We start from the raw sequence: 67,296 nt of genomic DNA, 5'->3' as shown, positions 1-67,296 counted from the left end.
CAACGATGGCAAGAACACGACCAAGTTCCAGCCTCAGTACGTAATTGCCTGTAAGGACTGTATGTGAGACAAACACTGACTTCTCTCTAGATACCCCGCTGCCTGCCCCTTCGTCACCTCTGTCGGCTCCACTCGCTACCTCAACGAGACTGCTACTTTCTTCTCCTCCGGTGGTTTCTCCGACTACTGGAAGCGTCCCTCGTACCAGGACGATGCTGTGAAGGCATACTTCCACCAGCTCGGCCAGAAGAACAAGCCCTACTTCAACCGCCACGGACGTGGATTCCCCGACGTCAGCGCTCAGGGCTTTGGCTACCGCGTCTACGACAAGGGTTCTCTCAAGGGCTACCAAGGAACTTCCTGCTCCGCCCCCGCATTCGGTGGCATCGTCGCTCTTCTCAACGACGCCCGCCTGCGAGCCAAGAAGCCCGCTCTTGGTTTCTTGAACCCCCTGCTGTACTCCAACCCCGATGCGCTTAACGACATCGTTCTCGGTGGTAGCACTGGATGCGATGGTCATGCCCGCTTCAACGGCAAGCCCAACGGTAGCCCGGTTATCCCGTATGCTAGCTGGAACGCTACTGCGGGATGGGACCCGGTTTCTGGTCTCGGCACACCCAACTTCCCTAAGCTGCTTAAGGCTGCTATGCCGGCTAGGTATAAGGCTTAGATGAGCGGATGGAGAATCTGAAAGCAGTTTCTATAAATATAGACTAGGATAAACTACAATTGAAGTATTGAGAAACAACGACATGGACTAATCGTGAAACCTGGAACGATACAAGCCCCGAGTGGACTGGTAATGTGAGCTACTCGCCCTGTCATGATGAGGGACATCACCGAACCCTTCAATGCAGGGTCGTGGCTTACCTCATTCTTTTTGCTACTCTGCGATGAACCTTGAAATCTGCAGGGTCGTTCGTTCATCGTATTGGTGTTCTCGTTGTAGAAGCACGTGCAAGGCTGGTGAGGGCAGGCGTGGTTACATAAGCGGGGCACGAGCCATCTCAGCCGCTGGATGACGTAGAAGCTTCGAGAAACATCGCGAAGCTTCACGCGTCTTCCTGACAAACCTCGAAGCATCACCAATCGTCGCGCATCGTCTACACTCTTCCAGTATCGTCGTTGTCTTACGGAATCTGCATTGCTCATCACCGCGCACGCAATCGACTGCTGCCTGCGACACCTTCATCATGGCTATAAATCCATGTCTTTCTGCTCTCCAAGAGCCCATCATCAATTCGAAAGACCAACACATCTACAGATCTACGATCTACAACTACTCTTGAGCTTCACTACCACTACACTATTCTCTTCATCGACCAACCAGCCTCGATTCTCGAATCAAGTACCCCAGCAATGGCGTTCATCCTCACTCCACGAATGGCACCCGCCTACGAGGCACAGCAGTGCAACCCCTTCGGCTTCTGCGCCCCGGTATCACGACCAACACACGGCTACCGCGTCTCTCGTCCCCAGCCTCGCCGCCCACAATACTCGCCCTACAACAACTTCTTCAGCCAGGTCGATGAGCTCCTGAGAGAGATCGACCGCGAAGCACAACGCGAGGCTGAGCGCAAGGCCCAGATCGAGGCCCACCGAGAGGCACTACGCGAAGCTTACCGCCAGCGACAGCTGCAGCGTAAGCGCGCACTTCGAGCAGACTTCCAAGTCAATCAGGTCGAGCAGGGATGGCAGGTGGATGGAGACATCCAGGGCTTCAAACAGGACAACATCAACATTGAGGTTATCGATGAGCATACGCTGAAGATTGCTGGTAACACCCAGTGGCAGTCGGAGAAGTCGCAAGCTCAGCCACAGCTACCTCAGATCGAAGCCCAGCCCACACCTGCCGCTAGCATTGAGCAGCCTGCCGCGACACAGTCAGAACCAGAAGTCGAGACCACCACCGAGACCGAGTCTCCTACCACTCGTGCCGCTACACCCGACAGCGATACCTCATCGCACAAGTCATACCAACCCACCGTCGAAGACGACTTCGAAGACCTCGCCGCTGACTTCCCGTCATCTCGACCATCATCTCCCACCCAGCCACGCGAACCCAAGGGCAAGGAGAAGGTTGTCGATGAGCCTAAGAACACCGAGACCGCTGTGGTAACCCAGCCACAGCCCGAGGTACCGGTCCAGCAGCCTCAGCAACAACCTCAGGAGCAGTCCCAACAACAAGAACGCGTTCACGGCTCCTTCGAGCGTACCTTCAGGTTTCCTGAACGCATCGATGTCGCTAATGTGAGCGCTAGCTTCAAGGACGGTGCGCTCAAGGTGACTGTGCCTAGGGCGCAGGTGATGCAGGTTAGGAGGATTGCTATCTTGTAAGTGGAGGACAATATGAGTGAGGAGGAGTAATGGCAGACAAAGGCATCAGTGCAGACATGGTAGCATATGCATGGACTGGAACAGGAACGGTTTTGTAAGATATTTGCACACGGTGCTTAGACATCGGTTATGAATCAATGATTGTTTAATTCAAACTTCTCATCACATTTTCTGTCTTTCCGCTGTTGTACACTCATGCTGCTAACATCATCCACCACCACACTTCCCTCTGCATCCTCTTCAACCGTAGCTGGACTGTCCTACAACATCAAAGCAACAACCCCCAAAGCCGCGACTACAACACCACCGGCCTCGCCGGCGCCGATAGCAACAGCCGCGCCAGTTGATGTCGCGTCAGTCGACTTCGCTTCAGTAGCGGTAGTCTTCGCCTCCGTCTTTGTGGCCTCGGATGACATGGAGGATACGATGGACGATATGGCTGATGAAACCGCCGATGATGCGGAGGCGGCGGGGTTACTGGGGTTGGGGTGTTAGTGGTGATGTAGAGGTAAGGTTTGACGAATGAGATGGACGGTAGTGTATGCATGGGAAGTTACTCACGTTTCCGCTGCGAGCGCGAAGCCGGCGAGGGCGGGGAGGATGAGGGTTGAGAAACGCATGGTGTTGACTGGTGTTGGATGTTTTTGAAGTCGTTGTTTTGTGCGTTCAGATGTAGTATCGTAGAATCAGTATTTTCGCAGTTTAACAAGACGAAAGAAAAGTCTACTTCTACAGCCCAGTCACGGCTTTATGTACCCTACACCTGTCACCACTACCTTGTACAAAACCCCTGAGTTTGCGTGGTACATCTCATTCCGATCACGAAACCGTCCTATCTCTCACGATCACTAGCATTTGGTGCGTATACCCCTTGCTGTGCCTAATCGTGGCATTGTTGTGGCTGATAGGTACGTATCGGGGTACCAATTCCTGTAGCCGTCTTGGCTGAATTGACTACGTGATACAAGAGCTACTGTGATGGGGCAGGTATATAGAGGTTCGCAAGCTTTGTGGCGGGTGATACCATGGAGCCGGGTGTAAATGGTTTTGTCCTACAAGGTGCGGATGGTATACGAGTTTTGGGGGTTTGGTGCGAGTGAGCCACAGCAAAACTATTTCAATCATTCCGCATACGAAAGTACGATTTCGATGATCAGCTCAAATTGACATCAGACTCTAGTCGAAGTCATAAGCACTCTTTTCTTCGCGGGGAGGGTGTTGACGATCTGGTCGCGACGTAATACCTAGGTATATATTATTCCTTCGCAGGGCTTTCCGCTCAAGCCTGAAGTTCTTTTAGTATGTGACTTTGGTCATGTCCACTACATTGTTTGATGCTGTTCAGATCTTTGTGCATGGGCTTCCTTGTTCTAAGCCGTGATTTTCTGTCATTTTCGTCACATTTGTTACAAGATGAGATGCCGTACACACATCTGGAAGATTCTGGTGGAAGGGAGGCCGCAATGAGGGCTTCATCATCTTGGTTTTCTGGCGCTAGGCAAGGCCGTGCTAGCTTATATCCGGACTAGCGCCGTCGATCTCTCGCTCCGGGTCCCCTTTGCCATCCGACAGGAGCTCCTGCCATCGCTCTCCACCTCTTCTCTACCAGAACAACAAACGCAGCTCCCGGCTACGTATATCGAGGGGCTTACCAGCATGGTTGCCAACGCGTGTCTGTTCATTAAGGACTCAGCTCGCCACTTCCATCGAAGGGGCTTACTTACAGGCATGATCACCAACGCGCGTCTGCACAATCGGGTCTCAGCTGGCCACTCGTTCTGCCATTGGAGCAACCTCGCATCAGAGCATCAGGTTTTGCATGACTGAGCGAGCGATGCGCAGCTGGCCATATCGCCCAGCTTCTGCCCGTCAGCATTATATTCTGTTCTCCCACTCACTCATGCTACTAAACAGTAATTCTTTCGGGCGACATTTGCCAATATCTGGTTATGGCAAACCCGCTTATCTATCCAAATGTACTCACAGGACGTACCATCCGCCTACTTACTGTGGAACCAGACGACCCATCGGCCCCGCTGCGATGCAAACTATCAGAAACATGTCTGGACACGACTCCGACCACTTACAACGCTCTGTCATACTGCTGGGGGGCAAATAATTCCCCCGTCTCAATTGTTTGCAACTTGCATGCCCTCTCAGTAACACCAAACCTCCATTCCGCCTTACACGAGTACCGTCGCAGGAGAACTCAAGCACCTCTTTGGGTTGATGCAATATGCATTAACCAGTCCAACATCTCAGAACGAACGTCTCAGGTCCGCATGATGGATAAAATTTACACTGAAGCAGAATGCGTGGTCGTGTGGTTGGGAGACGCAGAAGCGACAGACGAGCTAGCGCTGAATTTGCTGAAAGCTGTCCAGGCGCGTTGCGCAAACTTCGAAGACACTCCAGATCTGTCGGCTAAAGAAGTCGCCTTCCACTGGGATGCATCGTTATCCAAAGTGACACAGGAGCATTTTAACGCATTGGCTGCATTTCTCCTACGGCCATGGTTTAGCCGTATGTGGATGTACGTATCACATAAGCTTTTTGGAACCTGCGTATGATATCAAGTTCATGTTGACATCTCGGCAGTATTCAAGAGGTTTTGCTCGCACGCCAGGTGTCAATCTGGTGTGGGCCAACTACGGCAAATGAAGATTTCCCGGTCCTTGAAGCGATCGCGCGATGGTCAGACATGACAAACTGTGTTCACAAAACCCTAGCTGCTGTAAGGGCCATCGAGGACGTCCACGTGCGCCGGTCAGCGAGTTTTAAGCTGCTATGCGCGAGTGTGCTATTCTCGATCAAAAAGGCACGAGACAAGGCGGAGATTGGTACCCTGAAGCTTCTCATAAATACCCGCTGGTTCGATGCGACGGATCGGCGAGACAAGGTTTTTGCGCTTGTTGGCCTCACAAGCGACATCAACCAGAGCTTTGTGGACTACTCCAAAAGTTACGAAGACCTGATGAGGGACCTGAACCTCATGCTCCTAGAAGGCAGGATCAAGCCTACCTGGGGTAATGTGTTGGATGTGTTGTCATTGATTACACGTGAAGAGGTCGACGAAATCGCAGAGCCAAGCTGGGTGGTAGATGTTTTCAAGCCGCAGAACTTCGAGGGCTCGTACACGCCTATTATGGGTGGATATCCCTCTCAAGAGCCGCACATTGAACGCAAGCCAGAGCTTCGCTTTCTTGAGGAGTATGGGCCAGAGGTAAGCTTCACCTACACACAAGCTTCTCTCTGAACTAAGCATCTCACTAGTGTCTCCATATTCGCGGTGCTGTTTTCGATATGATCACTCATATGGCTCCGTTTCCAACGTTCTTGCGCGAAGGCGGGTCACAACCAGTCGGAGCCTACGACCTGCAAAACATATCTGCTTATCAGGACTGGCTTCGGCGCGTGGAAGTAACACTGAATACGCAACAAATAGACGTCAGTAATGCTGACAGCATCTATCAACCTACTGGCGAGTCCCTCCACGATGCGTTCTGGCGAACCCTATGCTGCAATCGCACATGCGTCAACGCACTCAAGCCTCCCACTGATGGAAGCAGCTATCGTGCGTTTCTCATCAATCTAGTCCATCTAGAAATGAGCCCCGTGTTTGCCAAGATACAACGCTGGATCCTTGGCGTCGCTACAGCGTCGTCTCCAGCCGTGGCATACTACTACCGGGGCAGGAACTGGTTCTTGCGATACGCTTTACCGCTCGCTGTTCCTCTCTTTGCTCTTTTGTGCAACAATGCTTGGAATAAGGCATGGGCTTCTTTCCAAGACCATCTGCATATCAAGCAAAGAGACTTTCAGACTTGCCATATGGCATGGATGTGGGGGCGACAGTTTGCCATCACCGAACAGGGGTTGATTGGGTTGGTGCCGGTTGCAGCCAGGGTAGGGGATAGTGTTGGTTTCTTCGCAGGGTGCAGAGTTCCGTATGCGTTGAGAAGACGTGGTGAGGGGTACGTTCTCATCGGTGATTCGTATCTGCATGGAGTTATGGATGGCGAGGGGGAGAAGTTTGAGACCGAGATGCTGAAGATAATGTGAGATGGCATTCGCTTTGAGGGCGCAAGTTGGGAGATTCACGATGACGAATGTAGTGCAGAAACGCTCGAAATGTGATTACATTACATTAGATTGCTAGATTATGTATGAGATACTGTGTTTCAGTGTGTGATAGGATGTTGAAAAGGGAAGATGAAGCTCGAAGGAGCTGTCAACGTTTGAGGTAAGTTGGTTAGACCTCAGAGCATACATGCCACTCCCAGCCTGTCTTCGTACAGCAGTCGATGCGATCGAAGTCCTTGGCAGAGACACTTCCAGCACCGGTAGTATCGAAAGTAATTTCCTGGCCTTCGTGGACGTTGGTGGATCCCCACTGAGCGAAGACGACGTTCTTGCCGGCACCCTCAACAGAGATGGTGCGTCTGTTATCAATTTGGCCTACAGTGTCGAAGACCTTAGTGGTGAGAACACCAGGCTTAGCCTCGTCGAACATGGCCGTAACGTGGAAGCGCTCATGACCCCACATAATAGTACCCGCAAACCAGGAGAAGTGGATCTTGCGAGCGCCAATATCGCCATCAACACGGTAGAACATACCGTGTCTCCAGCCTCCGTAGATGTAGAATTGCTCCGCGAAAGCATTGAACACGTAATCTCCCACTGTGATGACACCCCCGGTAGTGATGCCGATCTGCGTGGATGAGGTTTGGAAGATCTTGACAGCGAAAGGCAGGTTGAGGGTGAAGTATTCGTTGAAGTAGGGGCGGTCTGCGGGGCCGGGTACCATGGGCACGCCCTCTGATGGGTCGCCACCAGCGATCCTAGTGTAAGAAGGGGCTGTTGGTCTGGGTGCGGGAACGTTGCAGGTGCTTTGGACGACAACGACGGTCTGGAAGTCCTTTGTCTCGGTCGCAAATGAGGTCGCGGCAGTATTAGTAATGGTTTGAGTGGTCGTGACGGTGCCGGTGGCGACCTGAGAGCAAGCTGCTGAGATCTTGCTGGTGGGCCAAGCTGCGATAGAAGCCGGTGTTACGAGGTCACGCTTCTCAACGGCCCTGTTGAGCTCTGCTGCCATGGTATCGTTGAGCTTTGGGATGCTTGGGTCGTCCTCGTGCGAGAGAGTCTTGACGGCTACGATTGCGATCTCGTAAGGGTCGACAACGACGTCGTTGGTCACTTCGGTGCTGTTATCCGCGCGTCTGGCGTGTCTTCCGTTGAACTTGGCTGCCGTGACGATCGCAATTCCAGAGGTGGAGGTGCTTGTCACTGTCCTTGTGATTGTAGCGGTCTGGGGTGCTGGTGTAATAGTAGCGGTAGCGGTTGCAGTCGCAGTCGGCTGAGTGTAGCCAATGTAGCTGCTGCAGAACTCATCGCCGCTTGACTTGAGGTAAGAGATGTCGCTGGGGCAGACAGGTACGCCATTATCGCTCTCATCAGTGAAGCCAAAGCTGTACTGAATGGTGTAGTGATCGTCACCGCGGTATTGGCCATCGTTCGTCGCGAAGGAAGCATCCCACTCCTGAGTGTACATGGAGCAGTATTGACCCTGCGAGACACCGTTCTTGAGCAGAATGTAGGTGTTGAAGTAGCGGCACAACTGCGGCTTGCCATCGGCAGGTGAGTGTTCAGTCGCCCACTTGTTCTGCTCTTGACAGGCAGCTGCACAGAGCTTGGCATCGAATGCGGGCTGGACGAAGAGCTTGTAGCCCATGTAGGAGCCTTGCTTGTTGCAGTCAAGAGGCGAGTTGGTTGCACTGTTCTTGAGCTCGACCTGCTTGTAGCCCTCAGCAGACTGTGTTGTTAGAGACGAGTAGCCGTTGCTTCCAGCGATGGCGACTTCAAACTGTTCTCGCCACTGTCCGTTGTTGTTGGCAGTGTCGGTGTAGACTGGTCCGCCCCAGAATGAGCACTTGATGTTGGCAACAGCTTCGGGGTCTCGGCATTCAGGTCCTGGGTTTGCCGAAGGGTCGCGCTCAACATAGATGTTGAAGCCGAGACATCCATCCTTGGAGTTACACTCAGATGCGCAGTGAGAGGGGTCGTAGGTCTCGACTACCTTGTAGCCAAGGTATCCGTAGGCACTGCTAGCACCCTGCAAGTTGGTGAAGGTGTTGAAATATCCAGAAGGGGTGGAAGCACCCTTCGCTACAGAGGCAATTTTGGAGTCGGCGCGGAACTTGCTAGCAGACGACAGATCGAAGCCGTAAGTGTTGGGGTTGCTGGGCTCAGGGTCGCAGGCTCCACGCCTCAGATGCTTCTTGATCTCCGGTACGGCCGAAGGCTCAGACACAGGCTTGACATCGAGAGGATCAGCGACGACCTCGGAGACGACATCCGCAATAGCCTCAGTTACTTCGAAAGGAACTGCTTGTTCCTTCAAGCCGGGAATGATGTTGATGACTGGGTCTTTTTCTAGTTAGCACGATACCAGTCTTTCATCGAAGAGATCATACCAGGCGTAGCATCAACTCCAGCGAAGTCGATGTCTTGAGCTCCGACCACGGCGAAGGCCGCAACGGCAGAGAAAACGTATGAATATTTCATTATTAAAGATAGTGGGTTGCTCGAGCGTAAAGAGTGACTGAGCGGGTGGGTGAATGAGTGAAGAGGCTGCTGTTGCTGCTGGCTATACTTCCTGTGCCTTTATGAATCTTTATATGTCCATGATGAGTCCTTGCAAGAGTTCGTCCTGACTACGATCCAAACAGATTTACGCCATGCAGGACGGAGTCGCCGCAGCTGAAGCATACAAATATCATGGCTTTCTCGAGGCGTAGCTGAGTGAATCGAGCAAAATCGTGCCACATATCGAAATAGGCTGCTCGAGTACCACAAGAAGGTAAGTCCTGACGAGCCACTTGACTCGTTCAGTCCCAACCTCGCGTAGTTTTGGTCGTTCTCAAGCCACACATCGAGAAACATACCACTTCTGCTTCCGACGTTGAGGGGCGCCCGTAAATTTTCGATCTAGCCCTGCATCTTGCAGAGCCTCGCAGTCCAGAACATGCACGTGGGATGCCGCGTGCGCTGCAGGCTCGTGGGGGATGTGAGGATTGAAGCTCGCGTGCGAGCGAGACCCGCAATGCCCCTGGCGCGGGAGGCACTAGCGCCGCCTTGGCACATCGTCTTGGTACCTGGCAGCAATTCTCGTCGAAGCCGAACATCAAAACAATACCCGCAAAGAACAAAGACCTCTCAGTCGACAGCAAAAGACATCCAGTCGTCCCTTGCAATTGACGCCTTTCAGTAGACAACGTCTAACAACTGCACTGGCGGCACTAGCATGGGCTGCGCGCATTCATTTAGGGTGCGACTCCGTGAAGGGTGCAGCTAACTCACACTCAATCGTGAAGTCTGCTTTAGCTTCAACAGAAGCAATGGTACTAATTCGTATCCGACAGCTTTAGCTCTTGGCGTGATCTCCACGTACCCAAATCGATATCCGGCGGCGGCTCGCTAACGATCGTGGAAATTTGCCCCTGCCTCAAGGTTCCGTAGCTTGCGCAGGGTTCGGAAGTTCCTCCATCTCCTTACCTTCCCACCCAGCAACCCGTCAACAAACCTGGGGAGTCGCTCTCATGCCCTGCTCTTCGCTCTGGAGACCGTCGCGACATTGGGAATACCTTCTCGCAACTTTCAGAAGCTTCCGGTGGTCCCGCTGCGCTCGTCTGAAGTAACATGCCCCCTCACGAGCGATCAAGACCAGCCAGTCCGGAGTGAGCAGCTGTGTGAAAGCAACGCCTGCCCATCATATACTGTTCGCGCTTCTTCCAGGCCACCGTCTGATACCTGGGCGTTGTTCAATCGTGCGTCGCGATTCGCATCAGGACTGGCACTCCCATAGTATCCTCCCGAGGTCGACCGGCGACAAGATGGAAAGCCTGGTCGCCCTAAGTAGCCTACGAAGACCTCGCATCGCATCGCATCGACCATATATGGCCTTTTCGAAAGTGTCATTCCTGTGTCCTGTTTCGGCGATCTTCGAGTGAAACGGCGCGCTAGAGCTAAAACTTCGGTCCGAGCACATCATGGCTGTTACAGAGACTCTGAAACTACTCATCAAGGGCAGGGCGATACTAAGAAAGCCATCAGCGCTTCGCATGTTCTGCATCAGGCCATTGAATGCGCATTGTGGCGGAGCTGTCAACGTCTCGCCACAAGCTCACAGTTTGTCTGAATCGTCACGGATAACGGCACCACTAGCAAGCATGCGCGGTGTGCTCAAGGTCGCGCAGTCTTTCCTTCAAACACGACACTGATCTTAGGGAGCCTCCTACTATCGGAACATTTGCATCGGCAACTGGCCAACTCGAAATCTACAGACTTTCTGCACGCGCTCAGACGACCTCTGGTAGCGCAGACGCACGATATGAAAGAGGTTTCTCACTATTGAATGCCGGCGGTTTATCAAAATTACCTGGGGTAAATCCCAATAAACGTCAGCTTGTCTATACACTAGTTTATAGTCGCTGTACTGTAAAGGAGGTACTGTTCACCCAGGGAGTGTCATTTTACGTTTGGCTGTGGGCGGGTGATCAGCCTAAGCGTACAACGCCAGTCCTGTGCACCGGAACCAAACTTTCGTAAGACCAGGATTGGCCTGAGGCACGTCGCACACCAACGCAACTGGATTACACATGTGGAAATAGGTCGGTGGTACAAAGTTTTGCGGTTCCAACAACTGAATTCACGCAGGCGATCGATGCGATAGCAGCGCATCAACAGCTCTACACCTCCATGGAGGGAGGCAGTGTTGCAATCTCTCCCAGGATCCCGGCATCACTTGCCACGCGTCGCCTTCAAGTGCGTCCACAGGAGCAACCTGTATACGACCTCCGCGGACTGAAGCTTCGTGTTTCGCGACTAATCCTCCGTCATACCTGCGCACTGCAGCATCCCATCCCACGCTTGTGCACCCACACTGGAATTTTGACAAGCATCTTTGCGCAACTATCGCTTTGACATTGATTAACATCTTCTCCTGAAGCCGCCACTAGGGGGCGAAGCACGCGTCTGGAAAGTACTATGGAGCGACCAACGTTTCGAACGACCTGTCAAAACAATGGCCGTGCCTGACTACTGGCTCCACGCTTGGCAACGCTCGAACTTCAATGCACACCATCTTCGCAGGAATCGCATTCATTCTTCTCAAACCGACAGTGAGGCTATTGACGCGTGGTGAGATGGGATTCCTGTGTCATGGATGGCTCCCAATAGCCGACTCATTGTCTACTGCTGCACCACGTCGAGTCCAGTAGCGCTCGGGAAAGATGATTTATCTTGACGACGAAGACAACCCTCATCACTTTTGAGTTGCTGTGGCGCGTAGTCAGACGACCCTCGTGATGTTTCTCGGTTCTAGCTCCATCGTGCTTTGACTCTTCAATCTCGCTACAACCGGCACACCAGTCGGAACGCACATCCCGCTAATGCATCAGCGCTTCCTGGCCTGGCGCGGTGCATGGATCCCAACTCCAACAACAGGCTCGTGCGGATCCAAGCAGACAACGTTCAGCCCAGGAGGACGGAACCATGATCTCTCTCAGGTGGGCACGGGAGCACGGGTCGCACAGGCGAATATGAAAATCGGGAGTGCCCACCTTACTCCTCCCATTTCAGTGATCAGATATAATGGCTTTCGAAAAGCACGTCGTTTCCTACAAACAGAGATCATCTCTTGCCATTGTGCTTTCACCTCCCATTCCTTTGAGGCCCTTCTCTTCTATCACTGCTGTTAGTCACCCTTACGCCATGTTCGACCACGACAAAGAGAAGGACTCCGGTCTGCCTTTCCATGAGCCTTCCACGGCACCTCCCTCGGAAGACCGAAGAAAGCATCACTTCCTACGGACCGAGGCCACAGCCTTCTTGGGAGAGCTTATTGGCACCTTCATATTCCTTTCTTTGGCCTTCACTGGTACTCAAATCGCGCTCAATGCTGCCGGCACCAACGACTTGACCGCAAGCTCAAATCCCATACCGGATGTGGGAAAGCTCTTGTACATCGCCTTCGCCTTCGGTATCTCTCTCGCCATCAACGTCGCCATCTTCGCCGACATCAGTGGCGGTAAATTCAACCCAGCAGTAAGTTTAGCCACGCAGTCTGTGTTCGTATGACCCCGGCACTTGGGTAACACCATATGCAACATCGGGAACACATACAGCCTAAATATGCATGCAGTGTAACAGACACTAACGCGGCTCTTGACAGGTTACTGCCGCCTTATGGCTCACACGAAAGATCCACTGGCACCGCGCACTCCAAACCATCATAGCGCAAATGATCGCCGCGATAGCCGCAGCAGGCTTCGTCTCCGGCCTTTTGCCTGGCGAACTCACTATCGACACCAAGCTCGACGCCTCGATCTCCGTAACAAGAGGTCTTTTCCTGGAAGCTTTCGTCACCGCGCAACTGGTCCTGAGCATCCTCATGCTGGAAGCCGGGTCAGCGAAACCAATGTACATCGGAATGTCACTCTTCATCGCCGAGATATGCAGTGTCTACTTCACCGGTGGCAGCTTGAACCCAGCAAGAAGTTTCGGTCCTGCGGTCGTCGTTGGTTTCACCAGCTACCACTGGATATACTGGCTAGGACCTATGCTGGGCGCAGCGGTAGCGAGTGGAGCTTATGCACTCATCAATTTCGTACGGCGGGAGCAGATATAACATATCGCAGCGAACGACGTAATGAACAAATTATCTTTCTCTTTGTTGGCTGGTACAGCAGTTTTGGGGTCGATGCAAGTCATCGGGGTTTGAGTCCCACGGGTGGGACGGACTATGTGGGCACAGCTTGCTCTCTCCTTTGTCACTACTTCACTTCCCGGACTATTCTCTAGCCGAAGTGACGGCTCTGGTATCTGTTTATTAATTGATATGACATTCTGTTACCTTCTAAAATCGTCGCGATGCAATTCTACACAAGGTGAAGTGGAGAATGCCTTGATGAAATCTTGATGGAATGGTAGCAAAGTCTGACACTGCTCGCTCACACTTGAGCGCATTCCATGGGTACCCATCACTCCGGGAAATTATATGTACGACTATGTTTTCGGTTTCCAGTAGCTCTCTCAATCCACAAGACATACAAACAATTACTGAAGTTGCCTCGAGCTACAATTGCTCACAGTTAAAGACGCGGACACCACATCATGGAGATTACAACAATAAACCAACAGCGCTCACCATTTTTACGTCTACCTGGGGAGCTACGAAACGCCGTGTACGCGCACATCTTCGGTATCGACGACATAGTAGTCGTTCAGCGACATCTACACAGCATCCATCCACACCAACCCACCATCGGTCAGTGTATCCATGTCCTTGGGATCTGTCGCCAAATCCGGGCCGAAGCCACACCACTTCTCTACTCCAAATCCATAATATCAGTAGACGAGGTTGCGGATCTAAAAAGGCTCGCTACTCTCACTGGTCATGAAGCCATAGTGCATATCATCATCCCTTGGAGAACGGCTTGGACGTTGGTTTTGTCGAACAACAGATCTTCCGGACTTGCGGATTTGGGGTCACAGCGCAATGCTATACTTTCTTCGTTCAAGGGGCTTAGGAAGGTGTCGATTATGCCCCAGTACCACGAGGTAGATTCGAGGGACGTGTTCCTGGCTATACGAGAGCCATTCAACGATCATGAGCTAGAAGTTGTTTGGTGGCAGGAATCGATACATTGAGATGGATACAAGGGTGATTAAAGTGTAAGAATGAAGCATCTTGAGTGATGCGCGGAGGTATACGACAAGTTGTATTGTATTCCAATGACCAAACGCTATGTGATCGCGCTGTCACTCACCTTCACCTGGTCAGCTGGTCAAAGCGCGCATGTGGTGCCTTGTCCGCTCTAGCGTGTTGAAGACCTTTTTGTTCCTACTCACCACCAAGTCCCCTGCCACATTGCTCACAGTCACAGTACTCCCATTTACTATACCCAGCCATCAAGGACAATGGATCGCGAGGCCATGTAAGTAATATCATACGATCATGAGCCTGTGATTTTTGTAGTGGCGTCACTGACAGAACTGCTAGCACTGCCGCCAACCAGCTCAGATCTCCTCTCCTCCGACTACCGGGCGAGATCCGGAATCGCATATACGAATACGCGTTTTGCGGTGAAGATCATACCGAAAACGCCCTTCTCAAGACGTGCAAGCAGATCGAGCACGAGTCAAAGCCAATCTACTACTCTCACCTTACCCTTTCGCTCACGCGTATCGGTGATATCAGACCCATAATTGCTAGAGTCAGACCAGAACTACTCGCGATGGTTAAGTCTTTGCGTTTAGGGGCCGTAACGACGAGAACAATGGCGATCACAAGGCTTCGAGACGCAGCCGGAGATGTTCCGGAGAGCATCGACTTCGAAAGGTGCGCAGGCTGTCTATCCGGGCTGAAATACTGGAACGTTCAAATGGAATTGCGTCCGACCTACTATAACGGGGTAGCGGAAAAGATCAAGGAGGTGATGGGTCGCGACGTGGAGGTCACTTTTGGTTCGACGGAATAGAGCTATATGTGGGTGATGGTTGGGGTACACATCGCCTTCGCGCTCTTCTAATCAGGCAGACATGGTAGCTTGTCTCTGTCTTGGATGGCTTAGCGGGGTACCACAACCCGAAATAGCGGAGTGAATGCGGAGGGCAAGCGAGATAGCCACGTGCACTAGCTCGACCTTGTACCATAGCAACCCTCCAGCCACACTTGACAATCTCTTTCTCTCTCCCACTCCAGTCACAAAAAATACATACTTTGACTGAACCGTCGCTGCGCAAGCTCAAATCCGTCGAGTGAGAATGGATCTCGACAGCATGTAAGAGACAGCGACAATGAAGTGTCGACTTCGAACTGACATTGCAATAGCACCGCTGCAAACCAGCGCACCTCGCCCCTCCTGCGCCTTCCGGCCGAGCTACGAAACAGAATATATCTCTATACTTTCGATGATAATGAGATATACCTCGTTCATCGCCGCCACGACCGTCGAGTCCCTCTCGGCTCGCCTTACCCAATGAGCTTAGCGCAGAGCTGCACTCAGTGTCGTCATGAAGCCCTTCCTTACTTCTGGAAACACACTGTTTTTAACCTAATACACGACCGTATCAGCACTTTTGTACACGATAAGAGCAAAGATCTACGCGATCAGATAGAGATTGTCCACATCAGTTATGGCATTGCTTGGGATCTTCACGTATGCTTGCGTGGTCATAAAGGGGCTTTTACCAAGGTACAGAAGGTCATAATGGCATGGGGGTATTCTCGAAACCATAGAAATGATGAATTGAATGAGGCCGTGAAGGACACCTTTGGGAGGGACGCTGAAATTGTTTACCTTGACTAGGTGACTGAGCGAAAAAGCGCAGGAAATGCCTTAGACAAGTTCTTATCAGATATTATGGCGGCGCATCCAAGGGCTGACTATACCCTCAAAAGCTAAAAGCACTTCCTATCAAGCCGACTCAACATCAACAGTATACGTCCTATCATGATAAATCCGCTTATCGTTCATCGGCGCCGTGCTCTTATCCGACGCGCCATCGTGTATCCTCTCCCAAGCATCCTGATCGCGCCCATGATGCACAGCCGACAAGCTGAAGCCGTGATCCGAAGGGCCGTGGTAGCTGTCTCCTCCTCTTTGTCTGCGCGAGCGGCCGCCTGCGGTGATGGTCGTTGCGACACGATGCTTGCTGTTGGGGTCGGTGCTGTTATCGCGTTCGTTCTGGAAGTAGTGGCGCAGAGCTGGAAGGGAGGAGGCGAAGCATCCGATGCCTGTTTCGACGTTCGAGCAGAGGACGATGTGGGCGACCCAGAAGGGGAGGTTGGTCTGAGACTCGAATTTGTTGACGAAGGGGATGCGTATCATGGTGATGATTGAGGCGCTGGTGTTGTTAGTGATTGCTCGTACCATTTCAATGATTGAAGGCTTACAGTGAGGCGAATGATAGCAAACCGAATGCTTGGAGCTTCGATTGTCTCTTCATCTGCGTGTTCCATAGGATGATAGCCGGCACGACAACCAGGGCCATGTCGGTCAAGATGGTTGATACGGTCGCAGTGTGCGCGATGATGAGGAATGTCTCCGCGGAAGCGCATTCTCCGTCGCCACTCATGATCAACGTCGGAGTCCCTGCACGTTTCAATCAGCCTTGTCGAACCTATAGCTCGTAAATCTGGTCTACTCACACAAAGCGCGCACCGGCTGGCAGTAGGCCAGCGTTCCAACAAAGGTAACGAGAAAAGACGCCCAGGTGACAGCGAGGAGAACCCAGACGGTGATTCTCATAGGCTTCTTGATCGATGCAATTCGCCTGATCGTGATGCACACCGAGGATTTGACAGTGGCGAGTGCAACAACGTATACCAAGATCCAGATGAGGTAGTACTTGATGGCTTCCGACTGCTGCCATGCATTCAGATCTTCGTTCATTCTACCGAGGCCAGCGAGGCAGCCATAGATGGCAAGTCCAGTAACAGGAATGTATGCGATCTTTGATGTTACGTTAGTATAGCACTGGTCAAATACCAGTAGTGATAACGTACCGTACCAACAACCATGAACCCATCCTCCAAGCCGAATATCCTTTTCTTGATTCGAATATAAGTCCGCAACGCTACGGTAACGATAGAAAGGGCGAAGAAGATGGACGAGATGACGATGATAGCAAGCGGTAGACCATCTGGTGCAATCAGCCTCGCAGAAGGATCGACATCGTTCACGGGCGCCGCCATTGTGGGTTCAAGACGAATATGATCAGCAAAGCCCCAGAAAGAGTATGTGCCTGCATCTCGAGGAACCTGCTATTACTTTATACGACCCCGCCGACATTGACCGCACCAGCTCATACCCAGTTGAAGTGGAGCATCACAAATAACAACAGACGCCCTCGACTCACGCTGATGCACCCGTTCCTCTTTCGCGCCGTTACCATCCTCACATTTCCCTGCCCGGAAACGGTTGTGACAGCCGCGAACTCGACTCGCTGCAGGGTCTGGTGCGTCATCCTCGCACCGTGCCCACGTGTAGCGGGAGGAAACATGCAGCCGCTCCGTCCAAGACAACGAAAATCTTGCTAGAAAGGAGAGCTATGCGTGCTATGTAAGTAATCTGACACGTTTTCGTATCCATACAGCGACGCCATGGCGATGGTACCGAAAAACTAGCGGAGCGATCTCCCGCGCCGGCGATCAGGATGCCGGGTCTAGATGGTGGCTAGTGACCACTAGTCGTGTCTCGAGACGGGAACCTGACGTTCCAGGTCGAATCGAGAGGTTGGAGAGCAGGTGGACCGAGGAGAGGGTCCGTATTTTTGGCGCTGGGTCAGATCGTGGGTTCGGGGCGAGGAGTTGCTGCGATGGAGGTCCACTTCATGGACGGAAGAAACCGAACAGGTGCCCTACAGACCGCGATTAGTATAAAAGCCTATCGTTGTAGGATGCAAGGCAATTTAGACCTCTCCAGATGCAAGAGTGCAAGCGCATTCGCTAAGAGACATTGCTTTCATTCACTGCATGGAGAATGATGGGTTTCGAGCTTATGACCATTGACGTTCGTGTGCTGCGATCAACTGATTGCTTATGTACTCGTCTCCAATTTCTCCCTGGTTTTGTATGCAGTGATGGATCCGGGCGTCGTTAGTCTCCGATGGAGTCCGGTCGCTTGTTTCCAGGGCACGAAAGCTGGAACAAAGCCATGACAAGCCGAATCACAACGCTTACGCAATCATCCTCGCTGAGTAGGGTATCTAAGCGCTCGATGCCACGAGAACTCCCAAGTCCTCATCATACCATCCCTTTCTGAGCTCAACTTGCAGACCCATCGCGGAGATAGTACGCCGCATGCTATCCATATACAGCACCGAGCTAGATCCCCACGACTCTAGTTGCACATAAATTTTCCTCAGCTTGGAGAACCTTTTTAGGACCTTTGATCGACGTAGCTCATGTGCGGACTGCCAATTCACAACCAGTGATGTTATGCGAGTGCAGTCTGACAGCACACCAGAATAGTCATAATCAGAAATACAGTTGAAGGTCGTGACGTTAATGATACATTCATTCCAGAGAATGGAGGTAGCTTCGTGACGAATTTGCTGGCAGGCCGCGAGTACGTGGAAAGGGTTGTTGTCCTGGTGGAGCGCGTTGTCGAAGTGACGTGAGTGTTTCACTATCATTTCCGAACCGAAGAAGACATACTCGTAGATGCGATTTCGAATCTCTCCCGGAAGACGCAAGAGAGGCGAGTTGAGCTGGTTGCTGCGCGTGCTAACGTTGTTAGTAAAGATACATTCACGAGTCTTGCCTACTTACATCTCATTGGCGTCGCTGGGCGCGGATAGGCTCGCGGAGTCCTTCACGTCGGTGGCCATGCTGCGCTTGTAGATGCTGGTCGCCGCCGTCGTGATGCTGAGGTGAGTCGACTGCGTAGAATAAGACTGAAAGTGGGAGCAGCAAACAAAGTATCCAGCAAACACTCCTTTGGTACTAGCTCGACGCTAACCACCACGAACGTAGCAGGTGCCTCTCACCACTGCGGAAAGAGGAAGCGACAAAGCCGATGACGCATCACCAGTAGATGAACATCAGTCCATGTTACGGGCATCGCTATACTTAGGTGCCAATGTATACAGACCGTACTCTCAACAGTTGTCGATGCTGCGAGGTTCACAATTCTTTCTATCAGGTATTAGCTATTGCAATGCCCAGCATGGGAAGTCGACATTACCTGAATGTTCGGATTCAGTAGCACCATAGGATCAGGACCTGTATTTCAGGATGCTGACATCGGCAGAGCTTGTTAACAACCGCAGTACAGTGGTCACACCACAGCACCAACCCAACAGCAACAAAAACAACAGCATACAAATATAACGTTCATTGATATGGAGAACCTGTAATCACACTCCGCTAATGCTACATCCCACATCCCATCGCTAAAAGTAATAGAAAGCCAACAGACAGTCTTTTCGAAGTACATTCTATTACAACGTATAGTGTTGCCGCAGCGCCGTGAGCATGAAAAAGGTGGTATCGTGGGGAAACAAGAAAAGCAGAGAAGACCTTGTTTGCGCCGAGTAGTATATCCCGTGATCGTTCAGTGTGGAGCCTTTTGAACGCCAGGAAACCCGATGATAGGAAGAAGGAACAAGGGAAGAAGGAGGTAGATGTGATGTGGGGGAGATGCGTATGTGTGGGCGAATGTGGGTGTTATTGCGGAAGCGACTGATGACAGCCATGCGCCTCCTGCCCCTTATCCAGTTTCTCACCCGTCCGCATACTCGTCGGAACGGTGGAAGCATCTTTCTCAGCATTCGAAGCCACTTGTCGCGACTGCGATTGCGATTGCGACACCTGATTCGCCATCGCATTCCCATCCGTAGAAGCCGAGCGCTGCGACCCGTCTTCCTGGACATAAGCAATAGGTCCCCAAATACGCCAATGAAGCAGTATAATATGTGTAACCCGATTAGCGAGATCCGTCAATTTCGCCGTCTCAGGATGTAAATGCGCAAAAGCAAACGTATCGGCGATGTTAGGTCGAGACAATGATGGAAGAGGCGGCATGGAAGGAGATATCGAAACAAGAGCGTTGAAGAGTTCGATGGGCGAGGATGTGCTGTGGCGGTCGACGTTGGCGAGAATCTGGGGGAGGAGCGAGGCTTCGAGGCGGGATGCGTGCCAGGAAGATCTGCGCACGAATAGGGTGCGGAGGTGTTGGTTGGCTTCGGCCATGTGGTCGAAACTGCAGGAGGGGGTTTGGCCGGCGAGGTGCGAGGCTTGGCGGAGGATTTCTAGGGAGAGGGCTTCGGAGTTTAGCATCCATTGGTGGGGGCCGTGGCCTACGGCCTCGCCCATGATGGCGGAGAGGGCGGTGCGGAGTTGTTGGCCGATGGCTAGGGTCATGGAGCCTTGGTAGCCGAGCTGTCGGGCGAGTTGTGTGTACATCTCCATGCAGACTTCGAACATAACGAGGTCGTCGACTTCAGCCTTGAGCGATGCTAGGCGATCGTGGTCTAGGAAGAAGGTATCGGGGAAGTCGCTCCGTCCGTCTCGGCCGAATGTAATTGCTGTGACTGCGCGAGTGAAGACCTCTAGCTCGAAACATGGGCCAGCTCGGGGTCGTGGCGAGCACTGGGGGCCGAACTCATCAACGGCGTCGGTGAACCAGGTCTGTGCCGTGTTGATGTTAACCCTTGCCCTACCGTGGACAAGTCTGTCGAGATGGTAGTGCTTCTCAAAGTTGACGCTGTCCTCGATCAGAAGCGTCTTCAGATTCCTGATCTGGTGGTTCGCAACGTCCTACATGGGTTAGCTTAAGCTCACATCACTTCCATCAAGCGACTTACGAGTTTCATGGCCTCCAGAATGCCGAACAGCTTCCTCAGACCTTCTACGATCTTTTCGAGGTTGCGGTCCGCCTCGCCTAGCCTTGTGCAAGTGACCATCTCATCGACCAGGATGTCGCGCATGGGCGCGCAGTGCTCCTTGAGTAGTTGCGCCATCCACTCCGACAAGCGACCCAGATCACACACTCCTCGCTCAATAGCTTGCATCAGCATGGGCACGTCGAGATGCTCGTCCACTCTGGAATGGTCGCGATCGGGTACAAGACTCTTCAGAACATCGCGGACGTTCTGGAACAAAATCGGTATCCGCCGTTGCGCATATGGTGTGAAAGCTTCGACTTGGATCGGTGACAGGGGCGGTGTGCCGTGGAACATGCGGTTGTATAGTACCAGCTCGGCGATCAACGCTCCCCAGTACTTGTCCGCTACTCTCTCCTTCTCTTGGCCTTTGACGCCATCGACGTTCGGTCTGAAGCTGAGATCTCTGTCGAAGTTGACGTCATGCCGTAACTTGATGTTGGTGATGATGCTCTGAATGTCCAGCTCGCTCAACGACTGTTTGGTGACCGGCGGCAGATCTAATGCTTCGAGGAAGTTCTCTGCCAGCTCCTCGCCAGACTGTTCCACTCCTGTCTCTCCAGGCATCATAACTCGTAGATATCCTGCGAGCTCTTCTGGGATGGTGGAGTGATAAAGTGATAAGGTTCGTGCTGGACTTCCATCTCTTGATCTAACCTCGACAACCGCATGCCGTGGTCCTGACACAGTCTCTTCCATCTGTCCATCCAAGCACGTCGTAGAGCTGTGCCATGACGTGGAAGCGCTTCTGTCGTCGACATCCATGGCCGACCGTGAAGCAAAGCCAGGTCCGAAAGAGGAAGCTGAGTTGACAGGCTTGGTCGGCTGGGAACGCATCTCCTTCCGCCGACGGATGCTCCCGCAGTTCTGCTGCATGGTGGGCCGGGTTCTCATAAGATGACGTAGGTAGGGTGTACGACGACGGTTGAAAGCGGGAAGGTGTCGAGCGCGCGAGTGTGCGTAATGGCGACGAGGAAGCCTGGGGAAGCGAAGGCTCAAGAAAAGCGCATGGGGTTGCTACAAGCGCCAACTACCACTCGTTAGCTTACAAACTATCCAAGACAGAGCGGTTTGTAAGACACAAGCCAGAAACGTGTTCATAGGCTGTTTGACGCAGCGACGGGTGGCCGCTGGAACGAACGAGATAGCTCCCGAGTCAGACAAGCACGAAGACGCGGGATCGTGCTTAGCAAGTCGTACCTTTTTGCATGTGCCCTCGTTGGATACCAGATCAATAGGATCTCTTGTATGCCAGTCGAGGCTTATCTCATAGCAAGCAGGACACAGTGGTCATTCGCGATGATGACAAAAACAGAAGAGTGACGATGCGAAGCGTGAAGAGACGGCTTCGTAGGAAAACCACTTTGCTGCAAAAGCAAAGTGCAACAGCGCGGAACGAGCAAAAAAACAGAGAGACAGACAGGAAGGGGTACTACTGGATGGAGTAGTAGTAGAGTTGCGACAGGGCGTGCGAGTGCTGCAAGGTGACGCTGCGGAAATCAAACAACGTTTGTGTCGTTGTGGGTGGTTGTGCAAGGTCGGAGGCTGAGGTTAGGTGCGAGCGGGTGCCCTTGCATTCTTGTTTAAAAGACGGGCACAGACCTGTGACTACGTCGTGGATTATGCTCTGACCATATCTTAAATGTGCAATCCAATACTTTGGGACGTGGGAGGCGATCGCCACAGAACGACCGACGGCGTTAGGGCGTTCCGTAGGGGACCTCGGGCGTGTCTGGTGGGCGTGAAGCTGCAACGCGTGTCATCCCAGCGGCGACTGCACACCGCTAGTCAGCAGCGACAGCAATTAACAGCCCTCAGACGGTAAACGCGGAGCCGCAGTAGCGCTGTCTCGCTCGCCAGACACGGTATCCGACGATGTCGTGAGGGAGCAGAATGCAGCAGATGTGCAGGCCCAGCACGCCGAGACCGCGTGCAGCCACCCGTGATTGGCTGCAACACCGGGGAGCGCATCACGGCCGCCTCACTTATTGAAAGTAGGGCGAGCATTTGGCATCCGCGCTGCTATCCGGGGGGATGAAAAGAAAATCCGGTCCCAGTCCTGTGTCGCTGTCCTCGACGCGACTGACCCAGTCTGACCGGACGCTGCATGCAGCACACATCCATGGACTGCGATGGCAAGCAGACGCGTCGCACGTCGTGTCCAGCTTCTAGACAGTCGACCCACCGACGTCAGTCGTGTTCCTGGCCCCTTCGATGCCATCATGAGTCGTCCACAAGTGCGATCGTCGGACGTCCTGGCGTGCGGGCGCGGGATCCAAAGGCGACTGAAACGCAACCGCTTCATCTAGCAGCCTTGCCGCTCCGACAAACTGCCGAGCGCCCAAGGACCGACTCGTTCAGAAGACCTGTCCGGTTCGTGTGTCGCAGATCGTGATGGGCAAAAGCAGAGCAGCCTCTCATGGTATGACAGATAAGCGACGGCTGGTGACGGGCGGACAACGGAGGGGCTGCTAGTAAGGAGGGCCCTGGGTGTGGAGAGGCGCTGGTCGTATATCACATCGCGGGTGTGAGGCGATCTATACCGCGTGCAGCGAGCCTGGGTGGGACCAAGAGCATCTAGAAAAACGGGAGCATGGAGGGCCCCATTTATCTATAATATAGTAGGGCTGGAGACGCCCGTGTGGTTCTGAGGCAGAACCGCGCCTGCTGCTGCGCTTAGGAAGTCGCGATGTCACACGATGCACTCTCGTTGGATCGGACTAATTATCCCTCTCGCCCGGCGCACGCTGAGTGGTTGTCGCTCTGATTGTCCAAGGTCTTGAACATGTTCGCAGACGTCCTCCGCCCGTCATGTGGTGTTTTGTTGATGATGCAGGTCCCGACGTAAGCGCAGGGAAGGCTCGTTGGTATTGTAGTATCCTGGAAGATCATTTCGCCATCGTCAGGCACCACTCCCAAAGTGCCGAACAGCCATCATGCCTCACTTCGACTCTACATCCCGGTCCAGTCACGTCGACACGTAAACCTCCCAAACCCCGCGTTGCGTTGCGATTACGAAGGGAAAAGTTTCTCAACAGCGACAACGTGTCGTCTTGCGTCAGCTTCACTACGACAACTCAGTGATTAGAAACAACAAAGCAAGCCACTTCATGGGGTTTTCATGGGATATCCACGGACATGTTCCTCGTTGTGACGGTGTTCTTGCTCATCTTTGAAGAGTTTTCAGTTTGGCAAAACTTCTCAAAACTAGGTGTATTGCGATCATCCCGTCCCCAATGGACAACTCCAATGACGAGCACGAGATACGATCACGCCATGGTCTGGATCAGATGTGCGTACTCTACTTTCATGCGTCTTTGGGGTGTTTCCTGCTTCAACAACCAGCGCGAAACAAGATCATGCCCTAGATTTGAGTCAACGGCGCACACTCTTCCTTCGTCATCTCCCAAAAGTTGCCACTTCAATGATCAGTGCGAGACAAGACTACTCGGTATGAGTCAACGGCGCGTACTATACTATCTCTTGTTCGGGGAGCTTTCCACAGCTAGTATCTAACGTCCTAACTACCCCTAGGCTTCTCCCGTCCTCTACCTCTATGAATCTACCCGCCCTATCGCATCTCCCTCGTCCACTCCGCCTCATTTCTTCTCACTCCTCCCGCCTGACAAATCTCCCATCACATCCCCCAAAACATCCAATCCACCTCACTGCACCCTCTCAAGATCCCCAGCTACCGTATCTCCCCTTGCCATACTGATCAACCCCCCTCGCATACCCTTCTCTCCTCACCCTAACCCTCTCCTCCCTCACCCCCTCCCTCCCACACTGCCTACACCAGCTACACTCGCCCTCAACCCACATTGTCTGACTCAACCTCGCGCCTACGGGACACGCTCGAATTGGGTTGAGCGAGCGGGCGTAGGGACACAGGCGGATGTATGGGGATGAGGGGGCTGGAGGACAGGCGCAATGGGGGTGAGTTGTGAAGGTTATGATACACATTGATGGTGGTTGTTGGTGAAGGTGAAGGGATTGTTCAGTCGATGCGTGTGAAGACTGTAATACTCGTGAATGGTGTGGTGGTATATGCGATTTCTGTACAGAACCCCGTATCGACCGTGCTATGCGTGATGACTTCTCCTTCGCCGTCCGTCTTCCGTTTGTACCACACGAAGTACTGGTCTCCGAGCGTAGATGAGACTAAATGAACTAAAGATCGATTCAATCAAGATGAAGTTTTCCCACGAAGCAGTGCTTCTGACGCAAGACTGGTTCCTCAACAGTACATACTGGATGTCTTCATGTATACATGAACATAGCAATCCACCTTCTTTCAACACTGCCACAATACTTCACTTCAATCAAAGATACGCGAAAGAACAAGCCAACGATTGTCTGGTGTAACAAGCACAGCACACCACTCGTTTGCCGTACCCAACCCATCCTTCCAATCATTGTCGTTTGACCCCAACAACAATAGCGACAGCGACAGCAAAGCAGGCATTGCGACTTTCGCCGTTCATCGCCATCATCGGCAGTATGTGTAGGCGCAGTTACAGTCCTTCCCATACCATGCACTCCAGTATATCAATCACTACAGCAGCGAATGGTTAGTATACCCAACATGTCCAAGAATAGAATCCAAGTTTGTAGCACGAACGAAGGCAGAGCAAAACGGCAGAAGGAGGCTGAGCCAGTATTCCATAACAAGGAAAATAAGTATTATGATAATGTACGTTTTTCATCGTGCAACGGCTTTCCCACCTAGCCACGTATACACAATCCGTCGGTCGCACAAGCTATGTGGTGCTTGCTTGCTAGTTCAGAAGAAAACGTCGACCCGACCACCGCTTCAGGCAGACGTTTGCCTCCGGTTCGAAAGCCCTAATACAGGTACCGATTCACAGCATCCTAAGCCGCAGTATCCATAGCAGGTTCGCTCTTCGTCTGTTTACCCGTACGACCACGGGTGACTTCCTGTTGCTGCTGCTCTCCTTTATGTTGTTGGGGACTCCTAGCTTCCTGTTCGTCGGAGCTGTCGTCGATGGGGGATTGCGGGCGGCTGTCGTTTAGGTTGCGGCGGGAGCGTGCCATCTAATGTCTCGTTAGTAAACCATCCTCACACATCTTCAAGTATGTGCGACCATGCAGGATTGATAAAACGTACCCAAGACCTCACACCACCAATCAACCCCAAATTATACCCAGCCGCAAACTCGGAACTCTCCCTCGTATTATTCGCCCTCGGAATATCGAGGTGACTGAGTCGCGAAATCGCAGAAGGAGAACGAGCAACGGTGGCTGCTTCCATGGTTTCCGCCTGCGACTGCTCGCGCGTGGGTGTGCGGGCAGGGGATGCAGGGCGACTCGATTGCCAGAATTGGCGGAAGTCTTTGCTGAGTTCCTGGCCGGTGGTTGTCCAGTTTGCTTTGATGCTGTCGCGGAGCTCGGCCATGGTGCGCTTGACGTCGAGCTCGTTCTTCTTGAGCCAGGAGACGTTGAGTTCTTTGCGCGAGGTGCCGCGTTTGAGTTGGCGGTCGATGTATTGGTCGTAGTCGCGGACGATTCTGGGGTGTGTTCGTTAGTATAGGCATGAGGGATTGAGTTGGTAGGCTTACTTTGTGATGATACCCGTTGTGCTGAGACCCTCGGTTCTTTGGGTGACGAGGAACATGCCTCGCTCCTTGATCGGGCCGTAGATATCGTCACCCTCGTCTGCGCCGTAGGGAAGGTCGTCGTGGGCGACGTAGTCGATGTTGTGCTTCAATAGAAACTCGGCGGTCACGATCCACGGACAGTCTTCGATAACTTCGTCGACCCATTTGCAATGGCGCACACTCTCAGCACGCTCTCTCGCTGACAGGACGGTAAGACCCTTGCGCTTATGTGTCTCCTTGTTACCAGTAACGCCAACTATAAGCTGGACATTGGGAAAGGCCGTCTTGGCCTGCTGGAGGGCGCGCATATGGCCAATGTGGAAGAGATCGAAAACACCGTCTGCGTATATCCTGACCGGGCGTCCCTCTGGCGGCGGGTTCGTCTTGTAGCCTACGGGGTCGACCAGGCCAGCTTTGGGTGGAGGCTCCATGCGCATGCTGCCAGCCTCACCACCCTCGCCGTGGTCGTCGCCGGCGAGCGATGACGTGCGCCGGCTCTTCTTGCTCGCGCGCTCATCCTCGTCGGTATCTTCGTCGCCGTGGGCGCTCTTAACGCGGACCCGCTTAGTGGTGGTGCCATTAGCATCGGCCTGGCGCTCCTTCTTGGACGCGACGGCCTGGAGAACAGGGTCCTCGGCACCCTCGTCCGAGGCGTCGCGCGATGAGGGCTGCACAGCGTCCATGGCGTCTTTCTTGACCGGAGATACAGTGGTGGACCGCTTTCGTTTTGGCGGCATAGGCGTGGGGTCGAGGCAATTACGGAAAATTACGCTGCACGTGCAAACTCAAAAACTATGTTGAGAGGGCGGAGTGGTCTGTAGGTGGGAGAGTAGGAGTAGGCGTCGGGTGCGCAATGTCCAGATATGGGGGAACACGCGGGTGATAACGGTCGAGGTCGGGGGAATTATGCGCAAGCGCCAATTAGATGGGTGAGGAGGAAGTGACGACGGCCTTGCACAGCATCGCAGACGCACACAGCAGAGACGGTGAGACAGTAGATACAGTGGATAGACGGTGACGGCGTGGCTAGTATAATGTTGGACACGCGTAGATTGCGTCTAGCTGCCGCCCGTAAATTCTCGCGCTTCCTTGAATCCTGATCTGATCGGCACCTTGGCATGACGCCAGTCCGCCCAACGCTCCCTGCGCCACACGCTCTTGACGCGAGCGGACTGGTTGAGCGCTTCAACATGGCCCACGTGTGGCATTTCCCATCCTGATTCCTCGCATTTGAGTGATTCGCATGTGACAGGGGCCTGCCAACTTCTGGACCCTGTGCCTGATCTGAGAACGTGTCATCATCCCGTTACATCGTAGTACTCAGATGTTGAAGTCAATTGGCCTTGAGATAGACATGATACTAGCCGTGATACTGAGGGACATGAACATTGAAGGAGCAGAGCACTGAAGATGCGAATGCTATCATTGAGACAACCGCATCCCAGCGTGCAAAACTATATACATGAAGCCTGATTCCATGATGTCTGCTTCACAAGTACTGCAGATAGACTCAGTCATATGCTGTGAACTTCTGAAGCTCACGCCTTCTCCGCATTAACCTCATCCAACACCCAAACCCTCACCTCCCCATCATCCCCCGTAGTAAGCACAACCTCCTCCTCCTCACTCCTCCTCCCCTTATCCGCCCTCTTCGCCCAACAAACATGATTAATCTCAAAGACATCATGACCAGAAAACAATTCCGCAACAACCACCCACTCAGTTGGACTCTGCACTTGTGCACCATCAACATCCATCCCCTCCATCTCACCACCAGCCTGCCCCCTCCACCTCTCCTTATAAACAATAACTTTACCATCGCTCCCCGCACTAACAACCATGCCCGTCCTGCGACTCCAAGAAACCGAATAAATAGCGCGTTCGTGAACCTGTGGCAGAACAGCGTCTTGATACCACTCCTCGTCGATAGCCGCCGAGCGAATAATACTAGGGACGCCCGTCTTATTACTCGCGTTGTCGTCCCCTTCTTTCGCTTTCCGGCGCCATATCCTTACCGTGCAGTCGTCTGAGCATGTCGCGAGTCGCGGTCCCGATCGTTCCAACTCCGTGATATACTCCGATCGCTGCTGTTGCGACGCATCCTCTGCACTGGATGTATCCTTCCTCCAATCCCTCCCCGCCATCCCACTCCCCTCAAACTCCGCCCACCAAACCGTCTTCGCATGCCCCTCAATCATACTTACCTGAACCCAATCATCCGCATCCTCCTTGTACAACCTAACCGTATCGTCGTAACTCGTAGACACTAACAAATCCTCTTCCGGGTGCCACGCCACGCTCTTAACATCACCATCATGTTCCTGCAGCACAGCCACAGTTTCAAAGTTATCGTCTTCAAGCTCCTCCCATATCCACACGCTCTTGTCGCGGGAGCACGTCGCTAGGTACTGGCCAGAGGGACTCCACGCGAGGCATTTGATTTCGGATTCGTGGCCGTCGAGGATGCAGGAGAATTGGTAGTCGTCTGCTTCGTCGCGTTCGTCTCCATCACTATCCTCACCGCCAGCACCAATTCTTCTACCTGTGAAGTCTTCTTCACGTCCTCCACCACCTTCTTCCCGCCGCCATATCCCCGCACTACTATCGAAACTTCCAGTCGCGAGAACACTCTGCCCCCGTGTATTCGGTTTCCACGATACAGTCCGCACGCTGCGCTTATGTCCACCCGTTATAGAATGTAGAAGCGTGAAGGAGGTTAAGCTGTAGACGCGGACGCTGCGGTCGGAGCACGCGGTTGCGACGATAGGGAGAGAGGGATGTGGCGCGGATTGCCAGGTTCGCGAGTTGGAGGGTGGTGTGAGGGTTGCGAGAGGGGTGAGTTTGTGGGTTGGGGTGGTGGTGACGGTGGGCGAAGACATTGTGGAGGGGCCGCCGTGGGCGGGCTGGTCGCGATGGGTGGAAGGCGATGGCGGTGGGTTGTTGGAGGTTCCAATGGGATCAGGGATGGATGTATGCTGTAAGAGGGCGTGCACACTAGCTGATCTTTGGTAGCGGCTTGCAGCCGGAGTTGAGTCAATGTTTTTGGGGCAGTTCGCGCGTGGGGCATAGAAAGTTCGGATGAGCGTCATTCGCCAAGCCTCCCACCATTGCGGGCCGGCCTGCGTTATCGGACGCCTCTGGCCTGCACATGTGCTTCATCTCGTTTTTTGTTCCAATACGTCTTCTTTATTCTTCTTCATACATAATATACATATTACAAGCTTTACACTTTTTTGTCAAAGCCCTGAAGCAGCTCCCACATCTCAAACGCCTTCCCATGAACCTTGAATGTCCCTCGTTGTGTCATCGCATATCATTATGAAGGGTATTCCAATGCCAACAACCCCAACGCCATAAATGCTGCAAAAGAAAAAAATGTCGAAAAGACACCATCCCACCGGTAGACGGTGTCTACTTCCGGATACCGTGGTAGCCCGGCGGGCGAATCGCGTGCGGGTCACGGAACGCAGTGGTAATCGACATGAGTCGGTCTGCCAGCGTCTGTTGCTCCGTCTCCGCCATACCAACATTGGCGCGAACACCAAGATCGTGGAGCTCTACATTCGCGCCCGCCTTGGTCTCGTCCACATGGATGTTCTGGGTCGAAGTGACCATGATGCCTCCCCATGGGTGTGAAGAAGGCTCAGCTTGGGAATGCGTGGTGCAGTTGACCAGACCCTTCTCCGAACACGTGTCTGCTTGCTGCCAGCTCAGCTCTGTTGAATTTGATCGCTTCGAACGTAAACCGCGAGTCCATTTGCCGCCGCGACTGCTGGGTGGCATCTTCGCGATGGAGGCTACGCGCCGCAGGCTGCTGAATTCCTTGTGGTTCTTCTGCGCCAGTATCGCGTGGTCGGCGCATCCTGGCTGTGACCTCAGGTACGTTTGAAAAAAGGAAAGAGGAATCGTCTTGAGGGTCAGGCTTTGCAGCGACTGCACGTAAATCTCCTTGATGCCGCAGAAAGCAAAAAGCGTGGCCTGGCTGGACTCGGTCTGACCGTGCATCATGTCAATCTGCTGCGATGAAAATACTGAACGATGAAGAGTTTCTTCGGGACAGTCTCGAAGGAGTTCCATGATTCTGTTGCGAAACTTGTCGAGGAAGAGATCGTCCTCCGAGTCGGTCGCGGTCCGCTTGTTGATGCGCACCAAACAGTCGTCCAGACTGCAACCGTTGAAGGTCGTGAGGATGTTCAGCTGCCGACTGTCCAGCTCGTCGCTGCTCAGCTTCACCATCGGGATGCGACCAGGTGTAGCTCGCGGAACGATGACGTCTAGACCTCTCATACCGGGCTTGGGCTGTACGAGGAAGGATCCGATGTAGGTTCCTTTCTTGGGAAGGGATAGCTGCCTCTCACTGAAAGCTTGTAGGCGTCCAACGAGGTTCTCGAGATCATCGCGCGGTATTTGCAGGCTGCGGGCCAGGTGATCGCTGACCTGCTCGACACTCGCGAATCCGTATCCAAGGTTGTGTAGCCGATGTGCCTCGATGGTGTCAACCTTCTTTGTAAGTACAAGCATCTGACCTCTTCCGAATAGGATGGGGTTGACCGCTCCAGCTTCTAGGTCCTTTGTCGCTACGTCTGCAGCCACGATGGTCTTGTTGCCGTAGTTGCCTGTCCAGATTGCGCGGTTCATCACCGTACCCGTTGTCAATACCTCCTCGTAAAGATTTCCAAGATTCTGCAGGCTCGTATCGAGTGTCTGCGCAATCTCGTGAGCTGTGACGCAGAACAGCTCCCGGAACGTAGCCGAGTAGCTAATATCGTCATCGGCTTCCAGAGATGATCGGCTGTTGCTTCCGTGAGTAGGCGCTTGGAGGTATCCTGTCGCTTGTAGATGCTCTCGCATCGTGGGGATGAGATCGGAAATGCCGGTCCAGTTGCGCGATACCCTAAAGATCCACTGGAACACAGGATGCGATGTGTTGAATTCGTCGTCAAAGGTTCTTTGGTGGAACTGGTGGGTGATGGTCTGACATGGCATCAGTCCGCTTTGACTGACGAGCAGTCTTCCTTCGGGGTCGAATGTGGCGATAGCAAGAACAACCTGCTGCGCTCGGTTCTTCTCTAATCGACGTTGGCGCTGCTTGATGAAGCCGAGAAGGAAGCATACAGCACACGCGCTCAGGCACTGGTTCTCGATTAGCAATGCGTCGATTCTGTAGAGTGAGTGACTTACCAGGCATAGAGAGATGATAAGGTTAGTGTTCCTCTCTTGGCCAGGTCCATCGTGGTAGCCGCGGATCTCATACCAGGTACCAGCTGCGGCAGTCCAGTGCATTCCGCAGACGGCCAAAGCGAGTACGACGGCCACGATGATTCGTCGCCAGACGTTGTTCATCCAATGCTTGTTCCAGTGGAAGAAGAGACTGAACGAAATGAGACAAGCGCCCACAGCGATAGATGCGGCCCCAACGACGTGTGGCCAGCTTAGGATAATCCGGTAGTTGGTCGTGCCGTTGTTTCCCAGGTAATGCATTTCTGTGACAGCCGCTCCTCCACATACACCGCATACGCCCAGCGATGCGAACCGAACGAGAGATCCTTTGCTTCCTTTGTAGAACTTATCCGCAGCCGATAGTCCCAAGAACATGACGACCACTGGTAGGACAGCCGATACAGCGGTGTAAGTCGAACTGTAGTAGAGTTGAATCTCTTCTTCTCCGTCACCGAGCACGATCGCCCTGTTGCCGACGAAATGCATACACCAGATAGCCACCAGTCCGAACGAAACTGCGCAGCCTCCTACTTGTACCCTAAAATGGTGTTAGTGGTTGTCGTACAACGATGTAAGATCACAACATACCACGACCGCCATCCTGCTCCTGAAACTCTCCGATGCAGCAACTCTACAGTTGTGAAAGCACCAATGAGGCTGACAATGTATGAGCCCACAATGAGTGCAGGAAGAAACGATATAGCGGGTCTGCTCCCCAGCGGGTACTTGATCTCGATGTCGGGGTTCAACATTACGAAGCAGTTGTTGATTTAGTGTGTTGAGATGTGTCGTACTCTCGTGAGGCTAACAATGCGCCTTACGTCCACTTCCTCAGCTGTGAAAGCTGCACTCTGTCAGTTGGTCATGTTCGTTGCATTGTGTCAACGAGAGAGATAACTCACTACCTACGTTTACAGAAGAGGAGTGAAGTGAGATGAAGTCAGCAGAGCGGAACCGCACCGGTATAATCGCCCTGGATGTGTTTCTTGGATGAAGCTCGTCACAGTCAAGTGGTTTGCATCATACACCGCAGATCGACGCAGGAAGGCGATTTCGGTGTTTCGTTTTGAGGATCCAAGTAAGGAGGTGACCAGCGTCTTGTAAGCTAATGTCTTTTCGGGGTCCAATCGCGCGTATGCGGAGAGATGTGTATATGTAGGTTCTCCTCGCAGCAGTCAAAACTTAGAAGTCGATCGGAGGGGTAGCCGCTGAAAAGAGGGTTCTGCGCGTTTGTACCTGAACTCGCGCCGGTGGGTAGTGTCCCCTTCTAGACGTCCGCTGAAGTGGAGGACATAGTTTGCGCCTGATTAGTCTGGTGCGGGAGGCATGACAGCGACACCCCGTCGCACGAAGTCTCCACACTCGTCTGCTGGGACCGATCACATAGCTCCGCCCTCTCCATGCCGAGATGCCCATGGCGCCAATCCAGTTTTCCACGCCACAGCTCTGGCCCCTTCATGCAAACGACCTTGATACGGCTTGGGCCTATTAGCCTAGGTGTAGTGGCTTCGCGGCGTGGCCTCGAGTAATTTCAAAGTTCACGAATCCCGTTCGGCCTGACCTTCTAGCCACTCGCGCAGCGAACGCGGCCCGCTAGTCATGCATCTGTCCCCAACAGGCCGTGGTCTCCTGCTGTGTTACAAACGTGGCTGATGGATCTCCGAAAGACCGTGCTTTTCCTACGAATACGTGCGAGCGTAGAATTTGTGAGCGGGATGTGAATTGCAAGCGACATACACTGACCGCGGACTGCACGGCCAGAGGCGAGTGTCATGCGGCCTAGACTGGGGCCAGATGTCATCGTGAAGCTAGCGTGCAGACTCAACTCTGGTACCTTGGCCGACTGATCCCGGGTATTAAGACATATGGTACGGGTGGTAATTTGAGTTCATTCAGAACGCCAACACGGCAACGAGGGCGTCTCCGCGGGGAGGAAGCTGACGTTGATGAAGCGTGATTTGGCCAGGATGGGCATGTCGCACACGCTCTGGGCATGTTCCGCATATCCAGAGCATCGGTACAACAACCATTAATTGACTGAAACATTGTCGGTCTCCACCATGATGTAAGGTGATGGATCTTCGCAAGGCACCATCTCATCTCGAAGCGCTCTGCCATTTTAATGGTTCTGCGCAAGCGACGAACGCCGCGCTCCAGGGCCTCGATTACAGGAACTGCCGTGCCGTGTATATCAAAGAGGACTATACCTTTAGCATGACAACAGCCAGCCATGTTCAAACCCAGGAGGCGGCTGGGAAATGCAAAGCTTTCAACCCGATGGCCCGTTCGAGTGGTAGACTCGGAAGAGCCGACTTGACATGTGTCGCCATGCTCGCAAACCTGCCGTTGGTACGACGGCACATAACAGTAGTGAGGTGGAGACTGAGCGTGCTTTCCTCCGATCGCAGATTCTCAGGACGTGGCACGGCCTGTGCCCGATAGCCGAAATTGATCACCTCCCGTGCAGCTGGTGGGGCGCGAATCACGTTCAGAGAAGAGGTCGACGTTGGAGAGCGTACAACAGCTGCAGAACAATGTCATGCCGTCTCGCAGCTCTCGCAGGCATGTTACACGAAGAGCCGCTGACCTCCGATATACAGCAGCCGCATTCGCTTTGCCGGCCGCTGAGTATGTGGTAACTTTCGAGAGTGTTTGCATTCCGAAACGAAACTTGGTTCGCTTAGCGCAACCTCGGCAGCGGAGCACGCGAATCATTGGACATCGGCGACGTTGAGTGACAGGAAAGTTTGGGCGGACCTGTTTACGCCACGCGGTTCACTCCGGAAATACGAACAAGACCAGTCTGCCTGGTGCAGAAGGGGTTCTGGTAGTCGAAGTTTCTTCGAGTCCGCGCCACGGCAGTTGGATCGGAGGTGAGCAATCGTTCTGTGGAGGCGCACGCCGTCAGGGACCAACTCCAGATGTACAGGTCCTTTTCCTGTTGAGTGCAGGACCTGCAGGATGATGTGCAGCTTTAGCCACCAGCCAAGCCATCCTAGAGTGCAGGAGGGCTCCGGAGTAAGGAAGGCCGTCTATGTACACGATTCATGCTTCGTGTTGCGAGGTTGTGGCGGTTTCTTCGAAGGGCGTTCCTGGAAGCCGTGATCTACCTACACGTGCATCACCCCATTGCTGACTCGATGGATGGTGGACGATAGGCCCATGGGGTGATTGTCCCTAAAGTCGACCCATATGCTATCGTAGTACCGGTGGCAGAATGCAGGAACGCAGGGTAGTTCCGTGAGGCTCAATAACAGAGCAGACTATGAAAAGCCACATCTAGAGTAACCGGATATAAATATCTTCGGAGCCATACCAACGACCACGTGATGCTGCCCTTTCTCAATGAAACGGCTGCTAGCTCGCTTCGGCCGAAAATCTGTACAGCCGAAACTCTATCCTGTAACAACGATGCTAGTGAGCTGAAGTCCAAGTGCGACCCCTTTGTGTCTAAGAGACTAGCAGCAGATCCTCGGTATGATCAACGTCACCTTCAGCTGACATTTGATGTAAAAGTTCTTGCTCGGCGTTCGCCTGCTGTTGCGACGGATATTGTAAAGTCCGGGATGACGAGGCACGCGACTGCTGAATATACACGTGAGGTGTAAATAGTGAAGATGTAGCTGGACCTCCGGGTGTATGAAGCTGTTCGTTTGTTGGACACGCTGTGATCGACGTAGCATTTGGGGAATGCGAGTCGAGGAGCAAGTCGTCATCATCGCGAACATCGAAGGACAAGTCTGGGCTGTCAAGAGATCGCCCTTGTTGTTGGGTCGCTTGGGGACCCGCTGTCAATGCCGACTCATCCTCGAAACACTCGTGCAGGCCGTCAGCCTGGAATGATGTAGTGGGCTGAGTATGCTGCCAGGCTTGTTCCTCATCCGCGAGCATGTCGTCAGAGTCTGGCTGGGCTTGGTGAACAATAGACGCCACACACGGTTTGATCGGGGCCATGGGCTTATCCATAAGACTTCTTTGGGACTGTACCCATAGATGGCTTGCGATGGCTGACTCGGCTTCAGCGGCCTCATAGTCAGCGTCAGGTAGTGTGGAACCTAAGCGACCTGACGAGGCTTGCAGTGCAACCGTCTTCAAGTCCTTTATCTTGTCTTTTAACGAGATGGATGCTGCCTTTCCGCCCCCGATTCGGCGGATGGAACAAGCGATGGTAGGTAGGAGATGAGCTCTTTGGGACAACGCCTGCTCATGAGTTAGCACTGTACATAGGATGAGAAACATCTTTCTCTCACGACTATGTATCCGGTCTTCCATATCGCAGGAGCAACATCGGCTAACCCTAGGCGGAAAGTGCTCGCTTTGGCTCTCAGTCCAATCGGGGCCTTGCTGAGAGTACCAGAAATCGACAAACGCAACGCTCCATCGACCATGCTGGCAATCTCTATCTGTTCTGGCAATTTAGAATTCGTGCGGGACTTTCGCCGCACCGAAGAATCGTTTGTCGGTCGATTGCGCCTTCGTTTCGATGTTTCGGCCTGTTCAAGTGATACTGATTGAGTCGATACCACACCCTCTGTAGCTGGTCGTTTTCGTTTCCTGTGCACAGGAGCCCTCGGAGCAGTTGACGTGCGGTTAATGTGTCCAGCAGGTGATGAGTCTTCGAGTTCAATCTCGTACAGAAGTGCATCAGAGTCCTCTTCTTCTAAAGTCGCTACTTTTCGCTCACCCGGGGATGAAGTCGTTCGTTTCACTGCGAGCCTCCTACGCGGGCTTGCTTCCAGAATATCCATGCAAATGCGTATGAACAGGAGTGAGACTGACGCGATTCCCTTGGGCGGTTGGATATCTACCGCTGGAACATCCGAGAAGAGTCGGTGACGCTTCTTTCCTTCTTGCATACTCGTGACTGAGGAGTGGTTGATGTCCAGACGTATTGTCCCGGGGTCCATTGCGATATCTGTTCGATGCGTTGGCTCCAACGTCAACTGATCCCAGACCTGTACTTTGTCAATATCATCCCCAAACAAGAGCGAGTATACTTACTGGCGCATCAAGAACCGCATTTGCGAGGTCTTGCAACTGCTTGTCAGGCAAAAGCTCATTACGTAGACTGAGCGTCATGTCAATGTGCATGTCATGTCCACGGCTCACCCATACAGCACCCGACGTCAACGCGTCTAGATATTCGGCTGATGTTAGCTGCTGGAGGTAAGTTGCATCCTGTTTTGGTGAGATGGTGATGAATGTTGTGAGCCAAAGCTCGTGATCAGTGGCAGGCGAGCTGAGCACTGCGCGCCCGAGCTCAATTGATCTCGACATTGTCGCCCAACCAGACTCCGGTCTGTGGAGGAGGCGAAGGCAGCGGCATGAGCGTTGCAGAGATTGGTGGAGCGGCGGGGTCTGAGATTGTGATGCATCGTTATCGGTGCCAAGGGATGGGTTCGGCAAGCACCCTGAGGGTTGTTGCTTCCTCACGGGCTCGCGGGTCCTGCAACCTCCACCTCGCGTCGCAACATGAGGAGCCTCACCACCAACGCGCTTCGGCGCGTCAGTCAAGCTGCATTGCCCCAAAACACCGTTTGCAGGTCTCCGGTAGCAGTCGCGGGCTCAATTGGTCGAAGACATCTCCATTGCAGCCCCTCGCGACGCACCGATGGCGTATTTCGAGAGCTCACGTCGATGCGCGTGCGCACCCCATGGATAGAAGCCTTGCACCAACAGCAGTCAGAGGGGAAACAACCTACGGAGCCTTCAGGAAAGCCCGAAGCACCCAAAGATCGCAAGCTGACGGGGAAACGTATGAGCGAGAGCTACCATTCGGTTGTACTCCCGCTGGCTCAGGACCCATGGATCCTCGACACATATCTTAACGCCTCAGGGCATATACGGCTCGGAACCATCTTCATGGATCTCGATGCTCTCTCTGGCATCATTGCGTAAGCGTTCAACAGCTACGCGTAGTAGCTGACCTGGTCTGAAAGCTGGAACAGGTACAAGCATACCGGAGACGACGTGACTACTGTTACGGCTAGCTGCGATCGCATTACCATTCACTCCCCACTGACCGAGATATGCGATCTAGAACTATCTGGCCGCGTGACCTATGCGACTGGCCGAAGCAGTTTGGAAATCACGATGCAGGTTGCCAAAGCACCTAAGAAGGGCGAGCAGGCCAAAGACGAGGATGTTTTGATCAACTGCACCTTCACCATGGTCTCTTTGGATCCTGGCACCAAGAAGTACAGCTGAATTGTAGTGGGTAAGCGTTCTGGCAGCTAACTGGTCCGCAGGCCCGTAAACGTCAATCCTCTAGTCGTTGAGACGCCCGAAGAGAAACGCCTGTATGCTTTAGGTGAGCGTAACTCGAAAGTGCGAAAGGAGCGCCGGGATACCTCTTTGCTCAAGCATACGCCGAACGACCTTGAAAGCGACCTCATACACGCCTTCTGGCAAAAGCAGTTGCAGTATCATGGTCAGTCCTATCGCTACCGCTACTCATCGCCCAACTAACAATCGTAGACCCCTACGATGACCTACGCAAACCCGATAACGTTGTCTTCATGGATGCGACGCGTCTCCAGACCGCGACAATCATGCAACCGCAATACCGCAATCGCCATCACTTCATGATCTTCGGTGGCTTCCTTCTCAAGCAAACCTTCGAGCTTGCTTTCACCGCCGCCGCAGCCTTCGCACACGCGCGCCCGACCTTCGTCTCCCTCGATCCGTCTACCTTCCAAAACCCAGTGCCTGTAGGCAGCATACTATACCTCACGGCTACAGTCGTATACACAGACCCGCCGCTAATCGGCGCGCCGGACGAAAAGGTCGACGACCAGGCCGAATACACACGAGTGCAGATTAGGATTGACTCAAAGGTGCGGGATGTGGAGCATGGCCACAGCAAGCCGACGGGGCAATTCAACTACACGTTCACGGTACCGAAGAACATTCGGGTTATGCCAAGGACCTACCAGGAGTTCATGATGTATATTGATGCAAGGAGGCGAGCTGAGCAGGTCAAGCGGACACTGGAGGAGGGATACGGTGTCAGCCCGAAGACGGCAGAGGATAGTCTGACAGAGTAAGGCCGTGATGGCATATATTACAGGCAGGAACGAGGCATAAGTCTGGGTCATTGCTATACAGCACGACGCATAATCATGTACTGTAATCGAGCTCATACGAACAGTATCCAATACATTGACCAAGCTATCCCATAATACCGAACGCCTATCCCAAGAAACCCATATCGAAAAAGGCCTAGGAGCCGGTGACCGCGCCTGCGTGCGCCGATAACCCATATCATATAACGGAGAGGTATAGCGCGTCAAACACAGGCCGAGAACGTGAAATGGGAAGTACCGCGTGGGAGTGATGCTGCATGCAGTATGCACGAGGCTGACTGCACTGGACGTGCATCAACAAGGCGGTGAGCCTCATTCGACCAATAACTCCAAACGCGCATGCGTGCCATCACAACGCTACGCGCAGTCGCCCTGCAGGACAAGTCAGCTCCATGCCATGTGCTATCGGACGTGCAATCCGGCTCCGCGCACTCCACACTTACCCTGCGTCTCGCGTGCTTTCTCCCCCGTCAGCCGAAAGGAAAGGTGAAGCGCATCCATCCAATCCACGCATCTACAGTTCATCCAACTCAAACTCCAACGCTACATCTTCCGAACAGTCTGTGCAGTAGTAATTCGAGAAGCCGCCGCATTCGATCTTCATCTTGGAGCACATGTCGATGGACCAGGCGTCGTAGGAGTAGCCTGAGAGGAGGCGCGAGGAGCAGACTTCGATGCTGTTGGCCCTGTGGGGATGTTAGTTGGGGCTTGAGGGACCGGGGATAGGGAGAAGTGGAAGGAATGGGAAAGGATGGGCGTACCAGATGTAGTAGTCGTGGTTACAGTAATACCACGAGTATGTGTATGAGCACATCTTGAATCTAACACCAGATTGTTCGCAGAAACTCGTTGGATAGTTGATGCCGTTTGGGTAAGCTTGCCGGCGGAACGATAGCTGTCTGGATAGTCTTGTTATGTGTAACGATGCTATACATATACACGTTAGCTGACCGCTTCTTCCCCTGTAGATCTCCCTTGCGTTCGTGGGTTGTCTTCCGCGGAACATGGGAGTGTGGATTCTAGACCCTGCATTGTAGTCGTGGCTCCAACGGAGCTGTATGCGGGATCTTATTGTTTACTTGGTACTCACCTTTGGGTGTGTTGCTTCTAAAAAGGAAATCCCAATTGTAGGTCTTGAAGTTGTGCTTGTGTCTTCTTGATGTCCTGTACTTCAAGTTTACTTTGATGGTGTCCAAAACAGCTTTGGTTCGGTATAAGATGGGTAAAAGGAGCTCTCGAAGGATGTCTCCGCGTCTTTATGCTCATCACTTCTGACTCTTACCAGGAGCTTGGGCCGACGGCTCATTGCAGATACGCCGATATGCTTCATGGCAGTCCCCCGGATTAGCTGATAAGACGAGGCGAGGCGGTGCTTTCCAACCAATCCAACCAACCACACGTTCGTGTCATCCAAGATGGGAAGCCGAGCCGGGGGATAGATCCATGGCCCATGCTCGAGGTTCGGCTATTCTGAGGTCGCGTGGAGAAGGCGGTGGAGGTTCAAGCATGTCAGATCGCTGTGGTTCTCAGCTCTGGACTTCCTTCTAGCATCTACATGTGGTGCTGGAGTTGATATAGTCAATGTCATGGCTAGTAGATCGCGTCGTTTGACAGCTCGAGTAAAGCATCTGACGATAGCGAGTGCAAGAGTGTGTCAAGAGACCCCAGACTTTCCTTCTCGCCGACGACCGGTTGGACCCTGCGTCTACGGGACCTGACCTGCATGCAGGGACCTCAGTCTAGCCGGATCGGTCAGCTTCACTTCTCATTGGACAAGGCAGACCGGAACGAGCAGCTGTAACGGCCTCCGGCCTCGAGATAACGATAGTAAAGCTGTTGAAGATGGATTGTATGACAGTCATGTAGTAATTTGGAAGGCTACTGAGCGTGAAGGGCAGGACTGCGATGTCTCGAATGTTCACGTGACGAAGTGCATGACTGAGACGGAAGTAGATGTAATTGGAGGTCATACGAGCCAAACTGATTGATAACAACTTTCACGCGATCTTCATCCCCTCCCGCCTGTTTGATATTCGCAAAACTACATCCAGATCGTTTCTCGTTGCGGCATCGATCAAAGGCCTCCTGCTTCGGTGAAGTCGGCGGTCTTATCGGCTAGCGTGCGATAGCCGACAATGCCTGGGGTGTCGGCATCGCCGTCTTCCAGCTTCCAAGGTTCTCCAGCATCGTGAAATGAAGTCAGCCTTGAAGATATCCAGGGCTGCGCTGCGATGCCGACACTGACCGTGTCTGTTCCCTCATCACGTGCCGAACCTGCCCCAACGCGCCCTCGATCTCAGTCTCGGTCCTCCCTTCCCAAAACCCGCCGGTCTCGCCAAGCAACATCCAGGAAAAATCGCCCCGTCTTTCTAGTCGCAGACCAGACGGGGCATCGCATCGTCATCAAATCCGGCGCCCCGATGGCTGTCGGGCCTGTCGCACCGCAATGCCGAAGGGTTTCGATGGTTTTCGACGCGTATTGCCTGTCTGGGCAATGTTGAGGTCTTGGTCTGACGGTGGTGTCGCATGTCGGGCGGCCGACCCCGAAATTTCACGGGCGTCGGCGGTGTTGGAGGGCCACCGTCGGCCGACGGTCGCGAGTTGCGGAGGCATAGGTGCGATGGATACATTATTTTCGGAGGCTTAGGCACGGTATTGCGAGCCTGTAACGCGCGATATATTTGCAAACACGCTCCAGTCGTCTCGACATCTAGTTGAGCCGCCGCATCAATCCTGGTTTGGTCGGTCTTCTGCCCACCCAACGTCACACCAAAGACCCAAGTGATCGCTGAAATGCGCTCCAGACCCCGATTCCGCTGCGTCGGCCGACATCTCTCCACCACAGGATCTCACTTCGCTTGTTTGCAGGATGCGCATAGCTGATGGGTGGAGGTTCAGCAGAGCAACTTTGTCCAACCGATTTGGTGGGAACGACTGTTCACCGTACACGCCCCAAGTATGGCCTGAATCATTCGGATGAAGCTCTGCCCACGCATCCGCGAGACCATTGTTACTGACAAGGTCATCATCTTCCGGAAGAATGCAATTGAAGTCGCCGGCGATGATCCCACGACCAGCAGCCCCGAGGTATGAAGCGCAGATGAAAACTTGACGCGGCCTCATCGACGGATTGATTGGCAGCGAATCCAGGTGGACGTTGATCAGGCGAACTCGTGTAGGCTCTTTCCCCGACGTTTGCTTGCTCGAAGAGTTGAGGATCAGATCGCAGCACAGCGCGTCGCGTCCAAAACGACTGGGAAATGCGACCCTCCAGATTGTGCCCAGCTGGATACCATCAGTGATCACCCACAGCCTGGATACCATCGTGATGCTGATGAACTTCTGGGTTCCAAAAGCAGAGTCATCAATATCGCTCATGTACCAATCTCGCTGTATCCAGGTGTCTTCAAGCAGTGCTGTAAGCTGTTCTCGTGATACCTCTTGCAGCAAGACAACGTCTGCAGCTCCGGTGGTTTTGACAACCTGCAGTAGTGCGGACATACGGGACTTTGGTAACGGCGCATCGGCGTTTACGTTCCAGCTCACGAGGCGGAATGAGCCCGCCCATTGGTGCTGAGCGCCAGGTCGAGAGGCTTTCTCACCAACGAATGGCATCCAGCGGTTTTGATCGCAGTTGTACCACTTCTGGAAGTTGGGCGTTGCGGCAGCTGCTGGCAAAGGTGTCTGTTGCCACCATGATGTGATGTGGGTGCGTATTTGCGATAGCATGGTGAAGCTGAACTCGAAGCTATAGTTGTTGAGGGAGTGGTGAAGAGGAAAGAGGCTTGGTGGCCTACAATATATTCTCATAAAGTGTGAAGAAGCTGTTGCGACATATTGGTGTTGGTTATTACGAGTTAGCGTTGATGTTCTACCAAGGTTGACTGTCCCGTGAATAGGCAGCAGCTTACGTATTATGGTACTTACTATATACCAATAGTTTTTGTGAAGTGCAGCGGTTGGCCGCTACATTAATAGCGGAGCACAACTGAGAGGTGAACGTTACAATTCTTCACGTCTACAGCGATGTTCGTGCACCTTTTCTGCACCAATTGAATTGCTCTACATACCAACACCGCTATAGATGTTCGCTAGCCTGAGCCTCTTAACGCCAGCCTCAAACTCAGATTGAACAGCTTCCTTGCCCAGCGCTTTCGTAGCGAACTCCTTGTAGTGCTCTTTCATCTCAGTCGATCAAGAAGTAGGTTTCGTTGACATCTGGAAACTTGGACGCTTCTCCTTTCATCATCCCATGAACGTAACAGCCTGCAATGAGGCGGAATTCCATGAACTTCCTGCTCCCTCGCATTACAAAAGGGACGTCGCAACCTCCAATGACGCTGATAACATCACCCACTCGAACGCCATTGGGTGCGATACCACAGTGCTTGCGTTTCGTTGTGATGAACCTCCAGCCTGCGATATTCGTTTTCAGTAGCTCTTCATACTGTCTGCCTTTTTCCTGCATCGTCATGACTCCTGTCTGTATAGAGCTGGACGTCTTGGAAATCGGTGCTCTAGACGTACGTAGGTTCAACTGTTTTGCGGATTTGAATCTAGCCTTTTTCAAGCTTTGACGAAACGCTGTGTATGAGTCTTCGATGCTCAGTTCTCCGAGTGAGAGTGCTCCTGCTATAGGAACCTGTACTTTCAGATCATGGCGATACTCTGGTAGTGACTCACTGTGCAGAGCGTTGATCATATCGTCGATCTCTGCAAAGTATTTTACCCATTGTTTTGGCCCCTGCCCATTCGAGGTCTTGCTTACTTCAATGATGTCATCGAAAATGCAGCCGTTGACCTCGAGGAAGTCTCGACCGAAGATGTCTCCCCTCACGCCCTTCGACGTGTTGATGTCTTCCTTCACGCCCTTCGACGCGTTGAATATGATGCCACGGTCGTGTAGATCAAGCAGTCTGTCTCTCGGTCTTGCAGTGAGATCTGGAAGCCACGAAGGAAATCGGGTCCTTGCTGTATCTGATCTTCCTGCAATTCCAGCTCTGCGAAGCAAGTGCGCTCCCTTGCCCTGCTTGACGAAGGTTTCGCCGTACTGAACAGCAATTGAGACAAATGGAATTGAACCATACCGAGGCGAAAAGCCGTCTTCGTCACCGTCTGATGCTAGACCTAGCAAAGCAAAGAAGTGGTCGCGCTTGAGAGTCGATTGCATGTAATGAAACTTATCCAGCAACGTGAAGAGACTGAAGCGACGTTGTCGTGTTTCCAGTTCTCGCAGGCTCGAAAGCGTAGAAAATGGCGCCCAGGAAGCTGTAATGTCATTTGGCAAGTGTGGCTTCTGTTGCACTATCTCCATGGCGAGATGGATATCCTCCCAATCTACTATCCATTTACCGCAAACAAATGTGACGGTAAGGGAAGCGACGGCTTCTTGTACAATCCAAGCTCGTCTGAACCACGTTCGGTCAAACAGAACTTTGATGTCCTGCCAAATAGGATCTTCTAAGCGTGGCTTAGACTCATGTTGCCAGGATTCTGGGACCTTCTTCAGCTCTTTGGGCCATTCCTCTGATTTGTCGAGCTTAGCCCTGATCTGTAGCAAGGTTTCAATAGCATCATCGCTGCGCCGATCTGAGCCAAGGAATGCTATAGTCCGGCTGGCTTGTTGGAAGATCTGAGGTAACAACCGTATCTGCTGTATCTTTTCGCTGTCATCAATTTGATTGATACAGATCGCATCGATCCAGAAGACTGCAGCATTTTGTTTTCCTCGCAAGGTCAGGATGGCCTTGTGAAGAGACCCCCAGATCTTCAAGACTCCACTTTCCGTAAAGACCTCTCTTTCTTTTTTCCTTTCGCCCCATTCATAAGAAAGTGCACGGAAATTCCCACCGTCTTTGATAGACGGCACGGTGAGTAACATGCCACGGATGTGTTCAGACTGCTGTCCTGGAAAGAGTAGGAATAACCGTATCTCTCCTCTCGCGAGACGAACATACTGGTAAGGAAGTTGAACATCTGATATGACTGTGGGCCATAATTTTGTTTGAGGGTTGATTCCAGTGGTGGGTAAATCGGCTGTGGTTGTGGGATGCGAATCGGAAACCATCAATGCACGACCTGTTCCCGGGGACAGTTTGTCGGAGGGGTTGAAGTCTTTGATCATGGTACGAAATTTCGTTTCTCCCGGAAAGACGAGACGATTCGATGTCATGAGCCCCCAGGGGTCCACAAATACTTCGAAGGTTGGCTTGGAATAGACGTCGCTTATGTGAAAAAGAAGCATGATGTGCCTATCAAGCAGTCCGTTACTAGACTCGAGGCGGCAGTTCTGCATCTGAGGAACAATCAGCACCCAACACAAGTCAAAGTGCGGTATGGATATTGATGCGGGTCAAGACTTACTCTCCTGAGTTGGGCCGTGCTCCATACAAACGGATCGCTTCTGTTTCCACCAGATACGGCAATCTCGATACAAAAGGAAGGATGAGGCAACGTCCGAAGCTCAGCTACGTCAAGCCCTCTTCGCAGTAGAAATTGCACCATCTCGCCTGAGACCTGCTCATCTGCAAGAGTGAATGGCGATGGATCCCACATTGGATTAAACTCCCACATTGACATTGGTTCAAACTCACTCAAACCGGCTCTCACTCGAAGTTCGCTCGTCCAATGAAACTCAGGGTAGTATGTGCCCTTCAACTCGGTCTTGAAAGTCTCAGAAAGGAGCTTTTCGCCATAGTACTCAAGGTGTCTGTTCGGATCCAAGGTCTGCATAACCAGAAATTTACCTTGCGCGTCGATGGGATTGCTAGGTTCCTCGTGTTCTACTTCCGTAAGTTTCAACAGTGGTAAACGTCGATCAGATGTTTCAGAGTCACTTCCAACTTTGTTCTTCTTGCCGCGTCGCGATCTACCAGACCGGTTTCGTGAGCGAGGATCGGATTTCCAAGCTCTTCTTGCATTATCTTCGGACTCAGAACCGTCCCCTGACTCTGAAGAAGTGGAGTAAATCCGACTAATCCCAGTTCGACGAGCATGACGTTGTTTTGTAGGGGGATATGCGCTGTCTTCTGATGTTGCGTTAGCAGGGCTACGGGAAATGGAAGCCTAGTAACAGAATGTTTCTGCCTACCTTGCTTGCTGTCGTGACCTAAATATCCAGCATCGGCGAAAGCGCTGTGAATTCTATCTGTACGGCTCTCGTTTATGGCTGCGTCAAGTAGACGTAAGCTAGTACTGTCTTTGATACCACAATGTTCGGCCATTGTATCCAGAAGGGGAAAGAGACGTCGTTGATGTATCGAATCTTTGCTGGTAGTGAAGATGTGCAAATCTTTGCCCCCGGATACGACCCGGAATGCGATCTTGGCTTCTCGGGCGTGCCCGACATATTCCGGCCCAGCCATGTATCGAAAGATGTATCTCTCAACGATCCTAGGAGCGACCATGACAACAGCATTTTCGAGTTGTATGCGGATGTTATCTCGGTCATGAAGATCCTGGGGTATCAAGCTAGAGACTGATTAGATTTCATTCTGTGCAATAAAGTACTGTAGGTGACGTACTCTACGAAGAAGCTGGTAGAACGCTTTTGGAAAAATCGAGTATCTCGAGCAGAGTAATGTGTTTCACCGGACGGGAAAACCTTCCTTGTACAGAGTTCGGAGAGTTTCCGTGTCTCTAGGTTCAACGCACCCAACAGGGTATTCAGCTTTTTTAAATCCGATGCCGTGATAGCCAGAAGTGGTGCAACACCTTCAAAACTTTTCTTAAAGATGGCATGATCAGCTATGAACCATGTCTGGTCTTCAGCGGATGCTAAGTCGCAAGGGCCCTGTCGCTGTACGCGGCCACGGACAGGAAATATGGTGCGATGACCCAGGGGTTTGACAGCTAGTCTTACTTTGATGGGCGATATAGTGTCTAGCGATGTGCTGATACGAATGAGTAAGTCCAAGATCTGCTGCAATGGCCACAAAGTACTGATAGAGGAGGTCTGCTTGATAAGAGCGCTGATATCGTCTGTGGCGCTGCTCAACAGCCACAGAAACATAGTCCTGCATCCCGGATATCTTCGCAGAACTTCGTCTTGATTTCTCATGGCCTTTTGGATCGTCCACCAGGTAGGCTCATCGCCGCGAGTAGCTCGTCGGCCCATGTAGATCAGGGAGCCATCTTCAAAGGCTAAACTACAAATCCATCAGTACAACGACGTTGGATGGATCGGCATTTGGCTCGTGACATACTGTACTGCATTCTCATCATTCAGGAAGCGCGATTGAATCTGTTCATATAGATAGGCAAGTATGTCGTGTTCCGGTGATGCCTGATGGCTCACAGCCTGCAAAGAAATCAGATAGTAATGAAGATCGTTCGTGACGGCGACGCCAAAGCATGCCAGTCTACGTCTCAGGGTGCCATCTCTGGAGTTTCCTATCTGCAGATATCCCAGTGGAATATCCATGGCGTCCACGTACGTATCCAGGTCTGGAAGGACCATCTCACGTAACGGTACTTGACCTGAGCGACCCATGACTTTGACCGCTCCAATCTCTTCTAGAAGACCCTTGTTTGCGGTAATTGCATCATGCGACTTTTGCTGCTCGGCACTCAACTCAAGCCACTCCGCATAGGTAGTCCAATGTTCGTTGAGGAGTTGCAACACGTCTGCAAGCAAGCACACTCTGAACAAGAACTTGAACTCTTTAGACAAACGATATCTATCCCCAAAGATGCCCTTATGTATGGACACCAAACGTGGTATGGCTGAAAGGTGCAGCGTCTTGATCATATATTGTCGCCAAGATTGCAATGCACTCGACTTCGATCCGTCTGTCTGCCGATTAGAACGTCTTTGAAAGATAAAGTCGAAGTCACGCGACAAATCCGTATAGTCGTCATGGATCGTTCGAGCCGCAGGAGCCGTATGTTGAAATTGGCGCAAGGTGGGAGATTTGGTCAGAAGGATTTGTCCAGCCATAAGGCTGTCTTCAGCAAAGAACTCGTCATCAATGTCGAAAACAAGCTCTGCTTGACCTGAAAACTCGAAGTCATGCTCGTAGAGTGGGAAATCAGTCTCGTCAACCTCGGTCACAAGACCAGTGGTAGGAGTGCTAAGATGTAACACTGAATATGTCGCAAATGGACTGCCAAGGCTGTCTGCTAGTTGCACCGCTTCGTTTGAGGTTGGAGCAAGGAAATAGTTGTCGTGGACGCTTGAGAATCTATTCCGAAGTTTGTTGAAGACTCTGGCCATCGCAGAATCTGCATCGCATTCCCCTCGGATGTATGTCTGCGAACCCTTGCATCGTCCACCATCTGAAGTGGCGAACCACAGGTCTACTGTTGTCCAATCAGGAGGTGTCCACGAAGATTTGAACAAATAAATCGCGTGAGAGATGAGTTCGGCCCTAGTGAACCTTTCCGGGTGAAATGATTTCGAAGCATGGGCATCTGCGATGTGCTGACATAGACGGCCGCTGTCAATTTGCATAATCCCCAGAGCTTGTAGAAGAGTCTTCCTACTATGGGTTCGAGACACCGCTGGGTCAACGATGGATAGCCCAATGCTACGGGGAAAATTTGCTGGGTCGAGATCATCTGCGAAGAACACCGGTGCGGACTGGCTTGAGGTCCATGTGCCATCGTGCAATGATATGATAGGAAGGCGTACCAGCTTTTCCCTCAATTCTCCATTTTGCGTAAGCGGAAGTAAGGCTTTCGAAAGTTCTTGGTGCCAGGTGCTGTTCTGCGTACGGAATAACGACGCATTATTCTCAATCATCGTTGTGAGGTCCTCCAAGAAATCAGTATCGCTCATCGCTGATACTCCGAGGGATAAGACTGATTCGATAGTCCATTGAGGGTACTGGGCTGAGAGATACTTGCTTGCTGTCTCTGGGCAAAGAGTGAAGGGTTTACCAGAAGAGTCTGCGTACTTATCCGGATGAACATAGACAAGACTAGACGGCCTCGCCATTGAAGCTGCAGAAGATTCCAAGACGCTTTCGCAATGTAGCCGCGTTGATATGGTATGCCTAGCAGGCAAGAAGAAGCAGGAAACGTCGCTGTTTGGAACGTAGAATGGCCAGGAGTATTTTAGAGGTCCTCCATTGAAGTGGCCGACAGCTGCTAAGAACCCGTCTGCTAAGCCGTCTCGAAGCCTTTGGTTCCACGGCAGAGACTCATCAATGTTCGAACGGCTTGCTGTAAGAATGAAGTCACCGTTGAGCAAGAACTATCATCGGCGATTAACGGACCGATCCTGAAATTCAAAAGCGGGGTATAATTACCTTCAAGCCATACTCTCGGATGGGGAGTAGTGCGAATACTTGTTGACGAGCTGGCATTGGTTCATCAGAGAGACTTATGATTGGCAACGCGAAGCTAAGGGCCGATGACGATATATGTAGCCTTCTTGGGTCTAGAGGGAGATCTTTGACGTGGTGCTCAAATGTCGCAAAGTGCTGTTGAGTACTGCCAGTGTCCAATGTCGTTGTTGTGTTCATCCCGTCCGATCTAATTTCTTTGAGAATATCTTGTGACCACTCGTAACCATCGTTTTCAAGGACCTTGATACATACTCTCCTCACTCTCCGTAAGAACAGCAAAAGACGAGGGTCGAAGTCTTTCAACTGTATGACCAATTCTTCCTGATTGTACTCCTCCGCCAATTTGAGAAAGAACGATGTCACACCAGGGATGACCGGTCTCGGAAAGTCAGCCCACACGGGGGCTATCATACCAAGCCTTTGGTATTTCTCAAATTTGAACCTGTATTGGCGGGACGATATCCAGACTTCATCCGCAATACGGTAGACGCTTTTAAAGCCAATGCCTTTCTCTCCGGTATAGCCATGAGAATGTTTGCTGCCGCTTTTGGTGCTGTGGCGGACAGTTGATATTGCCTCCACATGGTTTGCTTTGAATCCGTGCTCGTTGCAGTCCACGCGAAGCCCACCGGGCTCGAACGTGAAAGTAAGAGTCGGCAATATGTTTGCATCGTAACGGTTGTCATCTGCATTTTGCAAAAGCTCCAAAATGCAATGCGTCGATTGTTCGTACAGATCGGATGAGGTCCTAGGCACTTGAGTAAACCAGAACTGGACCAAGGAATGCTCAAATCTTACATATAAAGTAGACTAGTCACTATCTCTGCTAGCTCTTCATGCGCGACGGTGCTATGCTTGACTCGAATAGTCTCGATCAGCTGTCGCGCCGCATGTTCCTGCATCGCAAGCGGTGTTCCCTCAGCCAGCGAAGACATCGAACCTGGTTATTGCAATTTGTTGTTGTATGATGCTCAGCCTTGTGCATACCTAGGTAACTCAAGCCGGTAAAATTCCGCGGCAGCGTCGCAAGGTACAAGCCTGTGGAGCGTGTGAGAAATACAGCTGAGTGCGACAAGAAAAACGGGTGACGAGCACGATCTATAGTCTAGACTCAGTATCCGGCGATGGGGCTGCCTCAGACGGGCTGTCAGGCATCGTGGCGCTTTCCAAGCTTCCGGTGAACCGCCCATCTCGTGTTCAGCTGTGGTGAGCATCCAATGATGGTTTGCCCCACGCCCACCGATAACATCAGCTACGACTGCTCCTTTCGTGATTGACGGGAGATGCGGAGTGCGTATCTACGCCTAGTCTGCATGCGTACGGTAATGGATGTGGCAAATGCACATTTGCGGACATGCAGAAGTCTACTCGAGGTGGCCGGCGTGTATTTATGAGCCTGATGCGCGAGAAGGGGGTATTGGACCAAAGGTATCTTCACCTCCAGAGAATTCAGCCGGTGTGTAGAAGGCTCAAGCGCTGAGCCAGCCTCGCCGACGTCATCACTTACGATCTCTTGGCGGCCGCGACTGGCGACATTTCGACATGGACTATCATCTTTAACGTCATTATTCAATTTTGAATTAAATCACCTTCTCTGGTCTGAGTCTTGTAGGTATGCTATGGCAACTTTGCTCTTCGACAACGAATTGCGACAAAATGTGGTGCGGCTGGCGCTGGGAAGTTACGACCAGATCAGCCGGCCGGGGTTTGTACAGGTGCCTTGATTCTTGGGGCCAAAAGGCCCAGCAGCAATCCTTGGCGCAGGCAGCATGTTTCGATGCAAGAGCTTGAAACCGCCTACTAACTACATTCCGCCCCATCTTCTTACCCGAATCTCGCTTCCCCCACACTAGCGCGGATGCGACGGATATTGGTGGCCTGAGCGCGCATCAGGGGAATGCGCGCATCGACGTTCTGATCCATGGATCACTTCCTACAATTCTCGCGTTGCGCGTCCGCCATGTTTGCGACTGCTACGCATTCGTTGTTGGTGTTGTTTCCCCACGCGCTCCGTTTTGCTGCGGGCCCCCTGTCACCGCCCCTAAGCTCGTGCGTTATAGATGTACGCAGGTGTAAGGGTCCGCTTATCTCTTGCTCCATAATCCGATGCGTTCCAGGGCATGCCATTCCATTCATCATCCAAGCCACTGGTCGAGCAGACGGTCGATGGAAAATTCCATGGGGAAGTATCCGATAGCATCGGTGGGTAAGAATTCGATCCAGTCACTTAAGGGGCCACGAGGATCGATCATGCGCACGGCTTTCACGAATTCCCAGGACTCTGGATACCAGCCTGCTGCCTCCCAGTCGATGATAGACGACACTCGAACGACCTTATGTTCAGTGAGCATCACCTCACCCTGCACTGGAATAGCCTGGCTATCATCCAGAGTCACCATGATGTTTCGGGGGTGCAAGTCACCATGAGTCAATACAATGCGATGGTCGTCCTTCATAGAGCTCCGAAGCATTTTGACCCATGGCGTTACCGTTTTCTTGGGGTGCTGGAGAAGGAAGTCGTTGAATTCCGCTTCGGTGCGTAGAAGTGCTGAGCTTATGCGTTGAGTTCTCCTTAGATCTTTGCATAATCCGGACGTAAAACTCCCTAGTCGTACACCGGATCTAGAGTCTTCTGCGGTAGGACTGCGAAGGAGCCGGAACAAAGAGTTCAGCTGCTCCTGTAAAGATTTCTTCTGCGTAGCGGAGAGATCTGGCCAGACGCTTTCAAGTGTAGTGCCTGTTGCTCGGGACATGAACAGATAAGTCCTTTGGTCACTACGTACAACGCCTAGGCAGTGGGGAATCGGGAGCTCCGGTACATGTGTGGCAACGTATTGTATATTATCGATGTGATCAGGATCAAGAGACAGGGCGACTTTGACTACATGGCTCGGCCCGATCTCGACGACGAAGGTTTCGTGGAGCTGAAATAGGATCTTTCCGCCGCGTATTAGCTGGTTGAATGCTGCCGCCATTTCTTTGGGTATATGGCTGAGCACTTCGTCGCACCCTGATGTTGCATGCACCAGATCTAGCACCGACTGGTCCAAAGAGTGAGTGACTTTGACGGAGCCATCCACTGGCAGGTCCAGTAGCCCAGTCGCAACGGAAGACTGGTGATCTTCGTTGTGCGTCTCATCCACTGGGGATGAGTTAAACGCTACGGTGAGCTCATCGACCAGACGCGGATACGCTGTTGCCTCTCGCTTCAAGACTTCAGAAATGTCTGCAGCAGAGTCGCGGCTCACCATTGAAGTCAATTGGCTAAGCGTGGCTTCATTGGCTAGACTGCGTGCCTCTCGGACGGCGACATGGGTGGCGGTAAGCTTTGCATCGTCTGAGTCTGCTGCGTGTGGCATGTTGAGCGATCCGAAGCCGTGGATAGTGAGTTTGGACGTTTCCTTGCGGAGGTGCCCAGGTGGAAGGTTCATTGAGAGCCGGGCGTGTCACGGGGTTCACGGGTAAGCTGAGGGGCGCCAAGCTACTAGTGTTTCCCCACACTAGCGCGGATGCGGCCTCGGCGTGTGTCAGGGGAATTTCGCGCATCGACGTATGGAACCATGCATCACCTTATTTTCCACACTTCTCATGTTGCGTGTCCACCGTATGCATCATATGCGACTATTACCCATACTTCGTTAGTGTTGTTTCCTCAGAGACTCTCCGTTTCGCTGCGGGTCGACTGCCGGCGTCACCGCCCGCCTCCCGAGGTCATGCGTCATACGTCACGAATATGACATCCTTCACCCCGCGTCTCGATACTAAACGAAAGGCAATGCCTCTACAGGAGCATCGCGTGTTAGATGCGCCACAGCTCGGAATAACTCACGAATAATCCTCGCATTCTCACGACAAACACCAAAAGCGATACAAATTTGAGCCATTGCTACCTAGGTACCTGGTCTATGTCATATCAATGTAGCCATCGCCACCTTGTGCCTGCTGAGCGGTAGCTTAAAAGAACCTACGCAGGAGTAGCGGCCTTCTTAGTACACTGACACACGGCATAAGTTGAAGAGAAGTCAAGTACCGACACCATTGCGAATGGACCCTAGTAGTCTTGATCCGAGCCCACGAGGCAGCGACAGAGCCTATTCATACGTTCCTAAGGGGGTAGCTAACCATGTCAGCATGGCTCATTTCAAGCCATGTAGTGCTCGCGACGTGTTCTGGGTAGAGGCGCGAAGTCTAGAGTAAGTGTTTCAAAGGTACCGGAGAGCTTGGCCAATCACGAGTCCATGTCGATATGAGGTACAACATCGCGGAATCTGGGGTAATTACCAGGTGTGTATGGGTAAAGGGCGATTACGAACGAAATCACGAGCCCAATATCCCGGTCGTTGGTCACTACAAGACAGACATAATGTGCTCATCGCTTCCTGTTTTTGAGGAGTTCTTAGGTCTATCGCTAGCAGCCCGTCCCGTTACGTAGAGATGCGATTCTCAAGCATCACAATACCAGCCTTCCTTACTGCCACTGTCCATGCCCACGGCCGAATAACCCAGATCACGACATCTAGCGGAGAGATACACGAAGGCTGGGATCCCGCTTCCTCGGACGATCTTATACCTCCGCATCCACTTGCGGCATGGTCCGCGTCAAATCTCGGGAACATATACGTCCCGCCCTCACAGTTCAACACCTCCAACATCGCCTGCCACTACGATGCTATACCGGGAGCACTTCACGTCAACACCACCGTAGGTGACGAGCTGAAGCTACAATGGAACGAGTGGCCAGTATCACACGTCGGTCCAGTCATGACGTATCTGGCGGACTGCCAGGGTAGCTGCACGAGCAGGAAAGGTAGTGATCTGACATGGGTGAAGATCGATGAGCTAGGCTGGCTGAACAGTACAGGCTGGGACACATTGGATCTCGGTGGGACATGGGCCGCTGATGTGCTCATTGCGAATGAGTATTCTTGGATGGTCAAGATACCGGAGAGACTCGCGGAAGGATACTACGTATTGCGACACGAGATCATCGCGCTGCATGTTGCGGAGAATCTGGATGGTGCTCAGGCGTATCCGCAGTGTGTGAACTTGCACGTCGCACGGGAGTCGAGAGAGGAGGGGAAGAAGCTAGTTGGTGGTGTTCTTGGCAAAGATTTATACGGCATGAAGGATGAGGGTATACTAGTGGACGTGCATCGGCAGCTTGCTGGGTACAAGATCCCGGGGCCAAAGCTATGGGAAGACGCAACACGTATACGCCAGCCCAATCAATGATGCTGCATTTATTTCATACTGGGAGCGAGTCGACTCCCAGCTTACTCGAAAACATTCGACTCACCCAAAGGATTATATGATGAGTTCTCGAGGTATCTTGCCAGCAATTTCACCACCTTGGCGCCTGACCAATCATACCCGAGACTGCATGAATTGTAGAAGGCCTTCTGTCTTCCACGCTGCCTCTGGGCGGTCAAAATTCTCACTACCAGTCTTACGTGCATCAGATAGTAAGTCTATAAGTTGCGTCAAGCACGAAAACGTTTGAGGCGCCTTTGGTCTCATCTGATCTTGTAGCAAGCTGAAAAGCGCTCCGGGTGAGTTGTACCCTAGGTATCTTGCCATTACTACGGTGTCTCTGACAATCGACGATAGGTATCTTGGAACTAATACGAATGAGAGGAATGCCAAGTTTGAGTGAGTACTACAACTTAACAATCACTGTGCCGGGCGTTTACGAAAGACTAGTCATCTCACCAGCCCGTCCGGGAAAAACATTGCGCAATGGAGGATGAGTTATTGCGCAATGCAGGATGAATTATTGCGCAATGGGCGACAATTGCCAGTCCAACTCCACTTTCAGTGTCTCTTATCCAACGCGCCCAGGCCAACACACAGATATAAAATATCTCTCCGGATCCGACGCACATCACTTCCACCTCTACCTCGAACTCGAAATCTCAGCCGCTGAACACGTTACAAACATGCTTCAGCTACTCGATCTACCGATAGAGATCGTCCAGCGCGTCTTCAACACACTAGCCAGAAAGCATGGTATACCAGCAGCGTGGTTGGCTCGAGGAACCTGCAGTAAGTACCCAACAATACAACAACCGCACACATGACATCCCAAGCTGACAGACTGCGACATTAGCCTCGTTCCGCGATTACATCACGTACGACATTCTCGCCAATCCAGCCCTCAACGCCTACCTCAAGACGCCTGCCGGCCGCAAGATCCTCAAGGAGTACCTCGCCGACTTCCTCTTCGTGCGAAGCAAGAAGCTCAACGGCTTCGCACGCAGCCATGTGACGGACTTCATCCGCGCTATCCTGCGAGCGATGACTCCATGGATCGCCAACGACACTGAAGAGGCTGCACTTAGGAGGGCGCTGTGTGAACTGTTTGTTCGCAACCACAGCGACGCGTTCAGATGCGTTACCACTGACTTCAACAAATTGGGATACTACATGCCGAACACCATCCGGGTCACTGATACTGCCCTGATTGCTGCAGCCGCCGCAACCGGAAAGCTCGACGCGTTGAAGCACTTCGTCGGCGCTAACAAGTGTCTTCTGTGGACGCAGTCACTAGCTTTTGGTTACCCACTTGATGCTGCGGTGTATGCGGGCCAAGAAGTTGCCACCAAGGCACTGGTACAGCAAGCCATCACCAATCAGGACCGAGACGTCGCTGGATACTCCTACACCGAGCATGTCTCCTTCCGCCAAGCCATCTGCACTACCATCGAACTGGAAGACCACCCCATGACGAAGACGAAATACCTCCTGGCCAAGTACATCACCGCGTTCGGCTCAGCAACCGAAGCCTGCATGAAAGCCTGGCTGGACAAGGCTATCCAAACCAACAAAGAAGAATTACTCAAGCTACTTCTTGCTTTGCCTTCGCAAACCGGTCCATCAACCATCTACGCCGCTTTCGAAACTGCATGCCGTCTTTCGAAGCCAGATCTCCTGCATCTACTCTTCGGTCCTCAGATCGGTCAAACTACCCTAGCCATCAACCAGATCCAAGGCTCCACATACGCCCTCCTCACCGCCGTCAACTTATGCACAACACCAGCCGCTGGCATCTTCATCAAGTCGCTGCTGGAACTAGGCGCCGATCCCAACGGTCCCGCGTACCTAGCCGGTGTCGAGCGGCCTCTCCAAGCAGCGATGCGTTACGGTCGTAGCATCGCTTGTCTGGTCTTACTTGAAGCTGGTGCTAATCCGCATTTGGTCACACCTGGAAGTTTGGCGTGGGTTGAGAGTGTGAAGAAGAGGTACCGGGAGGATACGAGGGCGGGTAGGGTGTTCAGGGAAGCGCTTGAGGTTTGCGAGGTGCCTAAGGTAGCGAGGGACGAGGACTTTCTTGTTGAGGTGGATGAGGCGGGTGGGGACGTGGAGGTTGAGGGTGGTGAGGAGGTGGAGGTAGGGGATGCCTAGGAGGATATGTTATGTTGGGGATATGCCCTACTTTCGCTCTAAGAGTAGCATAGACTGCAGGGCATCGTGGACGTCACTAGATAGCCTTATGCTGTAGCAATGTAAGAGGTATGCAAACTTGTGCTTTTAGTAAAATGCGAGGAATCACCGTCCTCAGTTGATCGCATTAAGACAAGATAAGATGAAAGTGACTCATGACGAGAAGGGTGTGCGCCGTGGGAGTACGGCAAGAGGAACGAAGAGAGGACGTGGAAGGAGAGTTTCGATATGGTGGGGCTTCCGCGGAGGTGACGAGCCCGATCATCGGCGTTTGTAGGCCGGTGTTTTGATGTTGTCTGCAGGGCGTAATTCTCAGGGGTCGTTTGTAGTTGAATCCGTCGCGCACGATCCCGGCTTCCCGTGTGGCGCGAAGTTTGCTGCAACCTCATGAATGGGATGCCGCATTCGGAGCGGCACTGCCCGTTCGCCGCGCCGACACTCCTCCAGCTTTTCCTGCTCAATCCTTTCTCCAAAGACACCTGAGTACTTCCAATCTTGCAGTGACGGATGATTACCTGTTGTTACCAACACGCACCCATGTTGCGGTGCGCGTCGCCACCGGTGCACGGCCGCTACCAAGATACCATCCAATGCGCACGCCGTCCCAGCCGTCCTTCAGTCACAAGCCTCCCAGAAGGATGGAGTCGCGTCGCCCCGTGATGAATTCTGGTCTCCTGTATGGTCGCATAATATAAACTTATGTCACTTGACATGGTTCCAACACGATCAGCATCCTCATTCGGCAACGACAATCATTTTTACGTATACTCAGCTCTCCAGGCGGACTACCCAATACCAATATCTTGAAGTCCTGGCTTATATCATGCCCATATTCGAAGCTAGTAAAAGAGACCGGCGCACCAACAGGATGTACGCCCTGCAGACAGTCCTGGTTACATTCTAACGAGGACTAAGGTCGTAGTTGCTTTGGACGGCCATACAGGCTATCGCTGGTTCATCCTCAACCTCGCCACTCGCAATCTTGCGTTTCAACTCCGCCCTTTCCTCGCTGTGCTTCCTCATCTCTTCGTCACGCTCGTTCTTGGTGCCGAAGGTTGGAATCAGCCCTGCAGGGGGGTTCATCCACTGCCTACAATCGCAGCATCATGTCAGCCTATGCTCCACATGCTCAATCAGTGTGCGATGAAAGGTGTGACTTACTCCTGTGGAACCGTTCTACCATCAACCCCGCGAAATCTGTCCTCTTTCTCTTGACTCCATGGACCTCTGTCCAACCATGATTTGATCAGTTCTGGCGACATGGGCTTTGCGTCAAAGACGTTGGTTTGAGTGACCTCGTCGGGCGGCCCGGGTAGGTATTCGATGACTCTCATCACACCGTCTCTGCAGATCATGTGGAAGTGATTCGCGTTCTCGCATTCTCGCATAGAGTCGATGAAGATCTCCAGCGGGTCTGTCTTGACTCTTGCTTCGGTAGAAGCGGCGGCCTTCTCCATGCCGCCTTCGTGTTGACTCGGGTCTGCGGTTGAAGGTTCCTCGTTGTTGGCGTTGAATCCTTCCTGGTTCCGCGGCATTGGCGATGACGACGAGGACATTGTTGATTTGTGTACAGTGGGAAAGAGGATTCAGGCGAGTAGCACTAGATTCAGGTGTTATTAAATGCAACCTCGGGTAGAGGGTTAAATAGAGTGGTGGCAGCAGGCGACGCGGTGTCTGCAAGAAGAGGATGCAGTGCGCAAAGGTTGAGATGCGGGGCGTACTTATAGACGGCACACCTAGGCAGTGCTGACCAACAGCATCCTGCATGACGCAGCATTGCGATCTACCAGCCTCGCAGTTGTGTGAGTATGCGCCAACATTTACATCGACAACTTGGAAGGATCGAGAAGAGACTCAGCAGTGGCCTATAAAGCCTCTACTTTTCGCCAGCAACATGAACATCCTCCCAGCAAGGCATACTTCAGTACACTACTCTAAAAAACGCCTCTTTTATCATACACCGAACTCGACATGAGGTTCTCGTTCTTCGTTTCCACCAGTGCGGCCATTCTGCTAGCAGCAGCAGCGCCTACTGAAGATGTGGTAGCTACACCTAAGGGCCACATCCAAACAAAACTTTATTGACATCAAAATACTAGTCGCTCGATGAAGCACTCAGGAACTTCGATTACGGCGAGATGATGGATCTTGGACGCGATGGAGTGCTTCGAAGCTTGAACGCAGCCCACGACACTGTATTGGACTTTGTCCAGCTCAGTGCGCCGCAGATCACGGAGTTTTTCGCTAAAACAGGCTCCGACCCGTCCGTCATGTCAGGCGTGTACGTTTGATCTTTTTAGACACTCTATCAGTAGATTTGGAAAATGAAACTAATCACTAGTGTAGCGATGGGCGCACCGTGACATCTGACGCTCAGCTATGGGCCGTCCCTGACGACATCGTCGCACGTGAGCCGACCGCCAGAACATCGGAGGCAAAGTTACCAGGGGTGCTGTCCGTGCACCAGAGGGCGGAATGCGTAGCGGGAGCGCCCTGTGATGAGACAGCTGATTGCTACGAATACAATTGCGCCCGCTGTCTTCGTGGGCCGATGTGCATTGGAGGTCCATCAGGCTGCCTCAATCAGAGCGGCAAGTGCGCATGGAACAGATGAGGACTGCCTCTTCTACCGTTGACTCAGCTTTTGGAAATCAAGGCTCAAGCCTATCACACTCGTTAGAATACACTTAAAATGAAGATGTTCTCAGAGCATACAGATTTCTTGTTTGCGCGATATCTCATGTGACTGCGTGGATGGTTTGACAAACATCGCACGACTCGACCAAATGAATACTTAAGGCTACACTCTGACTCCAGGCTTCTACTACTTTTCATTGTACACAAGCGCCCTATATATCTGCCCTTTCCGCTTCTCTGCTTGGATCACAGACTTCTGCCCAACAACACTTTTCTATACCTGGTTTATTAACAACTTCAATCTACCACAACTACTTCTTCGAAACACGCAATCAGCCATGTCGTCTACAGTACTAGTCAGCGACCTTCCTTCCAACTGCGAGTCCTCCTACGTCTTCACCGAGCTACGTTTGCAAGAAGACGAAGTCGAAGAAGTCTACACTCGAGCGAGAGGAGGCGAGTCCGCCTGGATAGTCTTCAAGTCCCGCGAGCTCGCCAAGGTATTCGAGAGTGACCACAAAGGCTACCACTTCGGGGCAACCGGCAAGAAGATCGCGACTAGCTTCTGGACCGAAGCCATTCCCGAACACGCCAGCAATCGCTATTCCGACTTCGTCCGCGCCCGTGATCACCAGATAGACTCGCGCACCGTTGAGATTACCGGTCTTCCCGCAAAACACACTCTGAGTGACATGAACAAGTTGCTAGAGTCGGTGCGAGATCAGTACGTTGAGGCCACCAAGCAGAATCAACATCTGAACCCGACCGACTACGGCTACTACGAGCCCATCAACATCCTTCAAGTCAAAACACCGGACCCCGGAGTCGGCCTTTTGCAGCTCGCGCAGCCGTGGATGGCGGTCGAGATTGTACGCCAGTACGCGGGTACTTACTGGAAGAACGCCACGCTCAACGCTCGGTGCGTTCCCGATGAAGAGATGGATAAATTGCTTGTCAATGAGCCCAGCGCCACTGACGTATCGCTCTTCGTCAAGGGCATCAAGGTCGGTACGTCATCGAAGGAGGTTCGAGAGATCTTCAAGGACTTTCCCATTCGAGACGTCAACATACTACCAGGCGGTAAGACGTTCTGCTTCGTCACCGTCCAGCAAGCACACGCAGACTCGATCCTCGCGCAGTTCAAGAATGGCGTCAAGTGGCAAGGTCGCACTATCAAGGTCGACTTATCGGATAAGGACAAGAGGAAGAAGAAGGCTGCGTTTGGTTCTGCCGGCGCCACTCCCTTTACTACGCCAGCTCCTCTACCACCTACGGATACCACGGACTTGAAACTGGAAAACCTGCCATACGACGTCACAAACCACAAAATCCTCACCCTGTTCGAGGGCTTCGCTGTCTACAAGGTCGTCATCAAGCAGGGCTATGCTTTTGTGGGTATTCCGACGGGGCAAGTCGGCCGCGCGCTCGACAAGCTGAACGAAACCATGATCGGGGCACAATACATCAAGGCCAAGGTTGCTGATCCCCGGAAGAAGTAGGGCTGCAGGTCTGGTTCGGTGCTGCGAAGGCGTCAAAGGGGTTTACGAGATGTCGGAAGCGGGTCGTTGCGTGTCTTGTATCTGTCAGCTGGTACGTTGGTGGGTACTCTAGAAAGGTTAGAAGGCTTGTAGGCGCTTAACTGTGGTAAGCTCTTGTGTTAATAATACTTCTCTTTTCGAGAGGACCTGATTGGATAGGTGCATATAGAATTCGGAAGTTGTGAGTCGCTCGTCTGCGTCGCGTCACCGCAGTACCATGGGACGATTGACTGTGGTAATGAAATACTTCCGAATAAATTCACTGCAATGTTGCCCTCGTGATGGATGGTGCCTAAAGTTACACTGACCATTCCTTGCATGAGCATGCTCGAGCTTCTATAACTCTAGCGTGTTGCGTCCCAAAAACACTTGCTGCTAAGCTCAACAAACGACCAAGCCGAACGCTCAAAGCTCAACCATGACAGATTACACCTACTACAGTTCATCCGCATCTAAAGGCTTCACCTTTCTGATACCATACCATGTCCAAGCCAAGTTTGTCGCGATCACGAAGAAACTACCTCCCACCGCGCGCCCAGTATACCGCGAATATTTTGGCGACATCATGGCATGTCGAGATCGAGCTCGAAACTCGGCCGAGGAAATGCAAGCGTTCGTGAACGATAGCTTTCCGCGTATTTCGAAGGATCATAACCGACTAGCGAATCTGATGAATGCGGAAATCGACAAGCAAAGGAAGAATGTGTTGGTCAAGATACCAATCACAGGCGATGGGACGGCGGCTGAAGACGATGAGGACGAACCGGTAGCGCAGGCGCATAAGAAAAAGCAGAGTGTCGCTACCCCAGGCAAAAAGGTAACACCGGATGCTGTGTCAGAGGTTTCTGCGGAGGCTGCAGTGCGCGAAGAGTCCCCTGAAGCAGCTTTCCCCCCGACTATGGCGAATGCGGAGCTTGTTCGGCCAGCTCTGCGTCAGGGTCCTGCGACATCGTCGGCTTCTCCAACCGGTATAAGCAGCGAACAATCCGAGGTAGACGAGGAAGACAGCGAGATGAGCGTGATATTTGTCGACACATCAGAGCCTTGGAAAGATTCGCTTTGGCCACACGGCGCCTGGGTCGATGGTCTAGAAGTCATCGATGCGCTTCCATGGGCGCGCCCAAAACCGACCTAAACGCATCGCTCGGATCGCCACCTTCCCGTATGAAGCCACACCACCCGTACTTAATCCTCGTTTCTCTTTATGCCTGCCTTTATGTCCCAGAAACAGGTGACCTGCAGCTTTCCGCGGCCGACGCACTCAGGGTTGTCGCAGTGGAAGCGCGAACATCGTTCTCGGTAGCGGAAGTCGATGTTGTTGAGGCAGTACATGCACGGCCATAAGTCGACGTAGGGGAAGGTGGCCTTGATCTCGTACGTAGCGTTCCTGCGTTGAGTCAGATTAGAAAGCGTTTAGAAATGACACGTTAGCGATCACCTCCACTTTTGGATGTCTTCTCGCGTCAGGTTGTGCGATGCCGGAGGGTCTTCTTGTCTGAGGGTCGGGGTATCGCTTCGTTGGGCTGTTGAAGCGCCTGCCTTCGTGGGTGCTGGAGCGCTTTGCTCATCGGATTGCCGAAGCTCACTGCTTCTCCGACGATTCTCGCGTCTCAGTCGTTGGGCGTTCATGTCTTGTGGTTGTTGGGTTTCCTGAGCGCTCGGTTTTGGGGCGTTACCGTATCCGAACAGCGGCATGGTTATCGTCGTGCGATATTCGCAATAGAGAATAAAGAGTCGTGGGTTAGTCAAGGAAGTCAAAGAACTTGTCAGCTGTTCAGTGAACGAAGCTTTGTGTGACGATATTCACTCGCGTAGCGCGTGGCATCAACCACGTAACGGTAAACTCTGGATTGTGAATATGTTCGGTCGTCGCACGGTTCGGAAAGACATGATGACGCATAATGTACCAAATCTCCCATGGCAAACTGCACATGACCTGATCTAATGCTGATTTCCAAATCATTGTGATCACGAGGCGTATATATTCTTTGCTGGTATAGTGAATCAGCAAATGCCACTTTGCTGGGTATCGTTCGCATCTCCATGGGTTTGCCTGGCTCCCCAGTACAGGTCCAGTACAGCATGGTGAGTGCGGAATGGCTGACGAGAACTTGAAATCTTGCAGTCGCCTTCCCAGCTGGGGCACAAACTTTTTCACACGGAGAAAGGCACCTGCTGTGAGCGGTATCTTGACCTAGGCGACATTTGCGCCGGTGGCGGCCACCGCGGTGCGCCTAGCTGCATCTGTGGAAACCAGGACTGTAATGCGGATCGCTTTCGTCAAGATTTGGAGATGGATTCAAGCTCGATAGAAATCGCGATGGTGAGCTGATGTATTTTTCGCACAGGTGGAAGGTTGCGAGATTGTTGCCGTCGTCGCGCAAGATCAAGCCGCACCAAGACGCCATGACCACCGCGTCGGCCGAGACTTCTCCGACCGCCGACGCCGACGGAACTTCAACCACCCACAGGCAAACGTCCATTTCCCGACATCCACGACGAGAGATCTGTACACTATGGCGTCTCACCCTTCGTCGACTCCCAGGCCCTCAAAAAAAATACATACTCGCGACTTCTTCAACCGACGTAATTGACACGTCGCATTAAAGAGCCGGAAAGCTGCGGTTCTCACACCCGACGCGCGTGTAACCAGTCATCTGAAGAGCACCCATGCTTCAAGATGATGCGCATGCTGGTGCTTTCAAAATGGACCTGGTGATGAATACGCGTAACGATGTGAGCGCCGGAATCAATATTGTAAAGAGGATGTATCCTGAAACTATGTGATGCGTCTGCATTCGTGATATCAGCGTGTGCCGATGTTCTGGACTGTCGGTGTGCGACGACGAATGAGGGCGCTTACGCCGCAACGACGGGTAACGAGACGAAGATGAGTTGGGTTGCGGAGGCGGCTTGGGTGATGCTGCTGAGAGTGCACCTTGGACTGACCCAGATCGTTATCTATTTGCGAAGAGATGGTATGCAGGCAATGCGCGAGAGAGTACGTTGGCAATCCCATGCTGGGCGAAACGGCAGCCTGGCATCACTCAGAGGTGTCTGCGCCGCCATTATACAGCGGTCACCATATCCAAGACCACCTCAGATGCTCGAATTCGGTATCGCACTTCTTCATTTCACTATTACGATGCGGCGGATGATATCACAATAGGAAGCAGAGTTCATTGTCGATGCTGGGCACGTTTAGCGCCGTATATACTCCCCGACCTCTCACTCCCAGGTCCTCCGCCATCCGCTTCACTTCCATAGCTACTCTACTCTAGAATGGCCACGATGACACACCGCCAACAGCGAAAGACGACCACGACGGCTAAGCTAGGGAATCTAGACGTTCTCCTTATCGCTCTACGAGCTGACCTCGGCCCCGACTGGGGATGCTACAAGGAACTCATAGAGGGGGCTGCAGATGCGAAGGCAAACGGCGAGAATGTTTCCGCCTGGGTCGACCAAATCGAGCCGCTCGTGCGAAACACCGCTTCGCAATTCGCGCATCAGGGAGTGCTGTTTCTGTTAGGCATCAAGGTGGGTAGTGAAGGTGAGATGTCTTTCCTTATCTAGCACCTTCACGTCAAAACTAAACTCTCTCAGCTTCTTCTGTGACCAAGACCACCGACAAGACCAACGACATGTCCGCTCCACCTCCTGACACTCGACGCCCAGCGCAACCAGTACGGCCCTCAACCAACATGCAGTCCGCTCCACCTCCTGACACCCAACGCCCGCCACTGCCAGTGCAACCCTCAGTCAACGTGCAGTCCGCTCCACCTCCTGACATCCGACGCCCAGCGCAAGCAGCACAGCCCTCAGCCAACATGCAGAGCAACTTCAACCCCACCTGGACGCCCATACCCTCACCCAGTTCAAGCAGCTACATACCGCCAACACCCACCTCCGTCGCATCCAAAAAACGCTCAGCCGCCAACGTAGCCTTCCAGGGTCAGAAGCAGGCCACCGCGACACAGCCTCTCAAATCCGACTGGTTCGGCGGTTACGTCCTTCACCAAGACCCAGCCTTTCGGCGCGACGTATTCGAGTTCTTTGGACACGAGGTACCTGACAAGCCCGATCCAAAGCACCACGATCAATCCGATGTATCGTCCGTGTACAAGGCTGCGGATGACGATCTTGCGGTTTGGAGGGCGGGCGCTGGGGCTGAGGGCGAAGTGAAGGACGGCGCTCAGGAGGGTCAGAAGGACATGATCAAGAGCGTGGAGGATGCGAAGCGGGAGCGTGTGCGAGAAGGCTTGCGCTTTAAGCTTTTCGACAAGTTGGATTGATATTGGGTAGTGGTGAGGGGGCCGCTCTTGGAGTCAGGCGTCTGCGGGGGCTGAGCTGGTGCGGAGACCAGCGACGTACGATGTTATGGAAGGGCAGATGGAGGACTTTTGGAGCGTGCGATACATGGTTGGGCTGGCAGGGAAGGCGTTTGGCGTCGCTAAAGGATGGATGATACCCGGAAGACTTGTGAATGATACTATGAAGAAACACGCCTCCCCTTCTACGTTCATCTATTGATATCCTCTAGCTATTGAATGAACGTGTCCAAATCATGTCTCCCTATATCTCCTCCAATGAATGAATATGCCTAAATTACATCCCTCTGTACTCCCTCTAATAAACGAATGTGTCTTTGTGTTATTCGGTCGTACTACTCATCTCGCAACCCCAAGATTCTTTCCCAGCCCCGCAGCCCTGCGTGCTTCTACAGCATCCATCCCGTTCCATACAGAACACGTACGACTATGTCACAGTGTAATGACCTTGATCGTTGTTGCACGATGCCAATCCCAGTCTCTCTTGCAACTTCCCTTCAGCGTTCAACGACCCGTCAGGGATCTGAAGCTCAAAGGGCTGACCGTTATCACAGCAGTTCCATTATTCTCAGTGTAGGTAACCTATCCCTACACATTTCCGGTAGTATGGGAATAGTTATCTCTTCGAAGGCTTTCTTAGAAGAAACGCGTAAAACTGCGATCTCAAGTGTACCGAGCTGGAAGATGTATTAGAAATCGATAACATTTGGTTCTTTTTGTAGAAGTTCTAAAGACCTCGGTGGGTATCCATGATAAACGCCAGTGAACCCTTGTAATGCGAAATGACCATACTCCTAGTAATGCGAGGAACCCGAGCACTACTCATCGGGTTGCCGTATGCTCGCTGGTAACGCGACGATTCTCTTCCGCTCGATGATGATGATGCGTTGATGGCTCTCCATGGCTTCCAAGACACGTCGTTGACCCAGCCGCAGTATAACTGCTCGTATGCCTTGCGTATCCATCGCGACCGCTGCCATCCGCAATCTTAGTCCCATAACACCATTGCAGCAGCAGCCATCCATCGAACCCCTGAACTTCATCCACTCCGCACGGTACTAGCATCATCCCCACCCCCATCAACCTTCTTCTTCTTTTTCTTCTTCTTCGGCTCCTCCCCTCCTCCTCCACCATCCCCCTCCCCACCATCAACCTTCTTCCTCGGCCTCCCCAACTTCCCCCCATTACCACCCCCTCCTCCTCCCCCACTACCACCACCCTCCCCATCCCCCCCAGCACCATCCTTCTCCACAAGCACCGCCCCCTCATCAGTATCAAACGCCTTCCTCTTCCTCTTCAACTCCTTATCCGTCTCCAGCATCTCGCTTACCCTACCCAATTTCCCCGTATCCCTCCTCAGCATGAACTTGAAGTCGTCGAGCTTGATTTTGGCGCGCCGGGCGTGGTGCGCGACGGACGCGGCTTCGTGGCAGGTTTCGATGATGTAGTCGGTTATGATTTCGTCGAGGACGCGCATGGTTTCTGGGAGGGGGTAGTCGTTGTCGCCGAAGGCGAGGAGGAAGGCTTCTACTGGGGATGGGTTAATATGATTGGAAGGTGGTTTGGGTGGTGGAGATGATTATAAGGTTTGGGGGTTTGGGGTGGATGGGTGCGCATTGAGGGTGCTGATGGATCGGGGTATGGGGACTTACAGTCTTGCGTAGGGAACTGCTGGCCTTTTTGCCGCAGGCGCATACGTGGCTCTGTCATGGTGTTGTGTGTCTGGCGCTCTTTGTCGTTGTTCGACTGCCTCGTTCTCTCTCAGCGCTTCTCTTGCTCGTTCCTTCGTCGCCGCTATCCGTGACAATCGCGTGTAAAACCTGCGCGCAACACCCGTATGATGTACTTGCGCAGTGCCGTAATAGTCGTTTTTCGATGGTTGAGGTGAAGTCGCGACAAGTCTCCAGGGCTGCGTCGCGCTTGTTCCAGCGACGATAGCTAGCGCGCTGCGCGAGCTGCAATGACGATCCCACATGCGGCAGCCGGGAGTGCGCACAGACGCCTTTGTCCGCGGGCGCAACCAATGTTCACAACTACAGTAAAGCGACAATCTGGCCTGAAGCGCGCGCTTTCACTAGGCAGCAACCTTTTACCTACCCTCTCTGACTACGAGCGCATCTACGCTGAGATATACACGAAGACACCGATAGCGACGAACGCACACCATCCGACACCTATCCAAAACCACCACGATAAACACTCCGCCTTGACACCCACATCCACATCCATCACGATGGTCAGTCTCTCTCCCCCCCCTCTCCCACCCTCTCCCTCACTCCCTCTCCCCTTCTCCCCTTCTCCCTTTCTCCCTCCCTCACCCCCCCTCCCTCCCTCCCCATCCCCCTCTTCAT

At 52.7% G+C, this 67,296-nt stretch overlaps 21 protein-coding genes across 21 annotated transcripts in view; 10 read left to right on the top strand and 11 right to left on the bottom strand.

Annotated features, from left to right (window-relative positions):
* SED2 (Tripeptidyl-peptidase sed2) overlaps window positions 1-670 on the top strand; it is a gene marked incomplete at both ends in the record, with an annotated part of 1,884 nt that extends 1,214 nt beyond the window's left edge. The window contains 2 exons of the mRNA XM_049337395.1: window positions 1-36; window positions 91-670. The exon at window positions 1-36 is cut by the window's left edge and continues 1,075 nt beyond it. Coding sequence (XP_049183480.1) covers window positions 1-36; window positions 91-670 — 616 coding nt within the window. The remainder of the gene's footprint in view (window positions 37-90) is intronic.
* A 713-nt stretch (window positions 671-1,383) lies between these two features.
* Window positions 1,384-2,337, top strand: J4E83_010513 (uncharacterized protein; the record flags this gene model as incomplete). The annotated part of the gene is made up of 1 exon (XM_049337394.1): window positions 1,384-2,337. The coding sequence occupies one exon, from the start codon at window positions 1,384-1,386 to the stop codon at window positions 2,335-2,337; it is 954 nt and encodes a 317-aa protein (XP_049183479.1).
* A 2,525-nt stretch (window positions 2,338-4,862) lies between these two features.
* Window positions 4,863-5,593, top strand: J4E83_010512 (uncharacterized protein; the record flags this gene model as incomplete). The annotated part of the gene is made up of 2 exons (XM_049337393.1): window positions 4,863-4,870; window positions 4,936-5,593. 2 exons carry the CDS (start codon window positions 4,863-4,865, stop codon window positions 5,591-5,593), a joined length of 666 nt encoding a protein of 221 aa, XP_049183478.1.
* Window positions 5,594-6,589: 996 nt separating this feature from the next.
* Window positions 6,590-8,901, bottom strand: J4E83_010511 (uncharacterized protein; the record flags this gene model as incomplete). The annotated part of the gene is made up of 2 exons (XM_049337392.1): window positions 6,590-8,757; window positions 8,811-8,901. The coding sequence occupies 2 exons, from the start codon at window positions 8,899-8,901 to the stop codon at window positions 6,590-6,592; spliced, it is 2,259 nt and encodes a 752-aa protein (XP_049183477.1).
* Window positions 8,902-11,988: 3,087 nt separating this feature from the next.
* J4E83_010510 (uncharacterized protein) lies at window positions 11,989-13,024 on the top strand (the record flags this gene model as incomplete). Its single annotated transcript, XM_049337391.1, has 2 exons — window positions 11,989-12,441; window positions 12,569-13,024. The coding sequence occupies 2 exons, from the start codon at window positions 11,989-11,991 to the stop codon at window positions 13,022-13,024; spliced, it is 909 nt and encodes a 302-aa protein (XP_049183476.1).
* Window positions 13,025-15,815: 2,791 nt separating this feature from the next.
* J4E83_010509 (uncharacterized protein) lies at window positions 15,816-17,095 on the bottom strand (the record flags this gene model as incomplete). The annotated part of the gene is made up of 4 exons (XM_049337390.1): window positions 15,816-16,245; window positions 16,295-16,493; window positions 16,550-16,853; window positions 16,907-17,095. The coding sequence occupies 4 exons, from the start codon at window positions 17,093-17,095 to the stop codon at window positions 15,816-15,818; spliced, it is 1,122 nt and encodes a 373-aa protein (XP_049183475.1).
* Window positions 17,096-19,570: 2,475 nt separating this feature from the next.
* Window positions 19,571-21,663, bottom strand: J4E83_010508 (uncharacterized protein; the record flags this gene model as incomplete). The annotated part of the gene is made up of 2 exons (XM_049337389.1): window positions 19,571-20,662; window positions 20,710-21,663. 2 exons carry the CDS (start codon window positions 21,661-21,663, stop codon window positions 19,571-19,573), a joined length of 2,046 nt encoding a protein of 681 aa, XP_049183474.1.
* Window positions 21,664-25,659: 3,996 nt separating this feature from the next.
* Window positions 25,660-27,142, bottom strand: J4E83_010507 (uncharacterized protein; the record flags this gene model as incomplete). Its single annotated transcript, XM_049337388.1, has 3 exons — window positions 25,660-25,842; window positions 25,916-26,315; window positions 26,367-27,142. 3 exons carry the CDS (start codon window positions 27,140-27,142, stop codon window positions 25,660-25,662), a joined length of 1,359 nt encoding a protein of 452 aa, XP_049183473.1.
* A 2,674-nt stretch (window positions 27,143-29,816) lies between these two features.
* J4E83_010506 (uncharacterized protein) lies at window positions 29,817-32,377 on the bottom strand (the record flags this gene model as incomplete). Its single annotated transcript, XM_049337387.1, has 3 exons — window positions 29,817-31,538; window positions 31,587-32,163; window positions 32,214-32,377. 3 exons carry the CDS (start codon window positions 32,375-32,377, stop codon window positions 29,817-29,819), a joined length of 2,463 nt encoding a protein of 820 aa, XP_049183472.1.
* A 4,885-nt stretch (window positions 32,378-37,262) lies between these two features.
* Window positions 37,263-38,671, top strand: J4E83_010505 (uncharacterized protein; the record flags this gene model as incomplete). Its single annotated transcript, XM_049337386.1, has 4 exons — window positions 37,263-37,519; window positions 37,574-37,822; window positions 37,874-38,055; window positions 38,103-38,671. The coding sequence occupies 4 exons, from the start codon at window positions 37,263-37,265 to the stop codon at window positions 38,669-38,671; spliced, it is 1,257 nt and encodes a 418-aa protein (XP_049183471.1).
* A 2,766-nt stretch (window positions 38,672-41,437) lies between these two features.
* On the bottom strand, window positions 41,438-42,895 carry J4E83_010504 (uncharacterized protein; the record flags this gene model as incomplete). The annotated part of the gene is made up of 2 exons (XM_049337385.1): window positions 41,438-42,458; window positions 42,777-42,895. 2 exons carry the CDS (start codon window positions 42,893-42,895, stop codon window positions 41,438-41,440), a joined length of 1,140 nt encoding a protein of 379 aa, XP_049183470.1.
* Window position 42,896: 1 nt separating this feature from the next.
* Window positions 42,897-44,591, bottom strand: J4E83_010503 (uncharacterized protein; the record flags this gene model as incomplete). The annotated part of the gene is made up of 1 exon (XM_049337384.1): window positions 42,897-44,591. One exon carries the CDS (start codon window positions 44,589-44,591, stop codon window positions 42,897-42,899), a length of 1,695 nt encoding a protein of 564 aa, XP_049183469.1.
* Window positions 44,592-51,134: 6,543 nt separating this feature from the next.
* J4E83_010502 (uncharacterized protein) lies at window positions 51,135-52,430 on the bottom strand (the record flags this gene model as incomplete). Its single annotated transcript, XM_049337383.1, has 1 exon — window positions 51,135-52,430. The coding sequence occupies one exon, from the start codon at window positions 52,428-52,430 to the stop codon at window positions 51,135-51,137; it is 1,296 nt and encodes a 431-aa protein (XP_049183468.1).
* Window positions 52,431-53,433: 1,003 nt separating this feature from the next.
* J4E83_010501 (uncharacterized protein) lies at window positions 53,434-54,231 on the top strand (the record flags this gene model as incomplete). The annotated part of the gene is made up of 1 exon (XM_049337382.1): window positions 53,434-54,231. One exon carries the CDS (start codon window positions 53,434-53,436, stop codon window positions 54,229-54,231), a length of 798 nt encoding a protein of 265 aa, XP_049183467.1.
* Window positions 54,232-55,002: 771 nt separating this feature from the next.
* J4E83_010500 (uncharacterized protein) lies at window positions 55,003-56,400 on the top strand (the record flags this gene model as incomplete). Its single annotated transcript, XM_049337381.1, has 2 exons — window positions 55,003-55,041; window positions 55,093-56,400. The coding sequence occupies 2 exons, from the start codon at window positions 55,003-55,005 to the stop codon at window positions 56,398-56,400; spliced, it is 1,347 nt and encodes a 448-aa protein (XP_049183466.1).
* Window positions 56,401-57,339: 939 nt separating this feature from the next.
* Window positions 57,340-57,995, bottom strand: J4E83_010499 (uncharacterized protein; the record flags this gene model as incomplete). Its single annotated transcript, XM_049337380.1, has 2 exons — window positions 57,340-57,529; window positions 57,601-57,995. 2 exons carry the CDS (start codon window positions 57,993-57,995, stop codon window positions 57,340-57,342), a joined length of 585 nt encoding a protein of 194 aa, XP_049183465.1.
* Window positions 57,996-59,414: 1,419 nt separating this feature from the next.
* Window positions 59,415-60,575, top strand: J4E83_010498 (uncharacterized protein; the record flags this gene model as incomplete). Its single annotated transcript, XM_049337379.1, has 1 exon — window positions 59,415-60,575. The coding sequence occupies one exon, from the start codon at window positions 59,415-59,417 to the stop codon at window positions 60,573-60,575; it is 1,161 nt and encodes a 386-aa protein (XP_049183464.1).
* A 457-nt stretch (window positions 60,576-61,032) lies between these two features.
* Window positions 61,033-61,749, top strand: J4E83_010497 (uncharacterized protein; the record flags this gene model as incomplete). Its single annotated transcript, XM_049337378.1, has 1 exon — window positions 61,033-61,749. One exon carries the CDS (start codon window positions 61,033-61,035, stop codon window positions 61,747-61,749), a length of 717 nt encoding a protein of 238 aa, XP_049183463.1.
* Window positions 61,750-61,799: 50 nt separating this feature from the next.
* On the bottom strand, window positions 61,800-62,243 carry J4E83_010496 (uncharacterized protein; the record flags this gene model as incomplete). Its single annotated transcript, XM_049337377.1, has 2 exons — window positions 61,800-62,001; window positions 62,053-62,243. 2 exons carry the CDS (start codon window positions 62,241-62,243, stop codon window positions 61,800-61,802), a joined length of 393 nt encoding a protein of 130 aa, XP_049183462.1.
* A 1,653-nt stretch (window positions 62,244-63,896) lies between these two features.
* On the top strand, window positions 63,897-64,909 carry J4E83_010495 (uncharacterized protein; the record flags this gene model as incomplete). Its single annotated transcript, XM_049337376.1, has 2 exons — window positions 63,897-64,167; window positions 64,377-64,909. 2 exons carry the CDS (start codon window positions 63,897-63,899, stop codon window positions 64,907-64,909), a joined length of 804 nt encoding a protein of 267 aa, XP_049183461.1.
* A 1,075-nt stretch (window positions 64,910-65,984) lies between these two features.
* Window positions 65,985-66,655, bottom strand: J4E83_010494 (uncharacterized protein; the record flags this gene model as incomplete). Its single annotated transcript, XM_049337375.1, has 2 exons — window positions 65,985-66,475; window positions 66,598-66,655. 2 exons carry the CDS (start codon window positions 66,653-66,655, stop codon window positions 65,985-65,987), a joined length of 549 nt encoding a protein of 182 aa, XP_049183460.1.
* Window positions 66,656-67,296: the final 641 nt, after the last annotated feature.

The sequence above is a fragment of the Alternaria metachromatica genome, assembly GCF_023757995.1.
Source record: "Alternaria metachromatica strain BMP 0045 chromosome Unknown scaffold_46, whole genome shotgun sequence".
Taxonomy (NCBI): Eukaryota; Fungi; Ascomycota; class Dothideomycetes; order Pleosporales; family Pleosporaceae; genus Alternaria; species Alternaria metachromatica.
This window is presented reverse-complemented; position numbering and strand designations above follow the sequence as displayed.